This window comes from Anopheles marshallii, chromosome 2, assembly GCF_943734725.1.
Source record: "Anopheles marshallii chromosome 2, idAnoMarsDA_429_01, whole genome shotgun sequence".
Taxonomy (NCBI): domain Eukaryota; kingdom Metazoa; phylum Arthropoda; class Insecta; order Diptera; family Culicidae; genus Anopheles; species Anopheles marshallii.
Window position 1 is genome coordinate 15268081 of NC_071326.1, and position 62121 is coordinate 15330201.

Sequence of the window (62121 nt, forward strand, 5' to 3'; positions counted from 1 at the left end):
GTCTTACCACGGTAGGTGACTTCCAACGGAAGAGCACTAGAGGCTACACTTGTGGTTTGGCACACGTGTGAAGTGCATGGAGGCTTCTAGTGTATCGTTGCAGGGCGTGCAAGGATTGCGTGCTATTGTTTGGCACAGCTGACAGACAGAGTAATGGTACGGCGTTGTGCACCTTCACGGTAACGTTCCGTTGCAGAATGTTCTATGCTTTGGTAAGCACACCTTCACCGGTGCTGCCTGGGTGGAACTTTTTGGAAGTGAGCATCTAATCAGCTGTGGGTATTTTTTTAAACAGATCACGATGATCACGGTGTAGCTTTGGTCGTGGGGTGTTTGATTGATATTATACATTTGCAATTGAAGTTCTTTTAAGGCAGAGTGTTATGGTGCCAACTGTATCAAGAGCTAGCTAAGACACTCTTTAAGATATGCTCCAAAACAGCTAATGATGATAGCTAATAGAGTAGGCATTGAAGTTCGCTCACAAGGCTTTGACGTTCCTCTTATCAACGGTTACTCGATTTGATATCGTTTAACAATCAAAAGAGCATCGAACGCAAGAGGCCTCCATAGCCTTATTGAACTTTCGGGTTCGTGGGAGTTTCGTCCTCCGGTGTACGGTTTTTTGGATGATAATGTTTCAAGGAAATGTTATTTTTAGCCAGCCCCCTCTTCTCCCCCCAAAAAAAAAAACCTCGATGCCTGCCTGCCTGCCGTCAATCACTTCCAATTTCCTGCCCCAAAACCATGCGGAAGCGGCATCCTTTAGTGACAAGCGGATGTTGGCCGGACGTAGCAGCAGTTGCACCGCGAGGAACGCATGGCACGCAGGCATGGTAAGGTTGGTTCCAGTGTGCTTACTGTGCTATTTATAGTGCTTTGATTCCACCCCACGTGTCTGGGATCGGATGTTGTGCTTCCTGACGTTTCGCGTCCTTGGTTGGCATGGCGCTTACGGTTCGACAGTTCAGCCACTCCGATATACGCTACCATGTGTCCACATGCTATTGGAACCATGCGTGTGTGTGTAAGTTTGTATGGGTTGCAGGTTAAGAACTTTTTTGCCAAGAAGCGCACCATTTAGCGGTGAGTCTTCGGTGATGGCCAGAAGTGCAATCATGCTTATACAGCTTCTTGGAAAATTTCCAATCAAGACGGTAACACGGGCAACCCGTATGGCAGGGCAGGAAAGTTTTTGATTTTCTCTACTGGTGTTTTCTTCCTTCCGCTTTTTACTCCTACTTTTTTTTTGTCATCTTCGACTCGAAGCTATTAGTTTTCTCTTCCCTTCAAAAGGCAGAGTGCAAACAAGGACGTGGCCAAGCAGAGGCAGCGAACATCGAGTTTTGCTTGGCGATGCCATTGAACGGATCCTTTCACGCGACGCCGGCCGTGTGGATGGAGTTTTAAGCTTTAATGAGCACAATCTTTCTTCGATCGTTCGGAAACTTCCACGACCTTACGGGAAAGCTATTTTTCCTCTTGAGAAAAAAAGGACGGAAAGACTACTCTTGACGGCAGTTGTGCTTTACCGATGGAAAGATCCGGTCAAGGCGTTGCCTTCGGGACGTGTTGGTGCAGGAGTCAGGTCGAGATTGATGGTTTACAGAAGCGTTCGGTTTCCGGTTCCTTGTGAGCAAGGTGACTTGCTGTGCTGTGCTGTCACAGGGCACAATTTTGCGCCGGTGATGGTGATTTTTCAACAAAAAATCATTTAAATTAAGTAAAATATAGTTGATTTGATAAGTTATTTGCGGGAGCGAAATTCTACGCTAATTCAGGTTAAGCACAGATTATTTTTCCAATGGCTCTATTTGATTTAGGATTAAAGAGAAAACAATATTGAAAATCCTCCTCCGGTACCGGCAGACCTTCCAAGTAATGCATCAAGCATAATTGTCTATAGTATTGCGTAATATTCTTTGCTTTAATCTACCTTCAACAATGTGCGAGTAAAAGCAAGAAATATGAATCCATAATACTTACCTTCCTAATGCTTCTTGGTTTAACGAGCGTACCGTTGCTCAACAAGCAGATTACCGTTCTCCCCCCGGTTTCAAATAAACTTTGCAGTGTGTTGCGTTCTCGCCTCGGTCAATATCTTCTCGAGGGCTGTTTCTCACTTTGGTGTTGTTTTTCGCTGGCTTCTGCCTCTAGCAGCGTGCACCTTCGTCCTAGCAAATACGCATCCTTGAGTACGCCTTCAATCAGGATTTTTTTCTTATCTTTCCTTTGCTCTGTTCTCTTCATCTCGTTCACAGCATCACCAAGAGACCGCAGCTAATCACCGGTAGGTGCTGGCAGGGATTTTCTTCAACATCTTAATTGGCGCTAAAATACTATTTGATTACGCTTTCGCCGTGTGGGTCAAATATTTGGCGGTGAAGTCGTTACGAAGTGCTGTATCCTTGTGGTGCAGATTTTTTAAAGTGTGTGTTTGCGTGAGTGAAGAGAGTATTTTTAATGATATGTTTAGGGAATATGGCACAGGTGTGATGTGAATAATTGAAGCGGCGATCTGGTGCGTACGGTATGGTACATGGTGAGGCGTTCGCATCCGCACAAGCGGATGTAATCGTTACCGTCCGGCCTATTATTTAGGCAGCATAACAGCAACTAAACGCCAGCACCGATACACACGCACACCCATCAGAAAGGCGTTCAAGGCCGATCGTGGTACAGTGTAAAAGCTCGCTAGAGCCATGGAGTCCACAGAGACACTCGATTGGCCACAGAAGAACGGAGACCGTCCCGATACCAGCAACGGTATTGATGGTCACGATGTTCAACCACCTACGCCTACCCCGGGCACGAGCGATGCACCGGAACCGCCCATCAACAATAATGGCAACCAGAGCGACAATGGCAATAGTTGCTGTACCGTGCCGACGCTAGCTTCACCGAGACCGTCGAGTCCGGCCGAAAATGGCGAGAGTGCTAATTGCACCCTAATGCGCAGCAGTTCCCGACCCTCGACGGACGATGGCAACCTGCTGTCACCGAATACGTCGCGCTCGAGCATGTCCCAATCGCCCACCCATCACCATCTGTCCCCGTCGCATCGTTCGGTGCCGCCCGATTCGCTCTGCTCGCTGGAGGAGCTGGACGAGGTCGGTGCATTCTTCGACGAACATTCGGCCGCCATCGAACGTTGGTTTCGCGAACGTGCCCCGAACGATGTCATTAGCAGGCTGCAGTCAATTACCGCCGGGGACACTTCCAAGTCGCCGAAATCGCCTCATCGTGCGTCGGTCACTTCGGACCTGTTCCAACAATGGCTTGCATCGTCTCCGGTAAAGGTAAGTCTTTTATCTGCTGGGGAATGGCCTACAAGGGCGTAAATACTCGCTACGAACCTCGCTAAAACCCCGGCACATTCTCATCCATCACTGTACGGTTGGTGTCCGATGGAACGGGTTCGGCTTTTTTTTGTCAACATAATCGTTCGAAACATTAAACAAAAACCCCCCAATGTACGTACGTACCAACCAGAACCGACCGGAGGCATCCGGTTCCGCTCGCAACTGCAGATGGTACTAATGATAATTTATAGTCCCCAAGCGACGGTGACCCTGGCTATCATTATGCAGATTAATTGAATGCATTTTGTCATGCTCAGTGTCAGGCAGGGTGCGACCCCCAGGTGCTACTACTTGTTGACAGTGTTCGCTTCATTAGGGCTAGTCCTGGCGAGAGGACCGGGAAATAGAGTGAGAACGAGAGTGAGTGAGAGTGGGTTAATTATGGCTATTATTATGGTGCGGCGCGCGGATGGAAATGGAACTCGTAAAGTTTAATCGTCTAATTGGCCGTTCCACCGGCGCAGCGAAGCAACTTACCGAGCAGCGAGTGCGCTTAGTGCTGCCGTGGACAAATTACGCAAAACTACTGCTTCCGCTATGATTGCTCTCACAATGGGTTGCGAGAGTTCCGCCATTGCCCAACCGATGGGCGAAAAACAATCATGTTTCTTCGCCGGCTGTTTATTTGTCCGGTGAAATGGTTCGTTAAGGGGGGAGCGGGTAATTTGGGTTTGGTTTGCCCAGCGGGGCGAGTTGATTTGAAAATGTTTGTGAAGCAAAGTGTCATTGACGTCATTAGCGTTGGAATTAAATGGACCGAGTTGCTTAGCTTTTATTTTAATGTATAGCACATTTGATAGCCATGAAACCCGTAACAAGTAATAATGGCTTGCAATATTTTTGTTAAAAAAATGTAACAAATTATAGTTTATTGAAACGGAGATATATTTGAACAATATGGTGATGGAGGCGCATGGTACTTGCTATAATTTTTGTATAAATCATATGGATAATCCTTGAAATTCACGATATTTGAAGCCCGATGAGGATGCTATCGGGTATCCCGATAAGGTTATTATCGGGCAGCCCGATAAGGTTGTTATCTAAATTCATTGATTACATTTGCATAAATTCTTCGTCCTATATGTCACCTACGATCGGCAAAATTGATCAGTTGAATTTAAAGTTCGTTTCTCATGGACAAATGTAGAAATTCGAGGTATTCGAATTTTAACAATAAAATTTTATGGCGTAATTCAGAGACTAACTTACCACATTTTTGCCATAACAATTTGATCACATTAAACATCCGTTTGGTTCCAGAGATTAATCTATAATAACTTTACACAGTTATTAATAACAGAATAAGCTCAAGTCGATGAACTTTTCCAATATTGTCTTAAAACGCTCATAATACCATTCATTCTGCATGTATTTAACAATGCTGAACAAACTAATAGCGCCTCCTTTCCGAATGAAACGATAATATTTCGCCACGATTGTCTTAATACGGTTTAATAAAAAAAGCAACAATTCAATTGTGTACGCGTTAATATTTGATGATCGAAATCCAATAAACCCTTATTTCCGATGAAAAGGGAAAAGAAACAAAGGCTTACGTTGGTAGGTTCCCACCGGTACTGCCCGGCTACAAACCCGGGTGTTACGACCCATTCAAGGCAGCAACAAAGGTGCACTGACAAAATAAAAGCAATGCAAAAAAGGAAATCCTTCCTTCGCCTATCGACCGGCACGGATTTAACGCTTACAGTCTACGGACAATGGTTGGGCGCGTGCGTGTGCGTGTGTTTGCTAACAGTTGTGTTATTCTTTCCTTGGTTTGGCACTGGGACAAACCACGACCGCTGCAAAAAAAAAAACCCTTTCGCTTGTAATCCTAGTTAAGCTTGTTGCAGTATCGGTCGATCCGGTGCTGGGGCAAGCAGTGCCTGCTGAACGTGGGCACGAAGGATGAGTTTTGCTGAGACCGACTGCTGTGGCTGCATAAACTCATCGATTGAAATGCCGTACCGTGTGGCAACGAAGTGCATGAACACCGGTTGTCTCACAGGTGACCATTTCCATACGAACGATACCGATGCCTGGAGGCCGGTATTGAAAGCAACGACCGTAGTACATTGGTGGAATGATTCGAAATAGGAAATAACCGTAACCTAGTTGCCGGTGTCAGCCCCGGTACCAAGTGGACGCCGAAGCTGGCCGGACAAGATTGAGTTAAATAAATCTCGGTTCCGGTTACCGGCGACTGGTCGGTCGGTCCGTCAGGAAGCAGGATGTTGACGGTGTTGGTACACCTACAACCGTTTGACAGTAAAATGCATCGATGACATGTCACGACCGTGTGCGGGATGTAAATGCCATCCAGAGTGACATTGCAGTTAGTTAACCATTCCCCTTGTGGGGTTAAAAAATACTCTTCTAGCACGCGTGGTGATGTCTAGGTACGCCCGAGAGTTTAACCGAGCCCAGTTCCCAGTTGCGTTGGGAGTTCATCTTCGGACCATATGTTGCTGTTTTGCTTCGCAATATTGTTCAATCCTTTGCGTGCATTGCCTCCATTAATTGTTGTCTCGGGCGATCCCATTTCCTTGTTCAGTTATAATTGCCTTGCAGGCCAAAACTAGGTACGGGTACGGCCTAAGTCCCAGCTTAATTATCCATTCCGCGCCACACGGAAACGAACCGGCAGGCAGGGACACCGACGAAAGACCCGCTTGTTTGTCCTGCGGATAGCCGACATTGCCGTACGGAATGGGATGGTGATGTTTGCCTTTCAGTGTCTTAACCACCGCTGTGGAGCGACTGCAACCGTTCGGGTGATTTAATTTATTGGAGGCAAAGTTTTAAATGAGATTTATGAGCCGTACCGACCGGAAGTGGATTTTTTTTTGCTTTGCTTTTCTTATCTACTATAACTGGCCGGTCAGGTTGCCGGACCCGATGGGATGATAATTTATAGGACTTTTTTTTTACCGTTCCGGTTTTATTCACTTCCTCTTTGAAGTATGATTTCTGCAAAACAACAGCCATAAGCACTCTCTCTTATCACGGTTTACGTAAAGAGTTGAACGCACAACAGCGTTGGTAATTAAATTGGTTCTTCGCCGCACTAAAACTCGCCCTGCCGAACCAATAAAACTACGCTAATGGTGTGTACTCTTTGCGCCGTAACTGAGCGAATGGAAAATAGAAAGCACCGATGATAGATCGACAATAAACGGCACTGGGCATCTATTTACGGTCAACTATTTAGTCGCGAATATCAGCCTTCAGCACAAACACGGCCACTACACCAAAGCATGGAAGCGATATAAATCTTGCAGAATTGTGCTCGCGAACGAGAAATGCACTAAAAATGAATAAAAAGCGAACAAAATGGCTCACAGTGGGCAGATTCAAAACATAGCGGACACGACGGTGTGCTTTTGGGTGTAAAGGCCACATCTAGCGTAAAATGGAAGCTGGCGGTGCCGTAAATCAAAGCCATACCGAGAAGCAGAACTGGCATGTGAAGCAAAAGTTATAAGAGCAGACTAGCAATAACAGCATAAAGGAACGCGCTGGAAATAAATCCCTGGTAAGGGAAGCGAAATGTAGAATTGAGAGGAACGGCAAAAGAAACAAAAAATATATTACCTAACGACAGCAAAGTGGAAGAAAGTCAATTTTGCTCGTTATAGACACCCCGCGCACAGGATGGGAGGGGAGATCTATTCGGGCACTTTACACTGTGGCGAGTGTACACTGTGTAAAATAACTATATAGCACTGATATTTAGAGCATATTCAAAATTTAAAGAGAACGTTTTAGATTTAAGATTTAAAATGTTCGGTAAAGTTGGACAGAATAAACGTTGTTCAGCCACGGCATGTATAACAACACCTTCTATATCCAAATATCTTGTGTCGAAAAGTAGGCATGGTGTTATACACGGAGATTTCATTTTGTAATAAAAATTTAACGGATTTAAACCAAGTTTTTCACTAGCTTTATGCCTACAATTTCGGAGCAAACTGTATTTTTAGCATAGATTATATCTGACGTCATGTTTGTTTTTCCATTGTTTTAGAAATCTAGTGTTTGAACCTATATAATTGAATAGCAGGCGTTATTAAACTGTTACGTAAGTTGTTTAGGAATCATGATTATGATATTTGTTTTGATGCCTTAAATACGATTTTTAAAATCATTTTTCAATGAGCAAAGCCAATGATTTTTGTAGCGATTTTTATATTATAAATGAAATTTTATTCGATCATGCAAAATAATGTGTAATGGTGTAAGTAAAAATATGTAAATCACAACGAAAAATGTTGTTCAACAGCTCTTCAGGAAACCATTTTTATCGATCTCTTCAACTACTTTTTTGTTGTTGTCAAAAAACTAGTTGTCTTAAAGTTATGTTACGCAGTGTAATAGCATGGGAAAGTAAGATTTTTTATGACATTTTTTATGAGACAGTTGCTTTCTCCTTGTACAGATCGTTATGTTCGGGGCTATATACTTTGCGACAAATATCCTCCTTCAACTATTACGATTTTTTTCTCTTAGCTAATACATGAGACATTATTCAGGATGAAGAATAACTAAAAAATCTTGAACACTTTGTGGTACAGGAGAATATTCGAGAAATCAAATTACAATAAAAGAGCGCGATTAAGCACTTTGTACTTTGCTTGCTTAAGAATGGAAGGTTTATTGCCGTAAGTTAATATAAATCTACATAATTATATAATATTATCCAATCAACTCTGCACCCTTCCACATGTCCTACAATACAAACTGCAATTTAGAGTGAATAAACTACAGCACACCTTCTCATCAGTGTTTCGGAATGCGACGTCCTAAACCACTTCACACTGATTAATCTCCCGAAAAAAAAACCACACCTTGTACTAACAAAACTCCAAAATGACTTGAAGTGAACGGTCTTACCACACCGGGCAATACTACTGCTACCGCTGTAGATGGTGCGCAATAAGCACTTGTATCGCATACACCCACCAACAACAGACAGGCAACATTCTCGAACGAACAGTTTTCGTGGTTGTGCTGGTGAAAGTTTAGCCCAACACGTACCCGGCAGCTTTCTGCCCAAAACGGGTGCGGGTTGTTACCGAGTTTTAATCGATGCCGTGCATGCCATGCCCGAAGCGTCGAAACTTTCCGCCTTTGGATCGTTCCGGCAGACGATAAATGCACGAGCGCGAAGTTAAGCCATAAATTAAATTAAATTATTTCAGCTGTAGTCATTTCGTGCGTTGGCGCGCGCGCGCGCAAGTGGATTCTTGTTAACTATTGGAGGGCTCTGTCCGGAGCAAAAGGAATCGTTTTCGTTGGGGGTTTGAGGAGTTCCTGGGTGTCAGGTTGAACCTAAATGTATAAATACCATTCGATGCAGTACCTTTGGAGCAGTTCATTATTTGGAATGGGCGGTAGAAACTTAGGCAATGTCCGAATTAATGGTGATGCCACTTCCAAATGCTCTACCTTTAATATCTTCCACGGTAAAAGTGGTTGAATTTCATACGGAGAGATATACTGCTAATGGGAAACAATTAAAGATGGCAGGACTTTGCCTTGGTTTCTGTTTACGATGATAAATAAATAGAATTGTGTTTGAGTACGGTTTTGTCATAAACAACGAATCTCTGTAGCTCAGCGATGTTTAATTTAAATATTCACCATTCACCGTTCTTAGCGCTTAGCAGAAAACAATGCATTTCCGGCATAAAGAAGACCCATAAAGTAGGAACGAGTAAAGAGAAAGGAAAACACGCACATCTTCACATGCCAACCATTGCTCTGGTAACCCAATCACGTTCCTGATTTACGGAGGAAGGTTAGACAGTGCGTCTGGAATTTATCCCCGTGCCGCCTTTCTCCCCTTGCCGACTGCTCACCCCGCCCAGTACGAAACGAAACCAAAACCAGAACCGTTCCAAACGACAACAACACAACACACGTCCCACCCGTCACCACCATCTTCCATTTGCTGCCGAGACACAGAACGTTCGATAACCGTCCCAAGGGTACGCTTCGGATTACAGCGTTCGGCAATGGTCACCGCGGTTTCATTCTACGATGGAGGCGCCCAATACTTGGTGGCAGAAAGAAAGGAACGCAGAGATAAAGAATCTTTGCCCCAACAACACCCTCCTGTGCTGTGTCTCTTCATCCGCAATATCGTAATCGGGTGGCTCGTTACAGACACTGGCGACACTCTGACATTGTGACTGTCACCCCTGCTGGCGAGAGCCCCTTGACCACACGGTGTGTACAGTGTGATAGATGACACTTGTGCCGGTGGTGCTTACACTGTCAACCGGTGGACCAACGATGGCAAAATACGAACACTCGACATCGCGCCCAAGACCCATTGTCTTGAGTCTTTTGCTAGAACACAACGACGGAACAAAACAAAAAAAAACACAGATCTTTTCTTCCCACTGTGTTAGATACCGACGTCAAGGACGTGTAGCTTGTTCTATTCCATCACCATTTCTGCTGTGGATAATTGTGGGCAAAAAGGCGGATGGCGTTAAAGGGTGGTTGCCTTTGTTTTGGGGTTCGTCACCTCATCACAACACGAAGGTACGGGGTAATTCACTACGGTTGAACACCACCCGAGCCTGCCAGGCCCCTAGTGGGGCTCTGCGTTGTAGGGTTAGCAGCGAACGTGCCGTGTCATTCCATTTTGCACGCGCGTTCCGGTCGAGTGTTTGCTTAACCACTTCCCAGTGACCTAGATTTACCGCGAGCGAATGTAAGGAAGCAACGGAAAAGAACGGTAAGCCCGGAGACAATTTGTAATTCTAGCCCGTTTCTTCCCAACGGTGGCAACGGTACGGCACGGTCCAGGTGGCCGTTTACATGGGCCTGCGCGTATGTATGCATTTGTGTATCGCTCGGATGGCTCGGACGATGGGTTGTGGTGTGACACTAGCGCCTTATAAACGACCGCGATGCTTGAATGGTGGTTGTACGGGTGGATACGGTAAATGCCGCACGCGAGGCAAGTTTCCGGTGTGGAAATGTTAATGAGTTGCAGCGTTTAGCGCTAATTATTCGACAACTTCCAGTTTGGTAAACATTTGCGCTGCTCTGCCACCGCTTGCCAGACATTCGCAGATCATTAGGTGAGCGGATAATAGCTCCGCATGGAGCATGGGCAGTGTTTTATCCGCCGGGGACAACAGGTTTTTGGGTGGTTTTTATAGCAGTGTTATCCGTGCTAAAGATTACTTTCAACTGGTCATTTAAGTTCTTTGCGAGCATATTAGACGCTTTAAACAGTGTGTTAGAAGTTATTTGATAGTCTGGCACAATTGGTACCAAATAGAAAGGAACCAAAATAATCCAGTCCTCTTGAGGTTGTAGTGTCGCTAAGGAAGAAGGAAATTTTGTTGAAAAACAATCTTTATTGAAAAAAGTAAAGAAAAAAAGGTTGACAAGAATGATTATAATTATGCTCTATACAGCTCTAAAAAAGATTAGATTAAAATATTATAGATTAAAATATAAATTTTTCCATTATGTTGTGTAGTTTAACTCAAGTTAGGGTTGAAAATTGACCCAAGTTCTTTTAAGTTTATTCACTTATGTTCCTTTGATCAAATTGCGATAATTTAATAATTACTAATAATTATTAATTAATAATTCATAATTAATAATAATTAATTAATAATTAATAATTAATAATTACAAATTAATAATTATTAATAAAAGATTTCGTACCCCGGGCATTTAATGGGTCAACTAAGAAACAAGTAGCCTTATAGTTATGTTAGGAACTGTATAAGAAAAAACACTACTTTTATCTTTTTTCTTTTCAAAAGGCAGTGAAACATGTTGTTTAGGAAAATTTCAAGCAACACTACTCGAATTGGCACAAAGTTGAAATTAAAAGAGATTGTTTAAATATTTAGGTTAAACCTGTTAACAAATTATATATTAACTATCGAACAACATTTGTAATATGATTTGCTATTTCATTTAAGCTTCTTACATTTTTTTTCATTTTAATTGCCAGTTGTCAAGTTTTCAATAACGGTTTAATGAAAAAACATAGCAAAGTTCATACGCTTTTCAAATAAAATCCCTACGCACGGAGTACAAAGAAAGCAAAAATCCATTTCGAACGGTTTCCGTACCGTGCCAACATCAATCATTCGGCCACACCGCCAGCAGAAAATAACGCAGCATAGGAATGGCATTACATGTATGCACGTTGTTAGGCCAATAAGTTCCATTCCGCAATCCACTCCAACGCTAACAAGCTCAACCAGTCCAACCGGGTCGAGTGTTTGGTTTCGCCGGTTAAGCGAATGATCGTACCGAGAGCGAGAGCGACCGGAACCGCAACCCGAACTAAAGTACCAAATTAATAAACGAACACAGAACGAACTTGGCGGTGCCAAGAACTGCCGTTCCGGGCGAGCGAATGGAGGCAAGTGCTTTTCTTAGCCGCCGAGGGAACGATTTGTTTTATTCATGAACAACATTCATTCGTTTTGCTTCAATCCCCTTTTCGAAACTCGGTCTCGGGTTCGGTCGATTACCGTGTCTGGGTGAAAAAGGCTTACGGAACACACACAGACACATGCACACACTGTGGCAAAGGCAAACATCAAACGTCACCGTTTGCCCAGGATGGTTTAAAGCCGGTTAAAGGTGTCTCGAGACGCCCCCGGAACGCCGTCACTGTTTCGCTGCCGGAATTGTGGGGCCGGAGCGTTTGGCCAAGGAGTGAGCAGGCGCTAACACAGCAACAATAACAAAATCACTAACACAGCTAAATAAATAAAACCCTAAAAAACACACCACACACCAAACCGCATTGTTAACAGCTCGGTGCGTAAGCAAGGTGTGAAAGTGTAATCTGTTGAGCGCGCCACGCCTCCGTCCGTGTCCGGGAGTGTTGACGTACAGTGAACTTGACTGGGGCAGAGGAACTTTAACCGATTTACTGACACTGGCCTGCCTAGCGCTTGACGGGACCGTGACAGGCGAGCGTCATTTAAAATGCAACCAACGATGAATACTAATGGTGTCTTCATTCTCCTTCGCATCATCATCATCATCATCGACACCATTCGCCGACAGTGGGACCACCTTTGGGCCAGTTCATCGATTTACGCGGGCGGGCCTCGGGTTTGCGGGATGACGTAATGTCTCGTTATGGTGCGTCGAGCTTTTGCTGATGTTGCTGTTTCGCTTTCGCTTTCGCAGAAATGCCGTTCGCCGACCTCCCGGAGCTCCATCTCCAACCGCAGCCATCTGGCCGACCTGGACGAGGGCGAACTGTTTATGGAGCTGATACGGGACGTAGCGAACGAGCTCGACATCGACGTGCTGTGTCACAAGATTCTGGTCAACGTCGGTCTCCTAACGCACGCCGACCGTGGTTCACTGTTCCTTGTCAATGGGCCACCCTCCGGGAAGTATCTGGTCGCCAAGCTGTTCGACGTTACGCAAAACACTCGTAAGTACTAATTGATGGCACCCGCATCATGGCGCTAGGCGAGCGAACCGGTGCTCGATCGGTGTTGATGAATCGGGCTTGGAGGACATACATTCTTTCCCAAAGTTTTACGACCCATCTCCTGCTAACCATCAACGAAATGATGAATTCGTGCTGTTTAGACGAGATGGTTTTTATACATAAAACGATTCTTCAAAGTTTATTCGAACGGTCAGAACGTGTTGTTCACTACTCAATACTTAATTTTATTAAGCACTATTTGACAAAACATTTTAAAGAGAACTCATCACGCTTTGTCCTTCCAAACGCATTGTTGCAGCATTGGACGAAGCGGTCCGGCGAGCCAAACAGGACGAAATCATCATTCCGTTCGGCGTTGGCATAGCCGGCACTGTAGCACAAACGAACGAAACCATCAACATCAAGGAAGCGTACAAGGATCCACGCTTTAACAGCGAAATCGACCAGAAGACCGGCTACAAAACGAACATCATCCTCTCGATGCCGATCTGCAACTACGAGGGACAGGTGATCGGCGTGGCGCAGATCATTAACAAAACGAACGGTGAGTGTGGACCGGTTGCCAAACTTGAACATGGGCGTTGCAGATGCTGAATCCCTCCCTTGTTGTCGTACAGGTTCACCCGAGTTTACCGAGCGAGATGTGGAGATATTTCGCCGCTATCTCACGTTCTGTGGCATTGGCATCCAGAACGCACAGCTGTTCGAAATGTCCGTCCAGGAGTATCGGCGCAATCAGATACTGCTCAACCTTGCCCGGAACATCTTCTCCGAGCAGAACAACCTGGAGTGCTTGGTGACGAAAATTATGACCGAAGCACGCGAGCTGCTCAAGTGCGAACGGTGCGCGGTCTTTCTGCTTGATCTCGACTGTGGCGAAGCGGTAAGTGTCGATAGCTTAGCGAGAGCATATTTTAAACCTTCTTAGTATGCAAACAATTCCCGCGCTGCATGGTAACTTATCCGTTTTTTTGAACCTCGTACAATATTCGCTTCATTATACCGTATTTCTATGAACTATGATCTTGCGCTCGCTCAAGTGTGCATGTTTAGATGACGACTGTAATCGAAACACGTTGAAGGTAATCGTAGCAGAACAGAAAGTAGTCAGCCGCTAGCAACCCTCACAATATTTGTCCTCATTGCAACATTGCGTGTAAATACTTCCTTGGTGTCGTTGTTTGCTAACCGGGCACGTCCCAAACCCATCGATCAAACATTTCAAATGTACAGTGCTGTCACTGCTCGATCGCATTTTGACAGCTGTCAGATGGACGCCATTACAGCACGCTTGGTAGTGCGCCATATAAGGCTTAGTAGGCAATTTTTTTTTGCGGCAAATTGCAAATGTACGTAAAGCACCTGACCGAACACGATTAGCACTGCGAAATTGAACCAAACATCTGGGAACACATTGATAACACGCACGCAAGCACGATAGATTGTTTTGGATGTTTGCAGTGAGTATTGCATTCACGTATCAACACAATATCATGGCTTTATACAGCATTGCCGAGGCGGTTGTTTGGTGAACGATGAAACGCACCGGTAGTCACGTACGTACGCATCGCAATGTTGATTATTGATGGGTGTTGCTGCGTTGCTGACGTGCACCGGTTCCATTTACAGCGGTTAACAGGGAGCAAAAAAAAAAGAAAAGCGAAACTCAGCAAAGCTCTTCTGCTAATTAGAGATTCCCGGCTATGTGTGTGTGTGAGTTTCTTTTTCGGGAAAATGTCCGATAGCAAACTCTCGATAACATGCCGATCGTACACGAACGAATGTAATCAACCCACACATTCGAACGGTGGCCAACCGGTACGGTCCATCGCATATTGCGTACTTCCAAAAGCTGTCCCATATCCGGTATGGCTATCGAGAAATAAACTCGACAACTTTAAGACCTCGTTCTTTGCACCAATGGAAGCGTGGGGGAGAATTATTTATATTGATTGTGCTGACAGCGGCACACAAATGGGTTATCGTTCGAACGTGGCACTAACGACGAGCAGCACTCCTCCTGGGACAGTGTAATGCCATGGGGTGAATTGTTTCTTGAACACGGCACACAGCGCGTGAACGATACATCGGTAGAATAAAATATGAGTGGATTGGACCATCACGCAACTCGCACCTGTCTCATAAATAACTCTTCGGTTTTGTGTTTTGTTTTGTTTTTGGGTGCCTTTTCTTTTGGCAAACCAAATTCGGTTAAAAAAACGCTTCTTATTTATGAGCAGCTGTTTTCTTAAAAGGTTTGGCAAATCATATGAGCAACAGATAAAACATGAAAAAAATCGATATTTCATTGAAATCGACAGGCAACAAAAACCAATTTTTCACCAAAGTTTTCAAATTCGCATAATTCGCACACATTTTTCGGGCAACTACAATCCCCCGCAAAGCCCTAATTAAAATGACTAAGCGCATTAATCCATACACCGTTTATCTAATCAGCGTATAAATCAGAATGGAAATCACAACCCCATCAGCTGCCATTTCCCACCGTGGTGCGCTGCGTAGGTTCCGGCGCGATTGAATAATGCGTTTGCGTCATGGCCGGCAGGGCTATAAAATCTCATTTTAGGCAAATTGATAAGCGTACACCTTGTGTCCTGTTCGCCCTTACTCCGCAATGAATGTGCACTTCCAACTGCGCTTTTTTGGATAATAAATTGATAAAATAAGGAGGGGATAATGAAAAAAAAAAAAATGGGTGCAATTCCAACATCCTGCCGTGTACAATTCTACTGCAATGGACGCATTCATGTACGTGGGTTATACAAAATCGATTTGTAATTAAGGCAGTGCCGAATGGGAAATGATTATTATTTTACTTTCAATTACAGAACGAAACAGAAATGGCGGAATGATCGTGTCAATTAAAATGCTTTATTGAAGCGACAGTTTTATTTGACCGCGTTTTATCATTTGGTATCTGTAGTGTAGCCGATTCTGGATTGTTCTGGATTATAACAAAAATAGTTGAATGTCTTAAAAAGTTTAACTTAAGTTATTTTAACATAAATTATATTTTCATTCAATGGAGACGCCTGGTCAATTAAAGATTGTTTTCATTCATTAATCATCAGACAACACACAGGCACATTGGGCACATATTTACTTAGCTTTTCCCATGATGTATATGTACTTGGCTGGTACGGTTTATCATAAACGTGATTGAAATCTGTTTAATATTTTACAATTTTTCACTGATTTTTATCGTTCCGTTTTCCATTTTTCATGGCTTCGTACGCTTCCGCCCGGTCCTAACGAACGGAAAACCCCGCTCGTTCGGGATTGTAAATTCATGGGGAAAACGATGCTACCAAATGCTACCCCGCTACGTAGAACCACCTGGAACGGATATTGGAACGGCCGGAGAGGACTCATCAAACCGTTTCGCGCCGAACGAGCCACAACGTGGACGTTGAGGATGTGCTTCAGCAGCAGGTTATTCCGTTTGCCAAACACTCAAACCGGTAGTAATTTCCATCATTGTGCGCTTTTAACTTGCCTCCTTTCGCTGCGAACGTTTCCTCTTTCTTTTCGGTTCGGTAGCTTTAACTTATTCATTCCCGATTTGTTTGTTTCTTTTTTTGTTATTGTGTGTCTGCATGGGTTTGACTATGCCGTCCTGCAATCAACAAGACTCCACGAAGTTAAGCTTTCGCGCGGTCGGAAAAGCTAGCTCTGCTAAAAGTAATGATGGAAATATGCTAGCAAAGCTGCAGATGTGTTAAAATATTTAAAAACCCCCAACTCAAGAGGAAACGTTATGGCGAATAGGGTGAAGAAAAGAAAAATGATGGATTTCTACATTTCCTGAACGTACCTGTGGGAAAATTTGTAAGCAGGCTCGCTACAGCCCTTCCTTTTTCCTTCTTCTTTCACGGCACAATTGCCAGAACACGATCTCGACGCGCTTCACGATGATATTCGAGCTAGGCAGCAGCCATCAATCATCGGCCAACATTCTGCGACCGTCGGTGAGCGATCTGAACAGCTCGATGCTGGCCCAAATTGCGGAGTATGTGGCCGCAACGGGCGAAACGCTCAACATTAGCGATGTGCTCGAGTGGCTAAAGGATAAGCCAATCTGCCAACGGCAAGCCCAGCCGGTCTCGGCCGCGGGCGACGGAACGGTGGCCACGACCGCTTCGTTCGACGAGACGCACAGCGTCAAATCGATTCTGTGCATGCCGATCATCAACGGCCAGAAGACGGTCATCGGTGTCGCTCAATTAATCAATAAGGTAAATGCTCCTTGCTCGTGTTGTGGGTGCCCTGTACGCTGTATGATGAAGTTCGCGATTTGTTTCCCGTTTCGTTTTTTCCGACAACAGCAAAATGATCTACAATTTACCAACTGTGATATCTCCATCTTCGAGGCGTTTGCCATCTTCTGCGGGCTCGGCATCCACAACACGCAGATGTACGAGAGTGCCTGTAAGCTGATGGCGAAACAGAAGGTGGCACTCGAATGTCTCTCGTACCATGCGACCGCTAGTCAGGACCAGACGCTCAAGCTGGTCAACGATACCATCCAGTCGGCCGAGGAGTACAAGCTGTATAGTTTTAAGTTCATCGGTAAGTACTGGGTAGGGGGGCCTAAATTACCACGCAGCTCACGCTCAGCGCTCAACCACCGAGCGCTGATCGATTTCAGTGCATTAGTCGAACTAATTGGATTTGGGAGGAAAAATGTTAGCCTCAAATTTGGACTTTTCCCGTTCGGAATGCCCACGATTACAAAACCCTGCTCATCAAACACCCGAAAGACCCGTGACAGGCGGGATGAAATGGCGGGAGTGGCATGAAATCCGATTTATTTATGCTGCGAGCTTGCATAATGATGTAAATTAATATTTTATGCGATTGTTTTCTGGGCGGCGTACCGACCTGCGGCACCTGCCCCATGGGGTGGATCCTGCAAGCAAAGGCCAGCGTCCAAATGGAAGACCGCAATCAAGACGATTCGGTTGGTTTCGGTCAGCGGTCATTTATGTTTCGGTGCTCAGCTTACAAACGAGCTTTCGACGGATGTGGGGGCACACAAACGACCAAAGCGTTCACTTTTATTCAGATCAGTTTCTCGACTGAGAATGGGCCAAGGCAGATAAAACGGAACCCACCCTTACAAACCGACACCCGGAATACTAAACGTTCCGTAAATGAGAATGAATGTTCGACCGTTCGTTCCGGAACGTTTTACCCTAGAACGATTCCCGATTGATTGCTCGCTTGTTTTGTGTGTGTGTCCGCTTCGTAATAGCAACAGGAATTGGGAAGAATGGTGTCGGTGGCCCCTCCATGCCGGAATCAATGCTCTTTGAGCTCTAGGGTTAATGGATTTTTAGCGGCTTCACATTGCACAGCGCTAATTGGAAAAGCATATATCCTCGTGTGGCTTGATCCGGTACGTTCTTTCCCGGGGCTATCATCGATGACGATACCCTGGCATCCGGTTACGGTTGAGTCTGGTCGTTCGCGAGGTTGGTGTAATTAATGACACGGTGCGAATAATCGTAACAAGTGTAACAACAACCCGTTTCGTGTCCTTGCATTCAGTGCCGTCCAAAGGGCGACTTGAATAGTTGCCCTCTAACTATGATACACGCTTTTGGAGCCCTCGTGGCATATGAGGTATTCGTACAAAAAATCTGCCCCTTTTAGGTGGAATTTGTTTGATGCGAGCTATCGGTTTCTAAGGCCGACTGTGACTAGCCAAAACACGGAACGGGCCTGATGCAACCAGTGAATTCTTGCTCACTCCAGACAAACGGATTTGTGGCGTACGGCTCCAGAAGACGTATCGTTGTGGCACGCGAACCTCGCGAAGAATGAGACCCATATGGGTATGGGGTGGGAATTTAATCACGATCACACATTCATCAAGTACTAGCCGGTGCTGAATTTTTCATGAGTTCCTATCATTCTTCAAACCCGCCAGTACTATACGCTTCATCGAAATCGCTTTCCGTGTACGTGTTCTCCAGCTCCACAGTGTTGCGCTGGACACGATTTGATCTTCTGTTCCATTCGCGCGCATCCGTGACGTTTCCAGGCCGGGACCGGGTGGGTTGCGGGATGCTACGACACACGGTTTGAATTTCTATTCGAATGTGTTGCTACGGCTTTGCGTGATCTGGCCCCGGGGGCAAAGGAAGCTTCTTTTGCAGGCTGCGGCTGTGGTGCTGGATAGCAAAACAACGAAAACGGCACCTGCACCATCAGCCTACGGGCCGGACGGCAACCAGCAACCAAACAGTCTGCAGCTGCTAAGCAACTGTCTCATCGTACATAAAAATAAAGATCTATTTTGTGTTTATCGAGTGCCTGGTGCTGGTGGATATGATATATTGTTCTATCTTCTTTATATCCTCGGGGCGTGAGAGATCAAATGCTAGCCGGCTTAACGTGGTATTTTAAATTTGTTTCTGTACAGTCTACTGTTATCATTATGAAATGGATGTCTGGAGGTGTTTTTTGTGTTTTCTGAGTTATTCTTTATTAAGATGAACTTTCGATAATCTAATTAAAGCATGTTAATTAAAAAAAAACGCGAAAAATAACCTTGTTCGAAAAAAAATTCATGTTCGTCTAAAATTGAAGGAAAATGTTGAAAAGGTTTTCTTATGTATTTTCTTACATACTTTGTTTGGTTTTTGTTTTTAATTAAATTCTATATACTATATTTTAGACCAAGTTTAGTATGAATGGCATTGGTTTTCTATGTGGACTCTCAAGGATGTTGAATTCATATGGTACAATCTATCCAACCAAGCATTGATCCAGTTGATCGTATTCGGTTTCGGGACGGGATCAAGGTTAATCTTATTGAAATTTAGTTAGTTCCTGGAGGTCTTCCACTTCGGGTCCTCGAAAGACCTCTAAGAAAAGAATGCAATTTGTAATAGGATGCTGTTTTCCCAATAAAACCCCTTTTTCCCCATCTCTTGTCTTCTTTCATTTTCTTTTCTTTGCAGACTTCGATCTCGACGACGATGATACATGCCGGGCAGCGGTGCGGATGTTTCTACAATGCAATCTGGTTCAACAATTTCACATTCCATACGACGTAAGTGGCAGTTTTATTGGGTTCCAATCCGCACCCCCCCCCCCCCCCCCCCCCCCCTCCCCCAAGCACTCTTTAGCCGAACCGGGCCAAGAGAATCCAATCGTTCCAATCCTTGAATCAGTTTTACCATACAGCCCATCCATGTGTGTGTGTGTGCTGTGTGAAGATAGTAATGCCGGAAGAGGAAGTAACGTTTTCGAGGAAGGGGCACATAAATTTATGTGCCCCCCGGTAAAATACGATTACGAGCTTACTTCTCTTACTGTCCGTTTTATAGACCGGCGGTGGGATGGGTCAGCGTTTGATGCGTTACCGAGTCTCACCCATATCGACCACGTTCGAAAGCTGATTAGAGCCATCGTAAATCTCCATTCGTTACGGTACCGAAAAGTGGATCTTATTTCCAAGTGAACGCCAGTGCGTGAGGATGAGAAAGCTTTTTTTCCCCCGTCGATTCTGTTTGTCGCCCTTCGTTCTTATGTCATGTGCTTAAGTTAGTCAGGGATCAGGATATTTCGACGTGGAGCGTGATGGGCGACCGACCTCTTCCCGGGTCGTAGCCCGGGGCTCTGACACTTTCCCAACTGTGCCTATGCTGTGTTTTAATTACATTTTCCCAGCACTGTGTGCTCCAGTAAGCCGCTTTCCGGGGGATAGCTTTTGGATCACTTTTGAACTGGGAATTTCAAAAGCATCCACGCACGCAGTGATGACATGATGGGAACGGCGTATGACCCTGTGGTTTTTTTTTTGTTGGTGCCGCTCTCGCTTCGATTCGCAGGTCCTGTGCCGCTGGATACTGAGCGTGCGGAAGAACTACCGTCCAGTGAAGTATCACAACTGGCGCCATGCACTGAACGTGGCCCAGACCATGTTTGCGATGATGAAAACCGGCAAGATGGAACGTTTCATGACGGATCTGGAAATTCTTGGTCTGCTCGTTGCGTGCCTCTGCCATGATCTCGACCACCGTGGTACGAACAACGCATTCCAATCCAAAACCGACAGCCCGCTGGCCATCCTCTACACGACGAGCACGATGGAACACCACCATTTCGATCAGTGCGTGATGATACTGAACTCCGAGGGTAACAACATATTTCAGGTGAGTATCTGGATGGTGAGATGAAAGCAGTGTCAAAGGGGTTTGACCGTTTGACTGTGTGTTGATTCTGTACCTAGTTTTTTTTATGTGGTAGAATAAGGGGATGGATTATTTTTCCAATTAAAGATTTTTGTTGAGTATGCATACCAATTGATCAAACAAAACGGGAGAGTACATAAGCCATTCTGAACCAAAATTCAAACATAATCGGATCCGTTCTTCTTGAATAAAAAAAAATAATACAGTCATTTCCCGAGTTACGTGACACTCGAGTTACGCGAATCTCAAAATTTGGACCTTTCGTGTAATTTTACACTGGAAAATCAATTTTTTTTTAATATAAAATCTCAAATATTCCCAAAAACATGGTTCATTTTACTGCTATAAAAATAGCTTTTGGTATAATTTTACTAGAACTGTCGAAATAATCGAAGAATTCCCAATTGAGAATGTGTTCTGTAAAGTGAACACAGGAAATTCGACTTACGAAAATAATCGTGCTAGGCGAATTTCTCTGGCACGCATTACTCGTGTAGTTCGGGAAATGACGGTACAGGCAGTCCCCGAGATACACGATTCCGCTTACACACGGATTCGTAGATACGCGGTGTTTGGAAATTTGACGGCTGTGTTAGATAATAGCCCAAATTCTAAGCAAATAGGTGTATCGCCAGTCGAAACTTCCTTCTATTGTCAACGTTTGTTTTCTTTTATTTCTATTAATGTATTTTTTATTGAGAAAAGTCGACTGAATGGTTGTATAAATAAAGGGTAGAGAAGGAAGTCAACTTTCTAACTTTGAAGTATAAACGATATTGCACCAAGATTCGACATACACGAAAATGCGAGATACGTGGATCTTTCCCAGATTATAGTGGTCCACTGTAATAGTGTATCTCGAGCACTGCCTGTACTTTATTTAAAAAAGAGTTTTTTTAATATTTTCTAAACAAAAAACATTCTTTGCAAAAACGCAGTGCTTGTCAGACTAAAGTTTTCGAAAGAGATACTAGATGATAAACTAAGACCACCAAAAGTGCTAGAAAATTTGTTGTTAGGTAAATTTTGGGCGAATATGTCGTTGTTAATCTGTTACGAATACGTTACGGACGATGATCATACGGTAGTAAATACTTGAGTACTGTAACTGTACTCAATACTTAATATGAACAGCTTAGCCATGAAGAATAATCAATGTGAATGTAATGTAATGTAATTCATCATCAACAACATCATCATGATCTTCTAATGTTTTTTTTTATTATATGTATTTAACCATATATGAGCTTTTTGCTTTTAATATCATAAATGCAAAAAGGAATGACTTATTAAACACAACATTGTTGTTAACATTGCTGAACAACAACATTGAAAATAATACACATAACGTTACATAAGTTATGGCAATAAATTAATCAATGCAACTAACTAAACTGCTGACAATTACATTCAGTTTAGTAAAAGCCTTTACTACTAGATTTGAAGCTTTCATTTTTGGTGCAAATTTACCACATAACGATTCATTTTTTATCTTGGTGATGAGATTTTTCTCAGACAGATAACTGCTACGACCGAACCGATCGATCGGTCGTATCGTTAGAATTTGAAACCCGCTCGTTACAGTCGATTGGCGACGAAATGTGCCAACAATTTAGAACCCCAATTGGTTATTAACTTCGTACTGTGAATCACACCTGCGTGCGCGGTACCCCCTTTCGCTATCTGCCATCAACCCGGCACAGCATAATTTATTATACTCAAATTATTTGCCATCCCATCATTTTCATCATACCGGATCGTTGTGGTTTGGAGTTTTTGTTTAGCTGCTCCCGCTCTGCTGCTACTCAACGCCAATGGACCGATAGTAGGTAGGAATGGAAAGAAACAGAATGGCAAGCAGATCAAAAATCGATATAATTCGTATCATATTGCCAACAACTGATGCTGAGAGACTGAAACCGTTCCATTGGAACCGATGTCTAAATGCTAAGGGAATCTCATTTGCTTGCCAACCGACCGGTAAAAAGTGGTATCAAATGTCATATTCCGCGTGCAGGAGCTTTTCGTTGTTTGTTTCGTTTGCCGATTTCAATAGCGAACCCGCCTCAGTTCGATCGTAAAATTGAAAATACATTCGATGGCAGAATGGAAATGCCACACACGCACATTACGGAGACCGGTTTGCTTTTCTCCTTCCCCCAATGGCAATGCAATAATGCCATCATTCGTTGGGTAAGATATTACGGCCACCGTTTGCCGGCAGTTTGTCCCGAAACCGTTCGAAACGATCCTGAAAGGTTCCGGGTTTTGCAACGCGAGCTTAGATCCTTCATTGACGGTATGTTGGACCCGTGCAGGCAGTAAAAACGAGAATTAATCGAGTATTAAGGTGGGTCGCATGTTTTCAACCGTCGCCATTTTCTTTCCCGTGAAGGAAATTACACGATTGATGGTGGATGATAAAAACAAGTGGCTCACAGGGGCTCTTTGTTTCGGCCTTGACGTTTCATTGTTAATGAAAGAAAAGGTGCATTGGGTGGTAAAAAAAAACCAGCTACGATTTTACGTGACTACTACGATGGAAATGAAAAGTCAAAACTGTCCTTGCTGGCTGGCTTTCCTGTGTAACCTTTTGTTCTATAGAATCGTTCGGGATACATGCTACGAGGCACACAATAACGCTTTGCTTAATGAATGAAAACATGACAATACATAATTTTTGCCTTCAGGTGCTACTGAAAGGCACACAAAAAGAGCAACAAACGAAGTGAAGTGATACATACAAAACCGACCAAAGAAGCATTGACTAAAGACGGATAATAAAGGAAAGGCGAGCATAATCGGCACGTGCTGTGCCTTTTTTTGGTTGACGTTTCGTTCAAAACCCCATTCTGATTGTTGAATGGGTTAAATTTGCTTTCTTTATACTTTCAAGCCTCGAGACAATCGAAATGCATTAAATATGAGATTGCACAGCTTCAAACAAAAAAGCCTTAAGTTAATGAAATGTTCTTTCGCCTTTTGAATAAATTTTACGGTTACAAAATAATAATGCCAACGATCTTATTTTTAAAATGTTTCTGTTGGAATAGTTTCGAAAATATAACCATAATTTGATCAAAACTTTGATTTGAAAGCCTAAATTAACAGATTTAAAAAAAAACACACAAACAGATTAAAGCTTATAAACTTTTGTAAAAAGACGTCGTAAGTCTGCACATTATTGTCTAAATTTTGCACTAAAATGATTCATAACACAAATCTGTTTGCTCTTAATATATCTAAAGATCAAGTAAAGATATTTAAAATCCTCTCTCTTCTTGACGTAACGACCTTCTAGGTCATGCCTGCCATTGCTGGGTTTCTTTGACTTCATTTACCCGTAGTCAGTCTTGCTTACGTGAGATTGGTCTGGCTGGGATTTTGGACCGGTCCTGTCGTGTAAAGGCCCAACACACAATAGGCCGCCTCATATATAAAAATAAATCTTTAATATGCTCCATTTGATGCAACAAAAGTGTTTACAGTATAAAATACATCTCGTAACACAAATATAAGACTGAGCTTTAATGCCATTACCTGTAAATACTCAATCCCGCTTTAATATCTTCGAACATTTGCATATTCCTTTTAACAACAAAATGAGTCAGCAATTTTTGTCCTGTTTTTTCTTCTACTTTTAATGCATGAAATGGAAATGTCTTTGAAACATTTCTTTTAAATTGTGTTCTAAGCGCCTTCGCTTCATTTACATTTCACTTCCTTTGTAAGCGTCTGTTTATAAATGGACGATAGCACTCAAAAAGGATAGTCTCAGGCCTTCTTTTCCGACCCCGATAGGTCTCATTATGCACTGTTGAATGCTATACTTTCAATTGCCCAAGCCCGCAACGCTAGCAATTGACTCGAGCGGTAGTCCTTTCAATTATTCAACCAAACAACCTCACACGATCTTTACTTGACCGCTTTACGCCGCGTCTAGCGGCGATGGATCAAACAAAAACCCTCTGTGCCTACTTCGTTCGTAACACCGACAGTTATGCCGAACCGAATCACAGTGTATCGTTTTGTTTCGTTAATGTTTGATGGTAGGCACTATCCCCGGAGGACTTCCGCACGGTGATGAAGGTCGTCGAGACGGCGATCCTGTCGACCGATTTGGCGATGTACTTCAAGAAGCGCAACCAGTTCCTGGAGCTGATCGAGAACGGCGAGTTTGACTGGCAGAGTGAGGAGAAGAAGGAAAGTAAGTAATGCCGCTTTGTTACATACATGACGCCGTATTGCCATAAAGGTTTGTGCCCTTATGTGATACTAATAATGTATTTTTTTTCTGTGTTGCTTTACCACTCACTCCCTATGAAACCAGTCCTGTGCGGCATGATGATGACGGCGTGCGATGTGAGCGCCATTGCGAAACCGTGGGAGGTGCAGCACCGGGTGGCCAAATTAGTGGCGGACGAGTTTTTCGACCAGGGCGATCTGGAGAAGCTACAGCTCAATCAGCAACCCGTTGCGATGATGGATCGGTAATTTGTTTATTTCATTATGATTGCTTTAGGTCGTGTGTTTTGCTTTCGTGTTTTGCGTTCACCGGGGAATGCTGATGCCGATCGGAGCGCGGTGGGCCGGATCACGACATCATGCCGGATGGGGAATATGATAAAGTATGGCCAACGATCCAACCTAATGAAACGCGCCTCAACCGCGGCCATGGCAAACCAATGGCATCGGGAGCTGGTAGTCTCTCCAGGGCGCAGGTTTGGCGCCATGTTGATGTGTGTTGTTGTGTGGAATTGTATTTTTATCACTGCCGCTCAACCGGAACTCGAGCGTTTGGGGGTCTCAATTACAAAACCGTCCCTCCGTCGTAACGCAAACTGGTTCGGGTAGATCCCTGCGGGGCTTAGGCGGTAATTGAAAAATAAGCCATTCTTATCCTTTACACAAACGGTCCCACAAACCCCCACTGCGGTTGTTTTGTTGTACCCCTCCCCGAGGGCGATATTTATAACTGCGGTGAACAAGGATCGAATTTGAGCCGGAATATTTCCATTCGAATGGTTTATTTCCGTGCGTTTCTGTGTGTCACAAATATTGAAACACGATTCTATCGAGTTGCTGTAATCACAAACGGGATTCGAGATGTAAAGCAGTTTGTTGAGAGTCTTGAGGAAGTGCTTAAAACTGAACATGGAATTTTCTAAACCGGAAATCCTATTTTTATCGCAAAGATATACTTTAAATATCATTGTAGAAATTGATGCAAAGCGATTTTGATTTATCAGCAAACAACTGGATCATTCACTTGAGTTTATCGATATTGAGTAGATCGGAGATAAGATCACACAATAATTGGAAAACCAAGATCGTTTTCTTGATTATTTTAAGGAAAACAATACAAGCATTAAAACTGGAAAAGTTGCAATAATATATTCATTGAATCGGGTTGTATAGAAACGAAGACACCAGACAGGCCATTCTTTGGTGGTCTGTAAATATATATAATGTATACGTGTAACGTATTGCGGTACTCGCAAGGGTTTAGTTAAAAAAAAACATCTTAAATTGTTTCAAATTAACTGCGTAGAAAGTATTTAAATTGTGAACTTTACGAGCCAACTTTTCAGGATTTCACACAAATACAAAATGGCGGCCGTTAAGGGTTAAAAATCGATTTTAATTTTCAATCTGGGGAAATTCTGCATGAAAATGACCAAAGAATCACATTCTGAACCATTCTAGCTCTCGTTTGGAACTATTAAACGGTTTGAAGAACACCTTCGAACACTTCTAATTCAATCAGATCACACATTTCATGAAATCCTGGGTAACGTTATTTTGAGAAAAACTCGTCTGAACATTGAGAGTTTGGGGTTTTTGCATCAGGATGAGTTGGAGTTAAGATGAGGGAATCCCGGACTAACCTTGTTATTTGTTGGTAGACTCATTTGAATGCTTTACCAGATATTCTAGATATACCAGGGGCTTTGAACTTAGGCATAATTCTTTAATACCATTAAGAAAATGTGATTCAATAGGAGATAAAAGCTCCTGGTAGAAATATTCATAGTGATATCGAATTCATCCGTTTTTAGAGTTACAATATTTTCGTGCTCCAACCAATACATTGAAACACTGACGGCCTATACCAATAGCAAAAACTGTTTGGGATAGTAAATGTTAATTTTATTACCATCTCTAAGTACCATTAATCCTCCAAACACTTTGCACCAAATACTACTAATAGAAATGGTTTCAGTTTCACGATCCGCACTCAACGTCTATCTCAAGAAATAGTTTGCCTTGCGTACGAACTCCTCGTAAAACAGCTTATTACGCCCATATCGAACGAACCGTTATCCGCTTCCTTTGCCTTTGTCTTCACCTCGTGAGATCACGATCCGTGTGGGAATAATTTCAGCCACGGCACGGTGTACCGATTGATTGGGGAGCTCAATGCCGGACGTAACCAAATTACGCCCAACATCCACGGCCACACCGTCGCACCGCTCCATAGCGAGCTAGATCTTCTGCAAAAGGCACGTAAAATATTAACGGCCGCAAGACTTCGGCCGGTTGAAGCGCACGAAGCCGTGCATCCCAGCGGGCACATAACTTTAATTAACTGCAAGAGTCGCCGGGAGATAATTTATCCCGTGCCGTCCACGTCCTTGGGCAGTGGAGGCTGGATTTAGGAGACAAGGCTGTATGACGCTAATGCCATCGATACGGCGTGTCCTTGGATGATGAAGATGGGCGGAGGGGAGGGGGGGAGGAGGATAAGAGATGTGAACGGTAGATGATCATAAAATCCATCACCATGACGTTCATAGCGCTGGGTGTCGTGTGCTGTTGTCGGTGTCGTACATTTACGTTTCCATTCACTTTATTGTTCTTTGGTGGTGTTGTTTGCTGGCCATTTCGCCCACAGTGAACGTAAGGATGAACTGCCCAAGATGCAGGTTGGGTTCATTGACGTCATCTGCCTGCCGCTGTACAAGGTGCTGACGGAAGCGTTTCCCTGGATCAGCCCACTGTACGACGGTACGCTGGATAACCGGCAACACTGGCACGATCTGGCCGAGAAGGTTGAGATGGGTCTGACCTGGATCGATCACGACACGATCGACAAGCCGGTGGAAGAGTTTGCCGGTGAGTTGGGAACGAATGTCGCGGACGGACAGTGACGTGTCTAATTGTACACTTTATCACCCTTTTCCTTCTTTCTACAGCGGGTAGGGAACCGTTGGCCGACATCGAGTTCACGGTGACGACACTCAACTGTGCACATCCGGAGGAAAAAACCGAAACGACACCGGTCCACGAACGTAAACCACGCTTCAGCAGCTTGCGAAAAACAGGTGCCCTGGGGAAAGCCGTCCGGAACAAACTCTCCAAATCGGTGCACCATAACGCGGCCGGTAATGAGCGACCTGCGTCCATTGTTTCACAGCCTGGCAGCACGAAGAGTGGCACGGACGATGGTACACCAACACCGGTCGGTGGCGAACATCCTTTGCTATCTGGTGGGGAGACGTCCGATCATCATGCCGGCGATCAGCAGCAACAGCAGCACGATCAATCCTCACAATCGGTTCCGGCAACGCCCGGCAGTGGGCTTCCGCCCTTCCAGCTGCAGGATGGCGCAAGTACGACGACCCAACAGCCCCCGAAACATCCCACCAAGCCGGTGAAGAAGCGCTCCAAGCTGTGCATGCTGTTGTGACCCAAGTTTTACACCGACTCGTCGGACGATGGAACCAGCGGTGGTTCAGCAGTGGACAAGGAGAATGCCGTCTGAAGCGTGGAACGCATACACAGAAAAAAAACCCTGAAACTCTGCTAGGCCGTTCATCTCCCATGGCTGTTTGTTGTCGTTTTTCGTGTTGTAGCGAAAGAGAAATAGAGAGAGAGAGAGAAAGAGAGGGAGAGAGAGAGAGATAGAGAGAGAGAGAGAGAGAGAGAAACACATTCCTTGGAGAAAGTCCTGTTGATTGCGTGTGAAGTGTCGTTGAGTTTCGGGGAGTGTGAGGGAATGCAGGAAGAAACGCTGTTTGTAGGGCCACTACATGATTAGGCAAAAACAATTCGAAACTCCTGTCAGTGTGGGGAGTTTCGTACAAGGCTGTTAGTTCAATGTTTGTTCATAGTCCATTTTCCCTTTGGTGGGATTTATAGAGTTAGCATCGGCAGTTATGTATATGCTCAAAAAGCCACCCAAAGCAAAAGAATGAACAAATGCTAATATTAAACTGTGCTGCAGTTTAAGAATACAGAGAGAGAGAGAGAGGGACAAACAAAATAAGGGTGCACACTATGAGATGAAGATGGAATACACACATACTGGTCAATTTAGGTAACACACCACACTCAACAACAAACACCACGGAATCGTGTGAAGCATTCTCGTTTTTTTTTTTGTACCGTCAAACAAGCTTTCTCCTTAATAGAGGAGCAAATGAATACCCATTCGATGTTAGACCATCCCACTGTGCACTGTTTTGCATGATTTCCGGCCAAAAGCTGGGAAGAATGGGAAGCAAAAAAAGCTCACCGAAAAGCCATCCGATCCATTCGGTGGACGGTTGTTCTGACAGAACAACGATCCTAGTCATTAGTAGTCGTTCTAGCAGGCCATGATTTAGTGAACGTTAAGAGCGTGAAAGCAAGCGAGATAGAGAGAGAGATTGCGAGAGATGTGAGAAGGCATCTCACATGCTTATTGGACCGAATTTTTATCGGTGTCTGTGACCGGATGCGGTTGTTAACTAACTGTTTCCCGTGGTTTAGGTACGATAGAAATGGGCTTCGTTACACGTTAAGCTAGCGGACAGGAGACGAGTAGCAATTAGATGTGTTAGTACCGTTCCAAACCAAAGCAAAACTCTTCGTGTAGTGTGTTGTGTTGTGCCGGCAACCGGCAAGAGACAAACTCCAAAGACAAACAGTAATTTAAACGTCCACACAAACGGTGAAGCCCGGCTAGGGTATGCAGGCCAGCCGCCGGCAGAACGATGTAACTGCACTGGAACAAAGCATAAACCCTGCACAGCACCACCATGCCGTATCGTCTGTTAGCTGTTGCAATGGGAAACTACAAACCTGTCAAAAGCTACAAGGGGTATGGTGAAGCAATTATCCCACGCCGGGACAAGCTGGAACAGTGCCGCAATGGCGTTTGCAGTCGTTCCCGGCGATGAGAGTTAGCCGATAAGAATGTAATGGGGAATACCGAATGCAATGTTGCTACCGTCCTTCGTTAAGCACCTAGTGTAATGTCTACTGTCTACCGATTCTATTGACACTGGGCCGCCTCCAGGGGTGCTATTGTTCCGTTTTGGCTATTGTTACTCCTTTTTGTTTGCTTCGGTGGCGTTGTTTCGCAAACCCAGAAAAGGATAACGCCGGGAAAAGGCGTCAGTGATACTATTGTTAAGCTTTGTTCGTTTTTTCTCGGTAAATAATCTGCTTTCCTTTCCAATGCAGGCCCCGTTGTGCGAAACCGATTAAATGCTTGTTGTTTGGTTGTGAAGAAATGGACACAACCGGGCACATGGAGTCGTTGTAAACCCAGACCGAATGCACTCGATAACGACCACAACTGGGTGGTCATTGTGTGTGTGTGTTTTTAGTAAACTGTTGAAAGGATGATCCAAATGTGAGATTTATGTTGCAACGGTGTTTGTTTTTCGTCCCTTTAGCTTTTGTCTGAGACTGGTTACCAAGCTGGAAGCGATGTTACCCCTTTGAAGATAACCACCATGCGTCGGTGTAACTCATTCCCTTTAAAGAAAGGAAAAATGTTAGTCGATTGGTAATAGCAAAGCGAAACGCAACACTGAATACAACTGAAAAAAGAAGAATTGAGGCTTTTCTCCGCTGAGGGAAATTTTTTTAGAGGGTCCGTAAATGAGCCACATATTAGACAACACTTACAAACAAACGACAAAACATTACACGTTGCATGTTCCGGTAATAATTAGCAGCAAAACAACCACGTGTCTTTGATGGTTAGAAACATTTTTGTGATTGTATATTCGTATACCTTTTTTTGTGATGCAAAACTACAGGCAGAAGGAGGAACGAGAAGCGAATCCGAAAACGGATAGATTTGGGTTTATGTCGAATCCGACAAAGGAACGAATACACCGATAAAACAAAAAGGCTATTCACAATGGCAGGAATGATGAGCAAGAAATACAACAAAGATGTGAGCACTGAAGAGCGGGGCTGATTTGTTTAGCGGAACATCCGAAATGTATGATAAAAAATAATATTACTGAAAGAGTGTATAGTATTCTTCCTGGGAGAACAACAACAATAAAAACAGTTATTGAGGTTTTTTAGATAAGTTTTGGTTTTTGAATAATTTCTTCTAGTGAGCACTGATTACGGACTAAACAACCGGGCGTCCCCATTGTACCACATGTACAGTGTTTCTCAGTCCAACTCAAAGCTTCCGCCGTGAAACTCAACACCGTCGATTTCTAGTTGAGTATATCAATATGGCGGTTTAGGGATCAACAGAGTTGGGCTGAAAATTACTGTTAGAAATAATAATTAATTAGAAATAGATTAATGAAGGTCACAAGGAATCCATACCATTTTGAAAAGGCTTCTGTTGCCGACTGTGTATGAACCACGTGCAAGCCAAACTGTGTGGAAATACCAAACGTCCTGAGGATGAGGAGGCTACCATTACATACCATACCATTACAGTGGCCGCTGGAGGCCTCGAGCTTAATGGAATTCAAGCGTCAAGACTACTTGAAGAGCCTCGTAGATGGAGTATACCCGTTTTGGGGTTGTCGAGAATAAAGAGCCTAAACAAAACTACAACACCTTTAGAAGGGCCCTAAACTCATTACTATGGTTATCCTTTGTATGGTTTATTAGAATCATTAGCACCTTATGGCCTCCAACAAGTTTGATGCGCCCCTGCGAGGTCGACGCGTGAAACAATAATACGATACTTCACATCACCTCTTCACCATGATGTATGAAGTAACCTTGCGGTTTGATTAGATGCTACTGGGGATGGGGTCGAATGGTTAAATCGCTCCCAACCAAACCTCATTGATTGTCTATTTATTATCTTGGTTTGTTATGTGGACGCTCATTTTCTTATCAAAATACCTTAATACACTCGCTCAATTAAAACCATCCTTCCATAATAAGAAAAAAACATCCCTTTATTTTCTCAGTGTAACTGCACAAATAAAGGACACCCTTTGCGCTTACAGATAAATATAGAACCATCTTTTTCGTCTCATTTATTATTATCTCCTGCACAAATGCATTCCACTATTAACGTTGCCACTCGCTCACCATTCTACCTTCACCACCCGTCAGCGCACCGGTTGTTGCAATACAGTTCAAGAAACGGGTTTAATCCCCTAAACGGAACAGAACTACAACGTGTGTGTTTTATTAAAAAAAAAAGAATCGTTTGTCAGTCACACTAGCTGACTCAACTGCTGCCATTCGTTATCTTTAGTGCCAGGATTGCCGGTCCAGGTGTCGGTTGGCGGTTGGTGTGCCTAGGCGGCAAAGGTGTGGCAAAAGGGAAAGAGAGAGCACTGTTGTCGCCATGTACATCTTTTCCCACCGTTCACTTTACGTTGTTTTTCTACTGCCTTACAGTATAAGTTAAGAGGGGCTTGTATAAGTAATGGAATTAATGTGATGATATCTGATTTGCGTGTGCGAGTCCTCTCACTCACTTGCTTCCACGGCTGCACATCTTATGCCCTGCAACACGATCTCAGTCGGTCTCGACTAATGCCACCATTTTGGGCATGAGGTCATAGTGTAAGCGGCTACCGCTGACCAAAACAAAAACTACCGGCTGAACGCTGCTTACAGGAAAGTGGTTCAACAGCGATGTTCGCACTACGGGGGGCTTAGGTAAAAGGTTGGCTACTTTAAACATATTCAACATGACGTATCGTCCCGCTGACGCTGCGGCAGATGATATCTTCCCGAGCGTATCGTTGTCTCGTTCGTAGACGTTTTCTACAGGAAAAGGTTTGTCGCTTTGGGTATGAAAAAGTCGTTTCTGATGTAATGTATGCGATAATGAGTATGCGTCCGTGCGTCGATCTGTCCGTCGGTTCTGTCTCGGGTGGGAATGCCAGTATCGCAATGATTCGCGGCCCTGTCACCCCGACACCCGGTCGTCGATTGGAAGTTTTGCTTTATCTTTATGTTTCCATACGATTGCTGCACGCTAATGCTGCGATGTTTTTTCCCCTTATTCCGTCTATTCGTCGGAGGACACGTTTGGCTGCGCACGGGCGACACCTTCCTACATGAAAAACTCCTCCGTTGAATGGGACAGCGGCAGTCACGTGCGCCCGGGTCGATCTAGGATGGAAATTTCTATTACACGCAGCCCGCGATACACCGGGTCCGTGATTTGCAGCCCTTTTGGATTGTATACCCGTTCGTTTTGCATTGCGATGTACTTTGACACCTTCCGGAGACACTGAAAGCAACGGAGCCGTGAATCCGATTAATGGATTTGAAAACCAAGCAGGATCAACCATTTATCTTTACCTTTTCGTAGTGTGTTTCCGTGCATATGTAAATCAAGTAAGCTGTAATACAGGCCAGACATCCCTCGCAATATGTGCTGCAAGAACCTTTCTCTGCCTCCGCGAAATATTCGTTCAATTTGTTCATGGTGCTCTCGAAGGTGTGTCTATCGATCTGCAAAACGGAATTCAATAAGCTAAGTAAGTTTCTGCTTAATGACCAGTGACCCTGCTTCACCATTTCCGCTTACCCTACTCTCCAGCTCGGGGGGAAAGCGGTTCTGGAACTTTACCGAAGTGCCTTCACTGTAATCCCGCTGGATGAATACTTTCATGTAGTTTGGCTGGGTGGTGGCCGGTGTGCCCGGCTGAGACATTCGTACAGTGGCCATTGGTGGGAAGGCTAGCCTTATGGCGTTCGCTAGTGTTTCGTTTTGTTGTTGGGAGCAACCAGTACCTTTTGTGCAGTTTACATGAACGAACGGGCAGTGCAGTACACAGTTTTGCACAGTCACCACACTTGACGTCACTTTCCGCAACAGTACAACCGTTTAGCGCATTCAGCACGCACAATATTAAACAATGAATGCGTATGCAGAAGATAAAAATCACCAAAATATCAAGTTTCACTCACCAAAATGATAATGTTTTCGATTTTTCGTTCTTTATTTTTTCTCGTTTTCGTGTTGTCAAATTAGACAAACGTCAAATGCATTGTTTTATTATGACCGTATGCAACAGTCCCATAGTGATGTGGGAGTTCCGAATGGTGTTGATGTAGAAAATAAGAGATAAAATTATCAACAGAAGTTTTTCAAACAAATGTCTGGAAATTTAAATTCAACCGCAGAAATTGTGTATTTCTGATTTTGTTGGTAGAAGAAACTGATTTTAAAATGACATAAAAATAAAAATTACAGTGGGATGAATTTTGGACAGATGTTCACGACTGTTTGCGCATAGTTGCTTATTATGTGTGTAAAGCGAGATGGCGCAATTTTAGAGCGAGATAGAGTAATGTCGAAAAGGCATTTTCGAATTTCGTGAGGATGGGTAAAGGCCTCAAACAAGGCTTTTCGACCGTTTCAAAGTTTCAAATTTACGCATTTTAGTTCAATGCCATTGCGAGGGTTTGTTTAATTGCGAAGGATTTTATTCATAAAATCTTGAACGGAGCTAATTAATTACTTCGTAAACATCTCAATTACTATAATTAAAAACCAGAACATTCTGGTGGTGTAGCAGTGCGGGTTCTTCACACAGCAGAACTGTTACCAAATCTAATCTGTACCAATCCCCCTGCATCATGTATGAATAGCATTTTATGGAAATCTCGTAAATCCAGAATTGATAAGACATATTTATCCAATTCATGAGAGTTCTTGTTACAATTCATGTCACAATAGGTTGTAATTAAAAACCCGAGTAGAGATAGAATTTGGAAAACCAAATCAATAGTGCGTCAACAAAAGTATAATACCTAAATGTTTGAAAGATTTTTCATCAAAGAGTCGAAGACGTTCCATCATTTTCTTGTTGTTGAGCAACGTGAACAATTCTAGGTTAGTTTATTACTCAAAATTATACCAAATTTATGCATAATAAAAGTTAGAAATTAATGTTAATAAATCTAAATAAATAAATCAACAAGTTCAACTAAATGGTACTAAATGTAACAGAAATTAGTTACATTTATTGGTGCGGTTATGCAACATCATTCAACTAAATCATTGTTTCATCTATTGACCTCATATAAAACTTACCAAAAAGTGTAACGTAGTTACTGTTAGTAGAAGTAAGTTAGTTACTCACTCATCGTTTAATTAAACCAACAATCATCCTAACGCAATCATCAATCTGAAGTGAAGCTCGAGCAATAATAAAAACAAACACCATACGCTGTAGAAACTTATCCAGTGAACTGCACTGTGCAGATAACATGTTGACAGCAGTTGCTAACTGTGTCAAGCAGTGTTAATTCCTGTCCATTAAGCTCTTCTCCATTGAGAGTGGATGGTTGAGTTGATAAAAAAGCTCACCGCTACGGATCACCGATTGAAGGATTCGCATCGAGCGGAAATGCACTATTGCCGATGGCACTTTAGTGTTGCTTCAGGCATCCATCAAGAGCACCACCTGCCCGGGTTTAAGCAAACCACTCCTGTTAAAGCAATTGGTTGTTGTTTCGCATAAATCCATTTCGTTCGATGCGTTACCATCAGGGATGAATTAAGCACAGAGCCATTTGCACTGCAATAACCTTATTATTCACTTTTTATAGAAATTGTTTTCATATTCGGTTTCAGCGATGCAGCCTAGAACGCTAGCCCTAGATTCCCGGCCGATCTGTGTTTAGTGCACATAAAGGTATGCAAATTTGTTATTTCTTCAAACAAAACTCATCGCAACATGCCATTCGCAGTGAAAACATTAGAAAAACAGACGATACTTTTACCACATCCATCAATCATCGGCCGAGCGGATGGATACAATTACGCGCTGTAATCATGTCCGGTTTCGCTTAATTCAGTTCATCATCCGGAGCAGCAAACACAACCACAGGTGCATTTGTTTGCGGCTGCAGTGGCCGGCATACGTCTGGATACATTTAAATTAATCTCATTAAAAAGTGATACTATGCTAATTACACCGTCGAATGCTGCAGGCCCCCGTCGACGCACCTGAGGTTAATAACGATAACGACAACCGGCCTCGTCAAGGTCCTGGGTCCTAGGGTCGTACGACCCATTCAAGCTGCGCCAGCATCGCGAACGCCCTTCCAAAAGGGAGATGAAGATTAATTCCACTGCTTGGCCTGCTGCCGCTGCTAGATGCTGTGTTTCTTTTTATAAACATCCCCACGGTACGGCATACCGGTACCGATCGCATAAGTGTCAGATAAAACATAATTGCAGCCGTTGACTAGCGCGTATGCACATGCACCCTGAACGAGGCGGAACTGCGAACTAGATCAGTTGGTGATTGGGCCAGTGACCGCCACGGCCAAGGGCGTGTGCGCCTGCCTCGTGTCGCCAGTGATTAGCATTCCGTAGCGAGAAAAAAAAAAGTCATACGCACCTTCGGGATGCATGTCTGTCTGGCTTAACAGTGACAAGCGAAAGGTTTGTTGGCGGGAGAATTTTGACGACATTTGTTTAAATGTTGTTCAATATTTCGTAATGAAAATTATAATATTGCACTTTTTATAGTTAACTGCCTAACTTCTTTGTCCTTATTTATTGTACAACAATAAAGCAAGCGACAAAACATATAGAAAACAACCTTCAATTACGGAGAAATTTGTTTATTATTTTAATACTAAATCTACCAAGTATTTTAAGCATTTTTTCATTGATGTCGAAATTCATTGTCGAAAATCTGAAAAATGTTTTAATATGTAATTCAGTTGATACTACAGTAAAGATGTGTAAAAATCATGCATCAGCTATGGTAAAATTGGTGTATCCCAAAAATTAATGTGATGAAAATGAAGCGTTCCAATCAAAATGGCTCGTCCGGCTGCTCAGTTCTAGTGTTAAAGACGATTGTTGTCAATATCCTTTCGAATTTCTGCAACATTTTTCTCAAATACCTTCAAGATATGTCGTAAAAAAATACGTCAAAGAACATAAGCTGTATCAGTAAGCAACCGATGCGATGTGCAAAACACTTTACCACCCCTGTATCAGATCAACCACTCAATCCCGTTTCATACAAATTACTGCTAGGTGGCAGCATCACTCATGCGATGAAAGTGTACTCTCTTTGCAGGCCACTTTCACCGACCGGGTTGATGATCCCGGTTTAATGCAGAACGGGGCGAGGGGGGCAAAAAAAAAATCACCACAGCTGCCACCAGCCCGTTCGGGACGGTAAAACCAAACCTTGACCTACCATCTGCAGAACGTTCTATCGCACCCGCCGGAATTGCTGGAATGAATTTATTAACCATAACACGCCATAATGAATCAACGATCCACTTCTGGCATTGCTTAATGTGTGCATTATATTCGATTCGACAAAACCGGCAAACAGAGAACCACGCACACATCGAATGATTGACGCAAGACTAACGATTCCATGGGTCGTTTGAGGGAGAAGTGTACGTCAAATGATAAAACCAAGCCAACAAATTTCTCCGAGCCATTTGTCGAAATTCATAACTCTTTCGTGGGTGTGTGTACACGCGCGTCCGGCCACTTTCCGGGCGTGCGTGGATCATAAATTTCCCCAACCGTTTTTTTTTCTGTTGGTTTAAGTAAATAATTAACCGCGTCATTCCGTAGCCAAACGGGCGCTAACGATAGTCTGCTAACGACTTTTGTGGCCCCTGCTACCCTTCCGCATAACCCCAGACCAAATGCGTCCATTCTTGCAGTAGGATTGGGGCTAGTAAATCCCACCCACTCGACTGCTCCACTACGACTTGCTACATCCCAACATAGCAAAAACTCAAAATTACATTGCCTTTGAAGTGGGCACGCAATTGAAGTTAACTCGATTACAGTACGAACAGAAGACACACGAGTTTATGATGTGGGTTCAGATCGTAAAGCTGTATACCCACACGGTACGGTACATTCGCATGACACACGTACAGCAGCAACTTTAATAAACGTGCTCGTACTTACATTTCATGATTGACCTCAAGGGATATTCAATTCCGCTCCGGATTCGCAAAAGCACTCCTCATTCGCTGAATGTTGGAAATAGCATTTGACGTGTTTTAAGCTGAATACATTATTAAAAGCATTTCAGCATTCACCAACAGCATTATGAGTATGAGTCGGGTGTTTGTGTGACAGTGCTTGATTGAGCGATGGAGCCACCCACCGGTAGCAATTCGACGGAATTTACGGCGTAAAACGGCCTGTGGCTTGGATAGTTTTGGAATGGAACTCAGCTTCATTTCCTGACGGCTGCATCTATCAACCGATTTACCTTTTCAATCGAGTTTGGTTTACATACCAATGATACGATACCAACCTATTTGTAAGATTTTGTAAGAATTCAAAATACCTGCTCATGCTTTGCTGATGCGAATTTCGTTCGGCTTATCATTTGCATAACTTCATTCATACCGACACTGAACAGACGAATACAAGGGAAGCACACGCACACTCAATTGGTGTGTAATGATGCGTTTCGCTATCCGGTCGCCGCGCCACGATCGATAGTGAAATGTGCGTACTCGCGCGGCTTTTCCAAGAGGATTCGCAACACGAACACGGGGAGAGGGAAACAATTAGATCCGGGAAAGTGATACGCACGATCGTGGCACGAGGATCGGGTTCGGATCTAATCAGACACCGGTACTGCCGTGGCCGTTGTACGCTGACCTGGAAACCTTCCAGCACACGGGCGGATTGTATAAAAGCGATGGCCTTGGATAACTCCAGTCACAGTGCATCAATCATCAGCGCCTCGAACAGTCCCCGTCCAGCCGCGATCCAGGCAGCGATCTTCACCAGTTCAATCGGCTGAGCTGTGAGTGCGTGTGTGTGGGTGTGTGTGTGTGTGTGGGTGCGTGCTCACGTGTGTGTTTGTGTCCTTGGGTTGTTACGTCCCATAACGCACCTACCAGCATTGTGTGAAGTGTCACGGTCGTTTGGAGATTCCAGCTCGAGTACATTATGTCGCAAGGATACGGCACGGTCGTGGTCGGAGTGCTGCTGCTGTTGGCGCTCGTCTGTCAGGGTACGGTCGGGGAGCCCGATCCTGGACCGGCGGGTGCCGGGGCAGCACCGACCAAGCTGGACGACTACGTGCTCAACACCCAGTCCGAGTGCTACAAGTCGAAACGGTTGCTATCCTGCTTCAAGTATCGCTTCTCGCGCTACCTTTGGTCGTTCGCGACCGGGCGCATGAATTGGTTCGCCGCCGAAAACCAAGCCGTTGAAAACACGGGCGGATTGAAGCTGGTGCGGTTAAACGAACCGAAGGAGGACGATGTGTTCCCGGAGGCGCGACAAATCAGCCGTAAGTGGTTGTGCATGGGCAATGTGGCGTAACGACGCCTTCCCTCAAAAACTAAGCATCGAAAATCCCACAAACTTCTGACACTCCTTGCGGTGATATCTATTTCCGTTCTTCCACAGCGTATGATAGCGAGCTGATACGTGGCGCTAAGTTCCTGCAGCGATCCCTCAATACCTTCATCGCCAGCCATGGCGTGCAGGTGGGCATGGGTGCGGAGAGCGGAGCCCGCTTTCTGGCGGACGAAGATTTTGAGGCACGCGGCAAGAAGCAGAAACAGCGCAAGTGGAGCCTTATCCTACCGCTGGCCGTCATGCTGAAGCTGGTGCACTTGAAGCTGCTGCTCAAACCGATACTGCTCGGCGTGGGGCTGATTCAGGTGCTGCTGATCGCTGGCGGGCTGCTGATATTCCACTTCTTCCGCAATACGAATATCTGCAAGATTCAACCGCACGTCATTCACGCCCATTCGCACATCTCGAGCGAATCGAGTCCCGGTAAGTGCGGGTTTCCGTTCATTGTGGGGTCCGGAAGGATGAAGCTGAACCAACTGAGCGCTGTTATTTACTTCGCAGAACTTTCCTATGCCGCGTATGGAGCGTACCCGTCCTATTCGGCCTCGCCGTACAATGCGTACAGCAAGGATTGGGCCAGCAACAGGGCGTACAGCGGCTACAGCTTCCTCGATGCCATTGATAGCCATAAAATCTAGAACCTTTAAATGACGACGGCCCACGTAACCGACGAGCTGAGCACGATACTATTCCTAGAATCTGGGTTCCCATTTAGCTACTCTAGTCTCGCTTTCATCTTGTCTGATACTAAAGCACGCTCAGAACTTTTTCATCCTCGACTCTTGCGTCAACGATTGCTCTAGTGCTTTATTTGTGCTGCTTTAGCACGCACTGATCTGATTCTGTTGCTGTCCTTTTTCTGCTATTTCTATACCTCCTCTTAACTTCCCATTTTCTTCACCCTGTTTCATTTCATCATCCTTCAATCCTATCCCTACCCACTGCTGCTGCTGCTGCTGCTGCTCATCGTCGGTGTCTAGTAGTAATTTGATGATTAATGTACTTATTTATTGATTTAATTATTTATTGAATTATTTATTTGTTTTGTGCTGGTGCGGCGAATTGGCTCGGGCAGCCTGCGAAGGCTCCCGCGGGATGCTGTTAGCTCCCAAGCACTCGAATATACGCGTAGGAAAAGCACGCAGAACCCCGGGACCGTAACAGTTTGTTTTGGGTCCGGCGGATGCGATGAATAAATGCGTTCGAAAACACTACCAAAACTGTATGGCCTTTTCCATTGCTCTCTCTTTCTGTTTACACAACGTGCCTCATCTCCATGCTGCGTCACGCCCCATGGCATGAGACGCTCCCATGGGTATAGAAAGATGGATGTACATTTTTTTTATCGATTTTATATTCGACACTCTGTACGGGAAACACTTAATGGTGACGGTCATCGGTTGGCTGACGAGGGCATTATTCAGCATCCGTCAGCTCCTGTTAAACGAAATTGGTTTTGCCGATGAGGTGCTGCGTTGAAAAATGGACAATTTCTGCCAATATGCCGAGGCCCGGTCCCGGTTGCATCCAGCGCTTAAATAAAGTTCGGCATGAATAAAACATACCGGTTGCTATGATTTAGCTTTCGCTAAGACAAAGAGTTATGACAATAGGGTAATGAACAGCCGAAGATACCGCACCGAAGCAAAGGGGACTAAACTGTAAGCGTACTTCGTAATCCGAAATAGATTCTTATTATTCATACTGAGATTGAAATTAATTTCGTTTAAAAAGGCTTACGGGTTGAGCAGAAATGGTCGTCGACATTGTTGTCGCTACCCCAAGACCTTGTGACCCTTGTCAAATGATTCGAACTGATTGCGAACAAACCATCCCGGGGTTAGGATCTTCCTGCTCTGCATCGGCTCGCTCATCAATGTCCCGTTGTTAGTCTTACATGACATTCGTGTAACAATTTTGTACGGGATGTTGTTTCTGGAAAACAGGGTTTCAATTAGTGGAAGGCACTTAAGAGACAGAAACATAGTAACAAAGGTTTCGAGCGAAGCTGTGGTCCAAAATATGGAAAGATACGGTTCAGAGTTCTACGAAAAGTTAGCTGACTCTAATACTGGTCTTAATGCTTATTGGAAGGAAACATTCCTGTTGCTATATAAATCATCTAGAGACAGACTAAAAAGTATCTAAATTTTGGCAAAGTTTATAATACTAGATTGATTTAACATTTGTAATAAATGTTTTAGTGAAGTGCAAAACCTACACGTTCGAATTTCAACTACAACCCTATTAGCACCATGCAAACTTTGTTGATAGCTCTAAAATTGCTAAAGGGACAACCTTATCCGCATGGCAGACACTTCATTTTGAGATCGTTTTATGTTTAAACAATCGATTCGCCCGGTTGTCATTTATTTTTGGGGAAAAACGTGCTCAATTTGCAGTACAACAAGATCAAACGTAGTTAAACATCTACGTTGCAGAAGCTCCACGAGAGCCGTATTATTGTTGGCAATGATAGGAACCAGACGTACCCGAATATCTTGCTGCGGGTAAGTAATACCCAAAGGTTTGCCTAATGTTTGCCTTTGCACTGCACACACTGCTGATTGATGCAAATCTTAACGAGCGAAAGAGGGCAATGTTTATGGGAGGTAACAAAATGTACCGGGATGGTTTGGAAGTGGTCCAGCAATGTGTTTATGGCAATGTGCTAGAATAGAAGATAATTGTTTTAGCTAGATGGGGTGGTAAGTTGTGTTTTTGTGCTCAACTAAACAGTGGGCCATTCGCTTTCATCTAAAGCTCAACCAGTTTTCAGGGAATTTTTATTTTTTATCTAAAATAAGTGGGATAGTACGTGCTTGCTTCGTTGTTAGATTTTAATCAGTTGCAAGATTTAATTTAACCCCAAAATTACGACTTATTTACGACTAAATCTATTCTAGTAGGATGCTACAACCACACGGCAATGTGACATTGCTTTTAATGGATTCAGTTTAAACCATTCATGGGGCGTTCTCCATCATTAACCTTGGTTGGCGGATTTTCAACACTTTCTCATTGTCGCACATTGTACGCACGACATTAATCCTTTGAGAATTTCGTTGCTTCCATGAAGAGGAATAAACATTTCCTCCCACCCCCCGGTTAAAGAGGGTTCGTATTTCCTACAGCTCGGGGGTAGATACAGACAGATCTACTAGGGTAGAAAGAGACAATCGCCAACATAATGTGAAACAAGAAACAAACACCCCCAAGACACATATCGCAGAAGGTCATGATTAACGAACAGCTTCTGACTGGTTGAGATCTGGTAAACACACACAGGGTAAGCGTGTGAGATCACCCAATGCATCTTACTCCCAGCCTGTTATCCGGATTGTTGTCTTGTCAACCCGTCAACGGCTGGTTGTTCCGCCGTACCGATGCCTTCGATGCCTTTGGCACACAGCGCATTAGGGTTCCCATTCGAAGCGAGAACATCAATCAGCGGGATCCTAAATCAGTCCACAACATTGACTATACCGGCAACAACATTTCGGGCCATATGCTACCACCGAACGGTATCGAATCACATTACTCTAGCGTGTGCATGTGTGCTTGACTGTACCGTCGGTTCAATCGATTCGCGTAACCTTCTGCGCATCACGAAAGCGCAGCCCACAATAGCAAACGATGTACTCGGGACGGTAATGGTTCGGCTCGTACCATGCCCGATTTGGTAGCTGGTGCTGGCCTAACTGTAAGTGGCGAGTGCTCATCCCGCAACACGGTTCGAACAGTTGCGATTTGTCCGCGGTCGAAGCAGGCAGTGTGTCCGGTTTGTTCGCGATCGAGTGGTACTTGGGCAAGCGGATGAAATAAAAACGGACGCAGCCAACCAGGAGCAACGGAATACCAGGCGTCTCCATCGAGATTTAACCAGAGTGATTTATGGCTGACCACAGTGTGCGATAGGTGAAAGAAATAAAAAAATGACGTGAAGGTGTTCTTTTTAATGTGAAAAATATTAAACACAACACCAACGACTTGAGCAACGGGTTTCAATGGCTTCCGTAACAGTGATAAATGTTGCAAAATGATGGTGAAAATAGTCAGTAACGGAACGTGCCACCCTGCAAAGCGTGCCACCGTTGAGCGATGAAACGTGCTCGAGCGTTGGTTATTTTTTTTTTATGGAGCTTGGTGGATAATTGTTAGCGTATAGCTACCGGGAAGTGGGAAAACCCACCAGGGGTTAATATTAATTGTGGTAGTATCGCTTAACGAAACAACAATCAATAAGTGCGAGTGTGAAAATTTTCCAACTTTCCTCCGTGGCGGTCGGGGCGCGTGTGTTATTAATTTTTCCGTCCGGAATGTTTATCGCGCGCTGCACAGGCAAGGCGCTGGAAGATTCAGATCCGTTCCCCTATGGTGGTATAATTTGAAAAGTTTTACCACCCATCGACCACTCCCTGTGAAAGCAAATTGGCAACGCTTGGGCTAGGCGTTATACAAAGCTCGTGACGTGCCCGTGGATGAATGGTGCAGATTTTTTCGCTACACAGTGGATGTGACCACATGTTCCCAACCGGAAACAGAAACAATAAAACCGTGCCCTGTCAACGTGTTCCAGGCTGTCGCTGTTAGTGAAGGAAGTATAAAAAAAAAACGAGTGCAAACAGTAGAGCAAATAAGAAACAATTTGTGGAGAATTTTTTATATTGTGAAATAATAACCGGATAACAAAGCATTCGTTGCTCACTGCTACTGCGCCGCTTTCGTCGTGCATGAACACTACGAGACGGTCCTGCTCCACGACGGTACGACAAGTCGCAAAGCTTCACTGCTGGCAATGTTATCTGGTAAGGGGGGAAAACTTTTCACGCTTCTCACTGGTTCATTTGTGGGCACACAGCAATATTATCGGCATTATTAATGGGAAAGCAAGAAAAAGATAAAATTAATAACAAGCAAATGGAATGTTCCGTTTGTTCCCCACCCGCCCCACACTAAATGGTGCGTGATGTAGCGTCCTCTTAAACAACTCAAATAACTTCACGAATGAAAAAATCACAAATACGACACACTGGTTTGGTGGATGGGAATCGCAAAACAAAAGCTCCGTACACAGAACGGAAGAATCCGACACGCATCCCTGCGAACGTGAGTTGACAGTTTGTCGGTCGCTCTTTGGAATGTTGGCGTGAGTTTGTGTTGGCGTTGTTTGTTTATCGTCAAAATACATTCTAAGCCTTGCGGGCGGGCCCTGCTTTGTCCAAAAAACTCCTGAAACGCGACACAATCCCAGAGCTCACGATGACTGGAGCACACACACAGCACCCATTTGTAAGCACCGCTTTAGGAAAAGTGGATGACTTTTGTGCGGCTGGCGGACTGGGGACCGTTTTGTGGTTCATGACGGAAGCCATAAAAACGAAGCTAATTAGCGGTCGGATTTTTCCACCAATAAATAGTTCTGCCATTGTGTTTAACAGCTTACAGCTGATGGAATTTGTTCGCAAAAGCAATCTGTTATGCTTTATGGCCATTAAGATGTGGAATGTGGTTGGAATCGGTTTTGTTGCGCGTGAACACTTGAAATGTGATTTAAGTTTTGATTGTTTGCACAAATTGGAGCACAAAATCAAAACATGATACTTTATGTTTCAAATTGGTTCCTGTGACGTCTGCATCGTGCTTTGGATACTACATGATAGCAGAACAGATAACTTCGCCTTATACTTCATTCGCCATTGTAATGCAACAAATGTGGAAATATATAGAGAATATTGAATGCAAGTAGCCAGTAAACGAAGCTATTGCCAAAGCTTCAACATGCAATTAAATGCTGGGTAGCGTAGATATCTCCAGAGGTGGATTAAGCTTCTTGGCAAGGCTAAGCGGACAGGGAGTTGGCGACTCCAACTGGTGTTATTGTTTGGCGTACAATAAATTGACCCCCCACTAGAACTAATTGTTGCCATCGAACTTCATGAGGGTCCTTTGTCGCCCTTTGTTGGTTTGGCCCTTTGTCCAAACCGCCTAGAACCGCCTGGTTCACGGATAAGGACGATCCACCTCTGAAAAGTACATCGTTTTATTTTGTGTTTATTCCATGACAGTCTTAATTTGCGAACTTTTTTTTGCCAAGTTACGTGATATACAAGCTACGGGGTCTTCAAACATATTGATTTTAAAATAATGAATCTCTAAAATACATTATAATTTTGAATTATAATCTTTATTAATATGTGGTTCAAACCATCGAAAAATCAAGCTTAAGTGTGCTTCGAGCCGTGCATACAAAAATTCTGCTGCAGAATGTCGATAGTAGAAACAATTCTGAAGCTGAGGGCCAGGCACCTGATACATTGTTTTAGATATATGAAATAGATGATATCATAAAACTAGTGTTGTGCTTAATAAATGTTTTGAGAAAAGCCATTCATATGAATCTAAAGTGAGGAGTCATTCAAATCGGGAATCAACTCCCACAAGGCTACATCGATCCTCGTAGCTGGGACAGCTGGTATGGCAGCTCAGACCTATTGTTGACAACAAAGTTTTTCGGAGGGGGGAAGAGGGGATTGGTTCGCTGGTTGGAATATGATGAACAAGCTCCATGAAGGCCATGATTTGGACGATACCAACTCATCAGTTTATCAAGATAAACTCCCTGACAAATGTTCCATTTTGTTAATAAACTACAGCTTCTAATATTAAAATTAATTAAAATAAAATAAATAATAATACTTTTAGCGTTGACATGTCGTGTTCATCATCAGTTACTGCACGTACCAAGCCTGTTATCCGTGAAAATCGATTGACCGTCATGCGGTCGGTTCTCAGTTGCCCGGATAATCGACGTTCTACTGTTTTTCCTAATGCGGAGTATAAACACGGCGCTGAGTGATATTTTATTTACGCTGAAACAGAAGTTTCGCGGATTTCTACTCGGAACACAAGATATGGTTGTGTTTACTACCATTTTTGTGTTGTGACATCTGCACAATGTTCACTAAGCTTAATCCTGGGTGCTTGTGTGTGCTTTTGGTGTATGTTGTTCTTTTCCAAGCTCCGAGTTCTTTCGCTTGACAGGTGAAGTACATAAATATACGTTAAATTAAACAAACATGAAGACTCCTCTCTGTTCGACTCTTGTCGTATCGAATTCAAGCTCTGTTTGCCGGAAGATACTACATTTAATTAACATTTCTATGAAATGTTTACGTACGTTTTGCGCTTCCCCAAAACCACCATCTTTTACGCAAGACCAAGCAGAAACTTTGAAAATTTCTGCCATGAAGTATTTCCGTGTCACATTAAAAATATGTGTGTACGGTTGGCAGGAACTTAGTGTTTCAAATAAATTCCTCCCGTCCACCGACGGTGCTCAGCTGAACGAATTACGCAAGTTTTTTTGTGTTTTTTTTCGGCTCCACCTCTGCATACCATCGAATCCGGTGCCTTCGATATCAACAGTTTGATCAGGCACGGACACACTTTAAGCGCTGGTGAAGCTGGTGTAGCATCCACCGCTAGATGCCACCGTGCCTGCGCACGGGAAAAAGAAAAGTTGCGAAAGCCATAAATTTCCTCGTCGAAACTCGAAGCGAGATTGCTTTTTGTCACCGCAGCATTGCTCCGTGACCCGGACGACTCGACAGGCGCTGTTCGGTTGCTGCGGCACCAGGCGATGCCTGCTATTCTTATCCGACAATATTACTGGTGTCTTGTGTCTGATTGTATTTACGAGAGCGTTTTGCGTCACGGCTTCGCAGCCTGGTAGTGAACATGGAGGAGGAGGGAGTGTGATATAATTTGTTAAATGCAGATTGATGATGAAACTCGGTAATGTTGATGTACGGGTGATCGGACGCATGAGGACGCGTGGGGGAGGGGTAGGCGAAGTGGTTTTCTAAAGTTTGGAGTAATGGTGGAAAATTTAATTAAGCGATTTGCGTTCCAGCACCATTTGGGTGGGGGCGGTGTATTCGTAGATAGACAATCGAACGGCACCACTCCACGATGCTAGGAAACTTTCCTATCGGAAGGCCTTCGCACAAGCCTCGAACAGTCAGGGTGGCGTCGTAGCAAAGAGCAGATTAAGATCATCGGCTGAAAGAAATCGGAAAGTTAGCATTACGGTGCAAATCGAGCGCTTTCATCGATCCCGAATGATGAAGTATTTGAGAAACTACGAATTAAAGCATTTTCGGGAGGACTTTTTAGTTAAAGCTACTGCTTTCAGTAACCCATACCACCATAAGATAGCATTTAAAGTTTATTATTTATTAAATGATATTGCTTTATGTCAGGCAACGGACCAGCACTTCAAGAGCATGGGTAATAAATGACGGACGTACCTTTTAAAGTTTATAACTCACATCAAACTACACCGCAGCAGTAACATCTCTCCTATTCAAAGGGATTTATCTGCACACTGGAAATTTCTCTGCTGCATGAGTACCGTTGCATTGTGTGTTCCATTGCAGTGTGGACGTTGTCATCTCGTTAACGTAATGCAGTTTATGTTTTTGTTATGCTCAACCGCCAATGGGCGAATCCTTCACTGGAAAGGAGATTGAAAAAAAAAACCATGCAAATTACATCAAAATTGCTCAACGGAAGGCAGTTGGAGTTGGTTTTTTCCAACAGATGAAGCCCTTCCATTTTATGCTGCACTGCCGAACAAAGGAATAATGTAAAGTAAACGGAAGGTCATAAGGGAAAAAAAGCAATAAACTTTGCTCGACCAACGTTCTCGCGACGCTACCATATTGGCATGTCGACTCGGAATGATGGGATGGGAATATTTTCTTTAAAAGTTTTACGTTAAAAATTCCATTTCAACTGCAGCTTTGTAAGCCGATTAGGAGAGGATTTCGAGTTTATTCCCGCTCTTGTAGAGGTTACTGGGGTAGCGAAACGGGAAAAGGGAAACGGAATCTCAATGCTATTGAGTAATTTCCACGGGTTGTGAAAAAGCAGAGGATATGTATGATATATGTTTGTTTGCAAAACTTGTATCTAACACGCTTGGGGTTTCTGTTGGCTACTGTTTATTCAATTTTCTTGAAAGTTCATTTGAAGTTCATTGACTTTAATCTATAGTCCAAAAGGAACGACCATGTCGTATTGGGTATAACTAAAGGTAGCTATATTTAAAATACAATTCAAATTCGTTTGAAGGCATTTCCTTTTCCAAACAGTGAAAGGTTACCTTATCACAGGTGTACTCGGCCATATACATCAATAGATTCTGCAGGTTTATACATTTAACATTTATTATAAAACATTTAACATTTACATACAAAAAAAGATAATATTTTTTCCTGTCATGCTTTACACGCTGTAAACTACTTATAACTTCAACATTCAACATTCACATTCAACATTTTACTCGTGGAATTCTAATAATGTCATGAGAATGAAAATTCTTCACTTCATTCCAACACATTTAAAATGGCTCTGAAACAGGCTAACGTTCAAGGAATGAGTATGAATATAGTTGGAACACATTTTGTTACTCGTGCATATTACCATATTCAACATTCCAATTCTCATTGCTATCGTAAAAACAGAAATATTTTGATTTAATGCACAAACATTCCGTTACAACATTATTTCATCCAAATTTTTACAGTTCAATGCAATGATTTTTTGTTTGTAACCCGACTCGTTGCTCTTAATTCTGCCCCCTACAAATTGCGAAAAGCATTAAACGCACGAAAAGACAGCAGAAGCGCGCTATATTGTAAAGTAAAATAATATATATCAAAGCGAAAACTGTTGCAGACAGGAAAAAAAGTACAAAAAACCCATAATCGTACCGGAACCGACAGTATAATCGCTTAAAAAATGGCTTGTTCGATACTGGGCTGTCAATGACGGCTTACTGATGATGGGTGTTTCCTTCTCCTTTTGCTTGCATTCTGGCCGTGTTGCTTATGGCGAGCGTAACGAAGGGAACCATCACAAAAATCGAAAATAATAAAACAAAACAAAAAACCCCCGTTGCATTACGATCAGGTCGGATGGCCAAATTTATATACCAACAGCTGATTGAATTGTTATGGCGTGCGGTTATTCAACAAACTTTCCAGCTACAGCCGAGCGTGTTTCGGGGGCTTTTTCCACCGGTTTTCATGTAAAATTTACGGCTTAATACGGTGGAATGTTTTCCACGGGCGTACTTTATTTATGTTACGAACTGTTTTTGTTCCTCATATTCTTTATTGCCCGTCCGGATTGTGTGTAATTTTGTTGGCAGTCGGAACAGAATTTCAGGAGTTTCAGGTTTGGTCGATTCGGTTTGGACACATCGACGAAGGCTGCTGCTGTCGATGGAGCATTCGGGAGTTTTTATTGCAAACCCTTTCTTGGAAACGAGCACGAGGATTTGTTCGTAAAGTGCATGCAATTCATCGAACTCTAACGTTTTGTGTTTGCAAATAAGTTTTGAGAATCGAGGTAACATTTAAAAAACACAATGGAGGATAATAAAGAAAGGGAGTTTTTTATTGATGCAATGAAACCTTTCCCACAATTTAAACTTCCGCTCGTGAAAAAGCTGTATCATACTTTTATTAGACGTATGTCCCCGTCAGGCACGAGGCGTAAGACAACATTATGTGAATAACATTAGCTGAACAACGTTGGCCTTTTCGTAGTTTCCAACGCACCGCTTATCAGCGATCTGGTAGCTGACATTTTAATTTTGGTTTAGAAACAGACAAGGGTAGATATTCTCACATTGTGGATTGCATAAAAAAGCAGCTCATGCTAGTGACAGTTTATTATAATGATGTTCGTGTACGCAGGAAAGGTACAGCAGCACAGCTACGCAGAACACCCCCGATTACATTGATAACGGCCCAAAGGTGCTTGTGACGAAGAATATGGAGAAATAAATAATAACAACGGCGAAGCGTTTTCCTTCATCTTCTGGCTGTGTTTGTAGACACCCACATAGACACACACGCATCCACACGCGATGTGCTTCGGAATGGGCCATCGATTATGGTACGGACCGTTTGATAGGATCGGGGCGCATATAAAAACCTCACGGCCATGTTGAAAGGACCATAAAAATTGTCCCCACCTTATCGAAGGATTCCACTCAATCTGGCAGTCGGTTTTATGAGGTTACTTTCTTCAACTTCAGCAGTTCAGGGAGAATGCTCCATTTGCCGCTGGTATGGCGACGATACGAACTTCCGTCAAGATGGTTGGTGTTCTATGCGTTAGAGAAAACGGGAGAAAAGTGGCCAATCCGCACTTTTCCCACACCACGAGCCCAACCGAGATAATCGATTTCTAATCGAACGGATCGTAAATCGCTGCTCGAATACTGATTATCGTAGCGAAATCACTGCACAGTACATAAACATTTCGGCCTCATTCAAGGGTGTAGAAAAAGGCCCGATCGAACCGATGCTCCCTGGAGAAATAAAAAAAACAATAGCCTTTGCTACACTCCAAATGCCGCACACGGAGTACAGCTGGAATGTGAATGTTTACATTGGCAGTGAGGGAACGGTTGCACTTGCAGTTGGATCGACGTTTTATAGCACAATCTAACCACCAACGATTCGTAAGAGTTTATTCTGAACGTAATGTTGCATTAGCATGATAAAGGTGGTTCACAAGGTTGGTTAAAAATTAACATTAAAAGAATGTGCTAGGTAAAAAGGAAATGTACAGATAGTTTTATCTCTTTGACAATAAACTATTGATAGGAAAAAGTGAAGCAGGAATAACGTTGTCTTGAATGTTTCGTTTGACATCAGTCTCTTCAAGTCCTCCTCTGTCTCTAGTGCTTCACGTGAAGTTTATCATAAAATTGATTGGTAGATTTATTGCAACCACATGACCAAATGGTGAATTCCAATTCATCTCGGGAATACTTCGAGGAGGACTGAGAAGGTATTGGACAATCGTTATTGGCAAACATGTTGTACGAAACGTGATCGAATTTTAACGATTTACTCAGCCAAATGTTATTTTTGTTTGCTTGTATAGAGTTTACACATAGTGAAATTGAATGCCATTTTTAGTAACTTGAATTTTCTTGGGACGAAATGCCAAATTTTATTTATGTTCCATGTTCCCCAATTGCTTGATATCGAAATACGCCGTATTCGACTTGCTTACTCCTTCAAAAGCCTTTATCAGGTCTATCGGTTTGCTGTGGGGAATTTTCAGAAGGAGGAGGTGTGAGGTGAAAAAAAATCTATTCTTCAACAATTTATCACCTTTTTAAACCAACAAATTGTTCCCATGCAATCCTAGGCACTCAAATCATGATGGTAAATGTCGAAAAAAAGGCAAATTTCCGTATGGCATCCGGTGATGGCATTTTTCCGAAAGTTGGCAACTTTGTAAATGAACCGAACTTCAATAAGAAAAGATATTTATTGTAAAATTATCTCTGCTTTTTAAGCATTTCGGCAAAAAAATATTTAACCTTGAACAATTCACAGATCATTACCACCCAATAAAGTCATGCATGCAGTACATCCATACTACACGTTTTGGCACAGCACGTTTATATCATCATTCACACTAAATAAAATCCACACAAACACACACCCGAAACATTATGCGATATAAAATAGCATCTAGTGCACGTTGTATGGACTAAATCGCTTATCGTTCAGTGCGCTCGTGTGTTCATTTTATTTCTGGCAGTGCAATGACCAACAACGTATATAAAAAAGTAGGTAAAAATGGCATTACCTGTACGTGATGCAGCACCTTTAGCTGTAACGCTTTTCTTTTTTTTTTTTTTGTTACAGCAACATAAGCTAACCTCGCCCCCATTATTGGCTGCACGTACAAGGCTAAATCACTGCCAAGATTTCATCGTTCAGCCAGTTCGATGTAATACCGTATCGATATGAGTAATGACGCCATTTACTTGCACCATCATGGGGTAAACGACGCACGTCCCACCTGGGGAACGAACCGTGAACTGTTGGTACGGTACGAACGTCAGGGAAGAAGGATTTACTGCTATAAAATTCTTTCAATCGGTACCTGCTTTGTCAGGTGGAAAACGTTCGGGAGGTTCTAGCGCTTAAAACCGGGCGTTCCTTGAAGCCACGTGCAGCATAGAGCACTAAGTACACACACACCGCTTGTTGCTGGTTTTGCACCAACAAAAAAAAAAGGGCAGTGACGAAGTGAAGGATAAACGTGAGATTATCGTGTTTGGTGTATTGTTGTGGAAAATTGCTTCAGCTTTAGCTTTCGGTTGTTGCTAGAAGTTGCACTTTTTATACAGCAATCAGTTCAAAGGACTTCTATACATTCGTACACTTGCATGTAGTAAAAAAAAACCTTCAAAAGAAATTCCTGTAGATGAAATGAAGTCATGTAATATTTTATCAATTTCTTAGTTTATTTTTCCATTAATTTATCATGTATATTTACTTACTTATTTATGCACGTATTTGTACCTTAAATTTTTATGTTCGAGTTTATTTCAAAAAACCCGTCTACCAACACAAATGGAATGCTCCAAAATTGGCAATAGATAGTGAAACAATGAAGTAAATGTTAGCTTTCTGTTAGAATGACAACGTTCGGCTTAGTGACAAGCTTATGATGGGTTCAGGTTCCAACCAAACCACCGAACCACCCGTGGACAAAGCAGTATGTTACAGATAACCCAGCATAGCCGAAACTTTGTAAAGCCTTTCGTCGGTTTAATACAAATGTTGGTTGTGAATCAAACAGTGTCCGTTGACTTTCAACTTAGCATCTTTTTTTCAATGTATTTTCCCTTTCAAGTCGACTCATGTCATCTGTCAACAATAATAGTGCTTTACTGCAATATCGTAACGATTAAAGCAAGCTGTGACCGACGACGTGATTCTGGTGTATTGAATTCGAACAACATATTCGGAAGAGAAAGAGTGTGAGACAAATGAGGTAGTGCCTCACTAGGGTTTTGTAATAGCTACACGAGCCTGTAAGCATACAAAGATTTAACGTTGTTACACGCCTACGTTAGAACTGTAAAACGCTCGTTTGCATTGCATTATGCAAGCGTGAAATTACAATGCAATTACAATCACATTACAAGTCCTCTAAGCATTGCACATTGTTGCACAACTCAGTATTCCGAACTCATCAGAACCATCGTCCACTGTGAAGAAGAATGAATCTTCTGCCACATTACACTCAGCTAAATCAACAGTTGGATAGGGCGGACAGGGAATGAAATTTAATCAACACTAATTAAACTTGTGCGTACCTGATGGAAGTATGCGTATAAAGTCGATTTCAACAATGGTAATAAAGCATGTTGTTGAAATCAGCTATGATTTGACTAGGTTCGTATTTCCTGAGCATTGTTACAGTGTGAATCGGTCAATAAGTCAAGGTTAGTTGGTCCTATTAGGTGGATCAAACATCGTTAAAATAGAATTCATTACGTACGGACCTGAAAACAACTGAATGACTTTTGTTTGACTGGGAAGGACTTTTGTCTTATGTTATCGTGTTTCGTGCAAATGATAGCGTATTTATGTGCAGTTAATCTGGAATCGATATCTGGCAACTGGCATTCAGCTTTCCAATCGCAAATGATTCTGCTGAACTTTCTTCTCGTACCATTAAATCCATATCCATTGTATTTCAGTGCATATTGTATTATTTTGAGTATTTGTGTTGAATGTTTAACCATTTAATAATTTACAGCGAAATACATGCGTGTTTCCTAGAAATACTTACATTTCATGAAGGGCTTTGAACAACGTAATAGCACGATGAATAACTAGAACCTATGCGACTGTAGCTATGCAAATACTGTGCATCCATTAATCATATCAAACCAAAATAAATTGCTGGGAGCTTGTAGGCAGATATGATATTCCGATTTTATGTTGAATACAACTGCAGATTGTTTGGTGACCGGTTGGGATAAATGTTCCCGCATACATGTTACATTTATGTTTGTTCAAACCGAATAATAGCATTACTAAAATTTACATTTATATACCGCTTACAACGAATGCCCTTTGTTTTCTTTCCGTTACAGAACGATGTTCCGTCTTCGAAGCCAATCACCTTCGGCCAACGGTTTATCAACGAGATGTACGCAAAACCGTTCCAATTTGCGACCGTTGATATGGTAATGCGCATTATCCTTCATCTCAATCGGGATTATCCATAACGCACCAACCGGTCGTTTATCGTCGTGCACGGCTTGTTGCGACTGCAGGACTTCAAAACGTGGAGCGAAGAGCTGCAAAAAAACAACATTATAATAAATCACACACGCAAGAAAGAACACATTCTCAAGCATCCGTAGACAGCGGAACAAAACAACCCATCCGCCATGGAATCCGTGCTGACCCGCTTCAATCTGACGCTCGACAATATGACAACGTTCAGCTCCAACATACGGCAGGGGCTTATCGAGCAGTACAGCAACAACCGGAAGGTGGCCGATCCTTGGTATCACATCCTGATCGTCATGTACGGTACCTTGATCGTGTTCGGTGCGACGGGTAACAGTCTGGTCGTGTTGGCCGTCGCCCGGAAACCGCAGATGCGAACCGCTCGCAACATGTTCATCGTAAACTTGGCCGTTTCCGGTAGGTTTGCAAGGTTTCAGCACGAACGTTTTTGGACAGGAGTATTTTTTTTGGCTGATGAGAATTTTGAAATTCGATTGCCATGACGGCAGCATACACATTCGAAGGAAATTGCCTACATTTCCATTCGAAAATATGCAAATGATGCTGGAACGCGTTGCCGACGTTGCTGGCTCAAGGTTTCATCGTTCTATATGTAGTCGAATTTCTCACTGCTTTTGGGGCCGGCAAAGGAACGGATGGTAAATTTGATACCGAACCGCTAAGCCACCGTATCGCAAAATCGATGGATAGGTCGGGGTGGAAGGCTTTCCGTTGGAAATAAGTATATATATTCTGAGCTCTATTACCTACAGTGCTTTAAGAGCTTTTTCCAAGAACCTTAGGTAGCTTTCCAAAATGGTTTTCCTCGTGTGATTTATATTTGACACGAATTTAAGAAATCTTTTTCTTTTACAGCATTACATGCTTGTTAAGCAATGTTTTTTGCGATAAAGCTTTGAATAAACATTGAACCTTAAACAAATTTGCTTTAATTTGGAAATGAAGGTTTGGGCATTGAATTATTGTTACAGGCTCTTGATGTGATATGCAAAAAACGAATGCTTCGTACATCTTTGGCGAATATAGAAATAGTAAAGTTTGACAATGCACAACGGAGTTCTTTAAAGTGAGGACTTATTTTTGGGAATTCTTCGCCTTATACTTGGAATTCTTCTTCTTAGCCCTTAAGGCCTAAGGCCCTACATTTCGTCACCAGGAGAATCGCATCCACAGACGTTTTTTTTCCGGAGGTGTCAGAGTGCGATATATGTTCCATTGTGTCTTGTTGGAGTCTTTTGGATCGTAGGAGTTTCTGAAGCCCATAGTAGGCACGATTTCCCATCACAATGCGCCTCCGGAATTCGTTGTTTAGGTTGTTATACGAGTTTACGATCGTACCAAGGTGGAACATTTCCAGAGCTATGTTGAATAGCAAACAGATCGAATCCGTCTCTCTGCCCCAGTCCGCGGTGAGATTCGAAAGGTTTCGACAGCATATTCGAGACTCTCACGACTCACTGCTCTGTAGTTCATTTATTGTGGTGCATTACAGCCGCCTTAAAGTCAAGCAATAGATTGATACGTAGAGGCCGGATGCTCTCTGCATTTATGGAGAATCTGCCGTAGAGTGCAATTTAGACGATAATAAATTTGCCTCCCACAAGGGGCACAGGTCTAAAATAGAGAATTTGCGACTGAATGGTGTAGGCGGCACTTAGGATAGTTATGGCTCGGACGTTGGAACAGTTCAGTCTGGCCTTTTTTTAACACTAGATGTATGGCACCCAGCTTCCACTCCTCCGGTAGTTCCGCTTGTTCCTAAATCATTACAATCAACCGATGTAAAATGGCTTCAAGCCTGACCGGGCCCAGCTTGACGAGCTCTGCTCCCAGCTTGAGAGTTACCAGGCCTTGAAATAAGTTGTACAATTAGCGCAATTAATTAACGTTTGCCGTAGGCACACAATTACTGATACATGGCAGAATATATAGAGCTATAGTTAATTCGCCCTTGTCAATCATACGGCCTTTGCCGTCATAAGGGAAATTAAAAAAAAAGTTAATTTGCTCTTACAATACTTAATAAAATGCATTCATTCGTTGTTGTTTAAATTGAATAGAATTTTCCATTATTATCTTTGAAGCATGAATAATGAACCGCACGGCCATCGAACAGTTGTTTTATTATATCCCCGGCATTCTCATTAATGAGCTGATAATTCTGAAATAAAATACAATACAGTATTTAATAACCGCACAATCTCGTTCCCGTTGTTGTTTCTGTTACAGACCTACTGCTGTGCCTAGTGACAATGCCATTGACACTGGTGGAAATCCTTACCAAGTACTGGCCGATGGGTCGGTTACCATTTTTGTGCAAATCCATCGGCACGCTACAGGCAACGAGTATCTTCGTATCGACCATCTCCATTACCGCCATTGCATTAGATAGGTACCAAGTGAGTATGATAACGCCAGCGGTCTATGCAGCCACTTCTTAACGTTCTGCTCGCGTTGGGCGGTTCCATTCCTCTAGGTAATTGTTTATCCCACACGCGACAGCCTCCAGCTGATGGGGGCCATCGCCATCCTGACCGGTATCTGGATCATCTCGATAGTGTTAGCCTCGCCGATGTTCATCACCCGACAGCTGATCCACTACGACGTTAACCTGCCGAGCCTCGGCATAGAGTACGTGTCGTACTGTATCGAGGACTGGCCGATCGCGTACGGCCGTGTGTACTATTCGGCGTTCACACTCTGCGTGCAGTACGTGCTACCGATTCTGATAGTTTCGGTAGCATATCTGCGTATCTATCTAAAACTCAAGCACCGACTGGTGGTCGGCACGAGCGGGAAACCGGGCGAGGCGAAACCGGTCCGGGAGCGGGAACGCGGTCGAAGGATGCAACGGACCAACTACCTGCTGATCAGTATTGCACTGATCTTTGGCGTTTCCTGGCTGCCGCTGAACCTGTTCAACCTGTTCGCCGATCTGTACGTGCATGCGATCACGCAAGACATTATGGTCGCGTACGCGATCTGCCACATGGCTGGCATGAGCTCGGCCTGCTCGAACCCGCTGCTGTACGGTTGGTTGAATGACAATTTTCGGAAAGAGTTCAACGAACTGCTCTGCCGTACGTCGTCGGGCGGCCCGGTCGGATCGGGCGGTCACTCGAACGGAAGCCGAGCGAACGGTGCAGCTGCCACCGTCGGCCGAGCGCGAGCTGATCGAGCTGGGACCGACGGTGAACGTGAGGACCGAACACTGCCAGAACTAACGCAGGTGCGCCATGATCGACATGCGGCAGCAATGCTGCACGAATCGGGCATCACCGAGAACGGTGACCATACAGAGCTGACCGAGCTGATGTCCTGATCCTGACTCCCGACACTGATCACCGGTGGGCGGTAGAGGTCCGAAGTACCGCGGAGGTTTGCCAAATCCACCTTCCCAAGCGCCACTACTGCTTTCCATCTTCCACTAATGCCTTTCCCTTTTTACTCGCTCATGTGTCTGCTGCTTTCGGTGTTGCTCTTCAAACTGTTGTGTTATGTAGATGGCTAAGGAAGGAAATGAAGGATATCGTCGCTAAATGAAGTTCTATGTTTTGTTACTGTTCTTTCTAAGCTCATTGAACTTTTTACTATTTTTTTTTTAGCATAATGTTTGAATTGTTGTATATACTATCAAATTTATTAGCTAATTTCAATGTTTTATGTCTATCGCGCCATTTTATTGCCTGTTTATAGCAACTGGAAGAATAATTTTGAAACCTAATGCATTTTTAATGAAGGGAACAGTATTATCACATGTTGCATTTAGTAAAGGTATTGTAGCTTTACGTCTATTGCTATTTGCCCAGACAGTAAAGGGAAAACAAACGTATCCAGAGAAAGGTATATGGAAGTAACGCATATGCAATTAGTTTGTGCTAATTGCATACGCATTTCAAGGAAAATAGTTAGAATGGAATTTAATCCATCGAATAAATTCCTTTTTTTCCTTACCATACCATTTGCCATTTGCAAAATCAATTATGCTGCTGCAATTCCCGGGAAATATTTTACATTTCTGCATTACATTCAAATGTACGCTTTGATGATGTAATTCCCTGATTCCGAATGAAGCATGAGCTTTCAACGTTTACAATTTATAATTTATGGGCTTCCAGTCACGGGAATATCTACAGCTGGACCGTAAATAACCATAAAATTGTCATCGTGTACGTGACAAGTTCATTTCCGCATATGTTACATTGCTCGATTGCGTTTTATGCTAATATCCGCTTTTCAAGCTTGAACGCAAGACAAAACCTTATCACGCTATGCTGTAACATCTTCTTCTCATTCCATCGCAATGTTTGGCCATCCTTCATCATAGCACTTGACCACACTCTTAACTAAACCTATTTTCTGTACCATTGATGAATACCAATCGATGGACTAGGTCCGTCCGGCTGTACTGTTAATTGTTTCACCTTTACGGTCTTTTTTTTTTGCTTTTCCTTCGCCAGCACCGTCCGACCCATTGGATCAATCAATCCGAAGTACTTACAGACAACGACGAAGAGCAACAGAAGCTGTGCGAATCGAACGAAAACCAGGAGCAGCAGCATCTCTGCTCCAGGGTTAATGCATGCTGAAACGAAAGCGCCTAACGTTATGCAGGCCGCGTGTCTGCCAGCCAATCAACGCTTCATTCAAACGTGCCTACCGTTGCGCAGCCCAGCACAAGTGGAGCTCGCTGGCGTGTGTCCGTTCGCTACCAATGGCAAATGGAGACCATCCTGAGCCCAACGATGAGTTTCGATGCTAATCAATCCCTCCGTTCGGGCCGCATACACCCGTGCCCCCGTAGCTTGTGGGTGCCGTTGTGCGGTACCACAGTTCCGGATTGATGCCAACGAAACGCATCGCTCCGTTCGCCGCGAAATAGCCGTACCATACCGAGCGCCACTCCACTTGTTGCCGATGCCGCAGCAGTCCGCACAAAAGGTAACACAGATCGTCAATATGGTTGTCATCTCGTAGTACGCTGTACCGGTTCATATGTCTTTATAAGTTTCATGACTTTTCGTTACCATTGGTGCTACACCATGTGAGGAAGCGACTAAATCTGTACATATAGCGATTAGAAGTCGAACGTGATATCGAATAGTGAAATACAATGGGATGCCCACGCATAGGGTGCCGCGTAAGTTCGGGTCATAGTTCATTAGGGTCGGGGTTCGGGCGAAACCTTGTGCAGTGTAGCCAATTTAAAAGCAGGTACGTTACACGAAGCTTAAGCTTCCTTCTGTCTGACTTTGCGGAAGATAAACGGGCCATAAATTACTGATGGAGTATTTACTAACATTAAGCTTGTAAAGTTTTCACTCTGTTCACCCGCCCGGTTGCCAATGGAGAATGTTTCTAATAAAGAGATTTAAGAATTTTCGTTATGGATTCGTTTAAAAATGCTACAACTACACTTGACCTAATATCCAGTGTGATGACATCATCTGTTAGCAGGAAAAGAAAGTAACGTTTAACGTATCATTCCAGTGGTAAGTATTCATTGGATGTCTGTAGTGTGCACTCTTTCTTCAATACCGTTGCTCTGTGCTGATTGCGTAATTGACAGTGAGTCGCCGTCAGTACACCCTCCATTATTTTTCATACTAACGAGCAGCTCAGCCTTAAGCGAATTGATTGATATCGTTGATATCTAGCTGTCGACAGATATGTTTGCTTTGGGGGTAGGTTTGCACCGTATGTGTACCGACCTCAGTGAAGGCAAGAATTCGACCGAATCGGAAGTGGTTCAGTTGCGCGGAAGATGACAACAATAAACGTTTACACTGATTGTGCCCCATGCCAATCGACAGAGCCTCGATTATAGCGAATTCTTGTTTGATTTGCCCTGCGGCAAGCGTTGCGGCAGATTAATGAACGGGTTACGAGTTTGTAACATACCAGCAAGAAGTCGATATGCAAAACTAACATTTTATGTACCATCGGGCAAGGGTGCGACCAATGAAACCCCTCTTTTAGTGGCTTTAGATCGTATAGTCGACAGCGAAGCATGGTATTTTGGCAGGAAAAGTCTTTCATTTGCGTGTCGAAAACACTGACATTGTGAATAGCGCGTGGGCGATGGAAGTTTAATCATGGACATCTACTACTACATTGCTTAGACAACCAACTCCATCAAGTTGGCAAATAGCAAGTTCCGGAGCAACATGGCAGATGTTATTAAATTTATGCAACCAAGCGTAAAAGCTAATATTTACATTTTGAAATGCTTATTTATAATAATAATTGCTGAAGGAAGCGTATGGGGCAAATTGAAATATTATTATACTAGTGTCATCCTCGTGTACATTGCAAGGTGTGCGACTTGGAATGTTTTTATTATCAGTATTTCATATAAGATAGTATGATCTTTTTTCCAGAGTATTCCAGAGATTTTTTTTAATACGTTCGTTGTGGGGAAAATATACCTCAATCCGTTCTTGATCCTTACCGACTCAGACTTACACCTTACACCGCTTAGGTCGATTGAACGTCGTAACATCCTGTGTATTTCACCCGTAGCACCATGTAATAACGTTCGCTAGTACGAGCATACGATTTGGTCAACCAACCAAAAACGTTGCCCTGGATACTAAACCACTGTCATCGCGATATCGTCAACAGCATCCAATTGAGCGGTCTAATTGGAAGTAAGTGTTACCAGCAACCGAACCGGTCCGTCCGGTAACGGCAGCTTCACTTTCTCGCGTTATCACAATGTGGGTCAAGGAGACGGTTTGAAGTACCTGACAGCAAGCAACCCTCAACCGGAAGGCTTGATCGATAGGGTGCCTGAGATCCACTGGATGAATTGCATCTTTAATCGTGTCGCGACCCGGGTGCTCTGAGAATAGTTTATCTTAATTTTTCAAGGTAGGTAGACAATGTTTAGCATGCACTTACTAAATTCTGCACCAATCAAAGCTTATTCAAAGGAAATATACATTAATTATATCATCAGCTTCATTCCACGTAAACTTATACTGCCGGTGATCATAGGTATTGAATGAAACATGTGTTATGTTCGCATCTTTAATTAACATTAACGTTGGCATTTGATTTGATTTTGAAAAGTAAAACGCGAAACAGCAATCATAAGGTTAATAAATGAGCAGCGATGCATCAACATGTTAATATTCAATCCACAAATTCGCTTCATCAAAAGGCATTTAAGCATTGGTATTGAAATACATCAATGCACTTCGTCAAAAGGCATTTGAGCAGGGGTAATGAAACACGTCAATTGCATAATTCATTCATTCACATTCACTCGAAACTGTTGGCACGTAAGCACGAAAATAAATTCATCATTATAGGCAATGATGCATTGCCTATGATTGCCGGTGCTATCATCGATATC

At 43.4% G+C, this 62121-nt stretch overlaps 4 protein-coding genes across 4 annotated transcripts; 3 read left to right on the forward strand and 1 right to left on the reverse strand.

The window, feature by feature from the left end:
• The first annotated feature begins 2702 nt into the window (after window positions 1-2702).
• Window positions 2703-28743, forward strand: LOC128710400 (cGMP-specific 3',5'-cyclic phosphodiesterase). Its single transcript, XM_053805454.1, has 13 exons — window positions 2703-3299; window positions 12555-12807; window positions 13127-13372; window positions 13446-13711; window positions 16180-16281; window positions 16737-17084; window positions 17175-17418; window positions 19818-19909; window positions 20691-21014; window positions 25107-25260; window positions 25384-25543; window positions 27949-28169; window positions 28250-28743. The coding sequence occupies exons 1-13, from the start codon at window positions 2703-2705 to the stop codon at window positions 28741-28743; spliced, it is 3501 nt and encodes a 1166-aa protein (XP_053661429.1).
• Window positions 28744-33363: 4620 nt separating this feature from the next.
• LOC128707308 (golgin subfamily A member 7) lies at window positions 33364-33945 on the reverse strand. Its single transcript, XM_053802260.1, has 3 exons — window positions 33805-33945; window positions 33576-33728; window positions 33364-33504 (listed from the first exon to the last, which is right to left on the reverse strand). The coding sequence occupies exons 1-3, from the start codon at window positions 33943-33945 to the stop codon at window positions 33364-33366; spliced, it is 435 nt and encodes a 144-aa protein (XP_053658235.1).
• Window positions 33946-39186: 5241 nt separating this feature from the next.
• LOC128708614 (uncharacterized) lies at window positions 39187-40241 on the forward strand. The gene is made up of 3 exons (XM_053803594.1): window positions 39187-39532; window positions 39652-40026; window positions 40105-40241. Exons 1-3 carry the CDS (start codon window positions 39187-39189, stop codon window positions 40239-40241), a joined length of 858 nt encoding a protein of 285 aa, XP_053659569.1.
• Window positions 40242-54898: 14657 nt separating this feature from the next.
• LOC128709834 (neuropeptide F receptor) lies at window positions 54899-59350 on the forward strand. Its single transcript, XM_053804852.1, has 4 exons — window positions 54899-55157; window positions 56991-57160; window positions 57238-57990; window positions 59222-59350. Exons 1-4 carry the CDS (start codon window positions 54899-54901, stop codon window positions 59348-59350), a joined length of 1311 nt encoding a protein of 436 aa, XP_053660827.1.
• The last annotated feature ends 2771 nt before the right edge of the window (window positions 59351-62121 follow it).

What these genes read in the sequence shown, in the direction of transcription:
- LOC128708614 (XM_053803594.1), top strand. Translation starts at nt 39,187, where the DNA reads ATGTCGCAAGGATACGGCACGGTCGTGGTCGGAGTGCTGCTGCTGTTG. An exon ending in GGAGGCGCGACAAATCAGCC is followed by an intron (nt 39,533 to 39,651) that starts GTAAGTGGTTGT and finishes GTTCTTCCACAG; the next exon opens with CGTATGATAGCGAGCTGATA. An exon ending in CTCGAGCGAATCGAGTCCCG is followed by an intron (nt 40,027 to 40,104) that starts GTAAGTGCGGGT and finishes TTTACTTCGCAG; the next exon opens with AACTTTCCTATGCCGCGTAT.
- LOC128709834 (XM_053804852.1), top strand. Translation starts at nt 54,899, where the DNA reads ATGGAATCCGTGCTGACCCGCTTCAATCTGACGCTCGACAATATGACA. An exon ending in CGTAAACTTGGCCGTTTCCG is followed by an intron (nt 55,158 to 56,990) that starts GTAGGTTTGCAA and finishes TTTCTGTTACAG; the next exon opens with ACCTACTGCTGTGCCTAGTG. An exon ending in TTGCATTAGATAGGTACCAA is followed by an intron (nt 57,161 to 57,237) that starts GTGAGTATGATA and finishes CCATTCCTCTAG; the next exon opens with GTAATTGTTTATCCCACACG.
- LOC128710400 (XM_053805454.1), top strand. Translation starts at nt 2,703, where the DNA reads ATGGAGTCCACAGAGACACTCGATTGGCCACAGAAGAACGGAGACCGT. An exon ending in AGGATGTGCTTCAGCAGCAG is followed by an intron (nt 16,282 to 16,736) that starts GTTATTCCGTTT and finishes CACAATTGCCAG; the next exon opens with AACACGATCTCGACGCGCTT. An exon ending in GAGTGAGGAGAAGAAGGAAA is followed by an intron (nt 25,261 to 25,383) that starts GTAAGTAATGCC and finishes CTATGAAACCAG; the next exon opens with TCCTGTGCGGCATGATGATG.
- LOC128707308 (XM_053802260.1), bottom strand. Translation starts at nt 33,945, where the DNA reads ATGGCCACTGTACGAATGTCTCAGCCGGGCACACCGGCCACCACCCAG. An exon ending in CCCCCGAGCTGGAGAGTAGG is followed by an intron (nt 33,729 to 33,804) that starts GTAAGCGGAAAT and finishes TCCGTTTTGCAG; the next exon opens with ATCGATAGACACACCTTCGA. An exon ending in CGGAAACACACTACGAAAAG is followed by an intron (nt 33,505 to 33,575) that starts GTAAAGATAAAT and finishes CGTTGCTTTCAG; the next exon opens with TGTCTCCGGAAGGTGTCAAA.